Here is a 70,966-nt window from a genome sequence, read left to right on the forward strand (position 1 = left end):
CCCCATCTCTGATGGCTGGTTCATAGCCTAGACTTTCCTTTGAGCCCCAAATAGGCTATGATTCTGGAATTCCATCCTCAAACACCCATTGCATCAGACTCATGGCTGGTGACTCTAGAATTCCAGCCTCAAGCATCCATTGTGCCCTGGGAGGTGGTGTGTGGAGATGTTAGAAGTGCCACCCAAGAAGACAGCGTCCACGATCCTTGCTGGGACATCTCCCCCTCCCCACTACATCCACTGGAGCAAAGGACTCTAACTCAGATATTCACCTGAAACTGGAAGACTTCCTTCACTCCCTGGGGTGTTAGGAGTGCCATGGCCCTGGCTTCCCCCAGTTGCTAGGAGACCTCACTGGAACTGACTCAGTTCCCAGAATCCCGGCAAGGAAGCCTGGCTTTGTTATGTCATGGGTCCCAGACTCCTAACTCTTTCATACTGATCCTTCAGCGGTCCTGTGTCATAGGTCATCCTCCTGCATCCGTGCAGAGACCTTAACCCCCTTTCCCTTCGTCATTCTCAGTGTTCCATCTGTTCTCCATCATGGACACACACGTGCACACGCACACACGCACGCATGCACATTCCACTTCCCTCATCCTACACATCCTGCTAATTGCAGCCTGTGTCTCCCTGTCCTCCTATAGGTCAGGTTTGCTCTCCATACTGACCTTCACGTCCCTACCTCATCCCTTCAGGATCAAACCCAACCTTCCCCCACCACCACTCAGCAGCTTCCAGAATCCTATGTTTTCAATATTATGACTTTGCTTTGAGGAAACAGAAAGCAGTGCTAGGCAGGGGTGCCCAAGTGCTGTGCCCAAGCACCACAGCCTGGGAGCGATGGGTCAGGCTTCCTCCTAGCCTTCCCTGTCCTAGAAATACCTGGGTCACTTGAGGGACAGCTATGCTGGCCCCTCCCCTATTGCCCATGTCCGGAGCCCCAGTAGAAGGGGCTGGGAAAACTGATTGGGGTTGGTGTTCTCTCCTGAGCTGGCTAGTTTGTTTGTTTTTAATCAACTTGACACAAGCTAGGATCATCTGGGAAAAAGGAAGCTTAGTTGAGAATATATTTCCACCAGATTGGCCAGTAGGTAAGTCTGTAAGGGCAATTTTTTTTTTTGATTAATGATTGATGTGTGAGGCCCCAGCCCACTGTAGGCGGTGCCATACCTAGGCAGTTGGTCCTGGGCTGTATAAATACGAAAACTAAGAAGGCCAGAAGGGGCATGCCAGTGAGCAATATTTCTCCATGGTCTCTGGTCTAGTTCCTGCGTCCAGATTCCTGCCTTGGCTTCTCTCAATGATGAACTGTGACCTATAAGCCAGATAAATGCTTCGCCCCAAGTTGGTTTGTCAGTGTTTTATCACAGCAATAGAAAACAAACCAAGCCACAGGGCCGCAGCACTGGGGGAGGGGATCTTTCCCCACTGCCCCTCAAATGCACCCTGACCCTTTTCCCTGCTGATTCCTAGCCAGGGGAACTTACTGATCACCATGCCCTATGTCTTGCTGTGTTGGTGGCTGAGCTTCTCACTGGAGAGCTCTAATCTTTCTTTCATGTTGACTCTGCACCCTAGACCCCAAACAGATGAATACCTGTATTAATTACAAGGATTTGGCTGTGCCATGTTTTACAGTTCTTTAATCAAACCCCAAGCGAGGTGTTAAGTGGACTTTAGAAGGTCTTTGACATCTGCAGCCAGCTCAGTGTGAATAGGGCAAGGTCAGGAGAGGGTTTTAGGAACAAACTGCCAGGTCAGAGCATGAACATCAAGACCATGCGTCTCCACAGGCCACCTGACTAAACTGTTGTAGATGGGAACACCTAGTATGTCTGTGCTGGTCTTTGGGGATAGAGTTCCCAGCAGCTGCATTCAACCCTCTGTGCCTCAGGCTTGCATTTCTGAGCCTCCAGTTGGGTCAAAGGAGGTCATCGGGAGGTGGGCCAACCAAAGAGGAGGGGCTCTTGTTCACAGAATGCAAAGCGATTTGCCAGAACCAGGAAGTGGAGATGCAGAGGCTTCAGGATGTCTCCCCTGTCCCCCATGTGAACTGCACGGCCCGCTTCCTGTAAGGGGCCTGAGAAAGAGACAGTCTGCCGTTATCTGAAGAGAGTTTTCCAGGACTAGGGGAGACTGGGAGGCCTGCTTTTTGACACAGGAGTCACCCTATCGAGGACAGAGGGTAGTGCCGCTGTGGGTCTATCCCGGCTTCTCACCGTCAATTCAGCCTGCCAGAGCCTGAGGCCTATGGAGCAGGTGGGAGCCTTGCTGGCCTCAGGGAAGGAAGAGAGCATCATTCCAGGTGACTGTGTCCAATTGGAGCCTTGTGTCCTTTCTTCATCCAACTGCTCACTCAAAAAATGGCCACTGAGCAGGTTAAAAACTGTTTGGCTGCATTAGAAATGAGCTGTGAATCCCAAGGTGTAGCCATGTTCATTTGGGAAGCATAACTTCAAGCAAGTGCTAGGAATTGGGTGGAGAAGATGGTGGGGAGCACAGTCTGAGTGTACAGGCTCATTCATGCTGTGCACTGCTGTGCACCTTGCCTCCTTGTCCCCATGTTAAAGTTCTTTGTACTTCAGAATGTGAGCATACTGGCACATTGGGTCTTTAAAGATGCAGCAAAGGTAAATGAGATCTTTATGACAGATCCTCATCCAGCATGGGCACCTTGATATTGAACTCCCAACCTTGGGAACTGGAAGTGTGTTTCTATCAGAAGAGGGCAATAGACATCAAAAGACCAATGTGAGGTTATAGCCATCTGAAAGCTAAGGAGAGATGCCCCAGCGAGAACCAACCCTGTGAACACTTGACTTTGCATACCCAACCTCCAGAACTGTCTGCTCTTTGAGTCTTTTGGCATGTAGAACTCCATCCATTACAGCAGCCTGAGCCGGGGCATACACTGGGTGGATGTGGGCTTTTTGTGGGAGGGTTGGGATGAGGTATGTGTGGGACATGGGGCAGGAGCCAGGATTTGGAGCAGTTACTGTGCTGCTCCTGCAGAGGAGACAGCATCCACCCACATCTTATTAAATAGGGAGAAGAAGAGAGGGTAGGAAGGGAATCAGAAGGAAGATTCTGGAAGTAGAAAGGTCTAGCAGTGCAAAGGCCAAGTATGGTGTGTGACTTCTGTTGAGCCTTCCATTGAATACTGAATCTCCCCTGACCTGATCAGACCACCCAGGAAAACTGACTTCATCTAGAGTAGATATGGATTTCCTGAGTGTGTGTCCCTTCCTTATCCCCCCACCCCCACTCGAGATTTATTTAGGCTCATGATTTCACAGATGTCAGCTGATGATCACTTGGCTCTGTTGATTCTGGGCCAGTGCTGAAGGAAAACATCATGGTGGCAAACACAGGATGTAACGACACTGCTTACCTTATAGTAGTAGCCAGTGAAGGGCAGTGGGGATGAAGGGCTCACAAGGACAAGACACACCCTTCACAGATGTGGTGCCCATTGGCCTACTTTCTCTTCCTAGCCCTGCTTCCTAAGCTGTCAATTCTCTTTATTTGTATACACTATTTGTCCTATGCTGCAGACAGGCTCACTTGGCCTCAGGGATTTTGTTTCTCTCTCTGTGTGGTGGCTTTGTGGCTGTCCCTATGACTGTCCAGGTTCTGGTCAGAACCAAGTCTCACAACCAGGACTCATAATGAGCTCTGTTCTGTGAAGATCCTGTCACCCAACCATGCAGCTGGTCCCTCCCCTCTCTACTTAGGAGGTCCATAGTGTCACATTAACCAGTCTCTAGTCTCAGCAGTGTTTATAGGGGGAGCTACCCTGTTCGCTGTTGGCTGCTGAGAAGCATTCCAGGCCTCCGCTGACTAGCTGTTAGCAGCAGACTTCCCATCAACTAGGGTGACCAAAGCCTCTCCCGTCCTTGTATTATGTCCCCTAGAGTCAGTTCCTGCCTGCCTGTTGATAGCTGCTGTGCTAAAGCCACAGTGTCCATGATGGGTTCATCTTCACTGTCAACTGGACTGGATTTAGAATCACCTAGGAGACACACTTGTGCCCATGTCTGTGAATGCATTTCCAGAAAGGATGAGCAGAGGAGGGATGACCCACCCTGAGCATGGGTGTCACCATCCCATGGGGCAAGGTCCTAGACTGAGTAAAAAGTCCAACAGGAGAAAGGGAGCTAAGCTCTGTCATTCATACCTCTGTTCCTGACTGGATGTAACATGACTGCTTCCTGCCACTGAGGCTTCTCCAAATGATGGACTGTATACCCTTGAGCTGTGAGCCAAAACAGATCCTTCCTTAAGTTGCTTTTGTGTGGTATTTTGCCACCGCAGAGAGAAAAGACACAAATTCTGCATTGTATAGCTTTTGTTTGTGAGGAGGGTGGGTGAGCCCGGCCAACCCAGGTCAGCCCGGCTACCAACCTTGTGCTGTCTCTTCTTTTGAGGTTGTAGATATGCCAATCTTGCTATGCAGGCATGCGGACCAGTCTACTTCTATCTTTTTGGTTTTTCTTTCTTCTCTGTGTGAATGAACAGGAAGCAAAAGGTGCACATTTATACATAAATATCCTGTTCCAAATAACTGGGATTGTCCTTTGCCTTCTGTCCCCCCAAAGTGGCATTGTTCCTGTCACAATGCTCCTCAGGCTATAGGACTTTAGTAGCTCCTGCTGTCAGTTTTGCTCAGTTGACAGGTTATCCTCTGGGGAGCAAAAATTATTATGAAACTCAGACCAACATTTTGCTTTAATTGGCTTTTTTTTTAACTCTGAAACTTGATGCCAGCGTCTTTGAAAATTCTTGGCATCTTCAGCCATAGTTCCTAGGGCAGTTGGGCTATGGCGAGTGTTAGAGAGTCATGAGTCCTCTATGGATGCTGCAGTGTTACAAGTCAGTGACCTTTTCAGAGATGAAATAACTTGAATCTGTTCTCTGTATGCTAAAGTATAGTTGGCTACCCAACTCATTGACTTATAGCCCCCCGTGGTAGGGCAATCTGATGTCCTGATTGTTTGAGGGTGGTCCTGTTGTCCCCAACCTAACTGATAGTGCCCCCATTTTCTCTTCAAAGTGCCTTGGTTTTGATAATAAAAATGTGGCGACCCAAGTAAAGGCTCCATGCCCACTCTCCTTATTTCATTAAATATAGACATTTAACAAATGATACCTTCCCTTTACTGACTTAAGACATAACTAACCCAAAGCCCAGTGAACACTCCCCGACCTTTGTGCAGATCCTTAGGGGAATGGCATCTCTTACACACCGGTGACCTTGCACACTTTGCAGAGGTGCAGTAGATACACACAAACAAACAGGTGCGCACTGAGAGCCCATTATGTTGACAGTGTTCTGGAAGAATCAGCATTTTAGCCTATGAGCTCTGACAACGTTTGTTGTAATGACTTGAGCCAGCCCAGCTGGTACATTATGACATGAATGATCCCATCCCTGTGGCTCACATCCATGCCCATTTGATCTCTGGGATGACCAGATGTACCTGTCCCCTAGAAGGAAGCCCTCCTTGATTTTATTGCAGAGTTCAGGCTGGAGCGAATGCATGGCAGCTCAGCTTCTGTCTCCTGAAGGCAACATCACCAGGAATTCTCACAGGTGGCTTTCTCCCATTATGTTTCCCCTGAGCAGAAAACTGGGGTGCAGGTCACAATTCATCCCCTTCCTCCTGGCAACCACGGACCTAAACTGGGACATTTTTGTAAAGCAGATTGTTCTGTCTTCAGAAAGAATGGATTTGATTATTCCAGGCGCCTACCATTCCTCTTGGTTGTGGTCAACAAAAGCCAATATGGCTGACTCGGTCTGACGTGAGTGCTGGGAACCCTGAGAGGGAAACTGGATGTCAGCTGGTGGAGGAAAGTACAGGTGAGAGCTCCCCCAATACCTGAGAAAAGCAACTCAAGGAAGGAGGGATTTATTTGGACTTGTTAGTTTGACTATCTGTCATAGCAGGAAGTCAGAAGGGAAAGGAGCTTGAAGCAGCTGATGACTTCGTGTCCACAGTCAGGAAGCATAGAGCCTTCAATACTCCGCTTGCCTTCTCCTTTTCATTCAGTCCAGAGCCCCAGCCTGTGGAACAGTGCCACCTACGTTTAGGATGGAATTTCCCACCTTAATAAACTCTATCTAGAAACTCCCTCACAAACACGCCCAGGGGTTGTTTCCACGGTGATTCTACATCCCATCAAGTAAATACTCAAGGTTACACATCACACCATCCCATATCTTGTCCTCCTGTTTCTCTGCCAGCTCTCTTTGGGCTAGTGGCCCACATCTCCCCTTTCTCTTTTCACTTAAGTGCTTCTGCTTGTTGTCACCAGGGCTGCGACCACTGCAAGGGCCGAAGCCAAATGGAGACCCTTGGTGTTCGAAGGCTCCCCATGAACACACAACTCTATTGTTTCTGTCCCCACAGCCTTCCCAATGGCCGAGGGCCAGAAGCCATTTGTGTAAATGCACAGAGCTAATTATTCTCCCTGCAGATGGTGAGCCTCTGTAATCTTCTTGGGTTTGTCATAATCCAGCCCTTCTGGAAGTCGCTGAGGTGGTGAGTCTCAATATGAGAGAGCCAGTGACTGAGTGGGGAGAGTTCCACAAGTCACAGAAGACCCCTCTGAGGCACATCCAGAGGCTCCATCAAAAGACCCACAGCAGCTATTGGGAAAGGGGCCTTATCCACCTCAGTCTGACCTCCATTGGCTGTTCCCTGGGCTCAGAGAGCTGAGCCATGCCCAAGTGTTCCTCCGGTGAGTGGGTAGCTAGCTGCCGGGGGTGGGGGATAGAAAGACTGACTCTGGGAAGTCCTAGGAAATGGGGAAACGTTCCTGCTGCCGATGCTGGCGGTGATGCAAGGCTCGGCTGCTCCCTGCAGCCTACTGAGCTGGGAGCAGATCATGTTGAAACATGGTACTGTCACAGCGGCCGAGTTTCAGGTTCCTGCCGGTTGATTTATGGGTGTCCGTGGCTGCAGCCTGTCCGGTCCTTCCAGCTGGACCTTTGTGGGGAACGATGCAGTTGCTGGAGCCAGCAAGAGGGAAATTCCTTCGCAGGACCCTTGGGGTCCCACAATGGAAGGAGAAGGGCCAGATGGTTCGGCAGAGGTGAGGCTATCCAGGGAGGAGGGTCTGGCTCCCAGGAAAGGGTTCAGTTTGCTTCTCAGAAGCCCCAGACTTCACGCAGAAAGTGTCAAAACCAGGGTTGAGGTAGCGGTAGGGTCATGCACTGAAGCTTGGGCTCAGCAGTAGAGAGTTTGCCTGGCATATGGAATGCTCTAGGCTCCATCCCAGGCATGGCAAAAAAAAAAAAAAAAGAGGAAAAGAACAAATAGGGCCTAGAGAACCCTGGGTATGACCATATAGAATCTTCTAGACTAACCTCAGGGTTATCATCCGTGTTCATTTCTACAAGAAGTAACCAAGATGCAGAGGGATTGAATAACTGGAAAAACCCCAGAGTCAAACTGAGGATATTCTTCATAGACAGAGACTCCTTGGAAGGGTGGGGACAGTGCCACTCCCCTGACCCAGGTTCAGTGATGGGGAAGTCAAGGTTGGAGCAGTAGTAGCTTGAAGGTCACAAGGCCTGCGACTAAGGGTTTCTGCTGAGTCTAGGTTCCTTAGACCAGCTCCAGCATGGTCATCACTGCTCCTGTACCTCTGCTTTAAGTTTCTCACGGAACCGTACCCTGCATCCCTCTCCCTGAGTACTAAAAGCTCCCTCCATGGAGGGGAAGTCCCCACCCTCCCCAGCTGCTACCTAGTGACAAGGAGAGAAGGGAGAGGTGAGAGGCAGAAGCCACTGCCTCATCATGACACAACCATGGGCAAACCCCTGGGGGAGGTGGCAGATCAGCCCTCCGGAAGGTGTATCCTCAGCAATGCACGCATGCAGACAATGGAGACTCCACCCCCACTGCCCTCAGGAGTACGATTGAATCTTATTTACCCTCTTAGTGATGGAGACTTCGGAAAAATCCTCTTACAAATCAGAGTGACCTCAGACAAGCCTTTGTCTTAACTCACAAGACAAGAGCTGTTCGCCATTCTTAGCATGTATGTGTGTGATAGTAAGAGAGGGAGAGACACAGAGAGAGAGAGAGACAGAGACAGACAGAGAGAGGGGCAGAAAGACACACAGAGAAAGGTGTGCACATGTGTGTGTGTGCATCCAGGTGATCATACAGGCCTGGGCGTGCATGTTCGTGCATGTGTTGGTGTGCTCCTGTGTGAGTATGTTCAAGAACAAGAGCTGTTATGGTGGGGGACCCCTGGCCTGTCCATCACAGGTGGGACCCTGCTTTGGTTGGCCGTGTCATGCCCTGTTCTCTGAGCTTTGGTCTTCAGGGTGGACCGAAGGACACCACCATACCTTCAATCTCCACGGCCCAGTCCTTAGAACCTTTCCCTGAAAAACCCACTTTCCAATCCTTTAATCATCGTGACTGTTTTCCTCTGAACTTCTTCCAAGAGATCTGTGTCACTCCATAAGTATGGCACATAAATTAGTCAGTAAATCAGCCTGTCAGCGGGAGTTCTTAAGCAAGCACCCTGCGGCTTGCGGGAGATGCTTTGGCTGTTACAGCTCAACCATTCTGCAACCAAAAGGACTTTCACCTTGCCTCAGACCTGGGGTTCATTTGGCCAGCCATGGCCTAGGGCCTTGGGGACTTGTGGGGAGGACATGGATCCTTTTTTTTTAATGGCACCATTCCCGAAAGATCAGGGCCTTCACCCAACATCTCTGAGAGCGTGGCATGTAGACATCAGTTGGACACCAGCTGTGTTCAGAACTTGGCTCGGCACTGCGAGGGCAGGGACAATGAGTGGGAAGTCCCTGGCCACCAGAGCGAAAGGCAGGTGTGTCAAGAGGTAACCAGAAGGCTGCAGAAGCAATAAGGGTAATGAGCCCTGGTCAGGAGCCAGCCAAGGCCAAGGTGGCAGACAGGACATCAGTGTTGCTCTCTGGGACCCTATGCTGGGCCTAATTTCCTGATACAGTCTGATGAATACAAATCTGGAGGAAAGCAAACTTGTATTTTACTCAATAGCTGCAGGGGCCTTGAGTAAGCCATTTCATCTTTTAGAGGCCTAGAAGCTCTATGGCATTAGGGGGATAAGGGTCCCACTTGGAAGCAGAGGGAGGGTCACTTATCTGGGTATCTGACACAAAGTAGGTGACTATAGACATCTCCTCCCACTACCCCACCCTGACTCTCCACCCTGATATTGTGACCCAGTTTCTGGGTGCACTGCACCTACTACGGTCCTTACTACCACACTGTGAGCTTGGGGTGCTATGCTCCACGAGCGATAGGCGTGGTCTAAATTGGCCCTGTCTCCTGCAGGCTCCTGAATGAACTCTTGCTCTCTAGATTGTGTCTGTGATTTGAAGGTCCTGGTGCCTTTACTAGGCAGGGTCTCACTGATGGAAGTAGGTCACTAGGGATGAGCCTTTGAAAGTTATAGTGTGGCCCACTTCCGGCGCCTTCTCTTCTTCCAGGGCCACTGCTGTGAGCGCTGTCTCCCAGCCGTCACGCCTACCACCATAGACAGGCCTACTCCCGCGGTCATGCTTTCTCCACCATGGCCACGATGAACAAAAGTCTCTCCGAAATGTGAGACAAAGACATTCTTCCTCCTTTACGGCCCTTCTGGCAGGTGTTTGTGTTGTAATAATGCATAAGCAACACTGTGAGTCACCTGCGTGGCCTCCACAGGACTGTCCTCGCTTTTAGATCAAAGACCCTTCCTTTTACCTTAAAATCAGCTTCATTTAGCATGGTCCCCTGCTTCAGGACTAAACGGTTCAGGCTCAGCAGTGTGATTGGACTTTTTTTTTTCTTTGTGACTGGACACAATGTTTGTTTGGGTTTAATACCTGTTTGCCATCCTGGGAAGTACTCCGTCCTGGTTGTGACCTGCAGCTAACCTTGGTGAGGAAATTCTAGACTAGTTAGGAGGAAACAGTTGGGTGCAAAGCCAGGCTTCTCAAACTTGTTCATGGTGCGATCAACTGGGGGTTGGAGTCAAAGCACGTCACTGGGCCCCACACACCCTTCCCCACACAAACCCTAGAGCAGGGGTTCTCAACCTATGGGAAACAATTCTTTTGTATCAAATGACCTTTTCATATGGGTCACCTAAGACTATGGGAAAACACAGATATTAACATTACAATTCATAACAGTGGCAAAATTACAGTTATGAAGTAGCAATGGAAATAATTTTATGGTTGGGGGGGTCACCACAACATGGGAACTGTACTAAAGGGTCACAGCATTAAGAAAGTTGAGAAACACTACCCTCAAACCTCTTGCCCAGGAAGTCTGGGCTATATGTTAATTTGTATCTCTAAGAAGCCCCTCCCCCCGGGGCGGAAGGCACTGGAACTCTAGGTTAAGGGCTGAGAAGCCCAGGTGTCCTTGCTCTGGATGCATTGTCACTTACTCAGCTAGGTGAGCTGAGCCTTCCTCACATGCAAACTTCCATCCTTTAGACTAGACAGATCTCTCCGGGTAATAACTACACGCATTCCTAAAGCACTCTGTAAACTATAAAATGTCAAATAATCATTAACAGCTTGATGTCTCCTTCAGCTTCACCTTACTTACAAAACGAGGATGCTGAGTTATTTTTATAAAGATTAAGTGAAGTGATCTCCATAAAAGCACATTGTGAAACACAAAGAGCTACCAAATCTGGTTCTTTAAACTTCCCTAATCCTCCATTTCCTCAGCTGTATTGTGACAGGATGCCGGGGAGCCAGCCCGTGTGTCAACCTCAGTCACAGGACACCTAGTTACCATGGGCATTGCAAGAGTGCAGCTTCTACGGATGCTCTGGGCCATGGTGACTCTTTCAGTCAAAGCTGCATCAGATCCCAGTTAGCAGTTAGGGTGCTCCCTCCTTGGCTGCATGATTAGGAGCTCCGTGCTAGAAGTGGGTGCAAGGACATGGGACTTCTTTACTCATCTAACAAAAAATCCAGAGACGTGATTCAATAGTCGATAAAGACTCTGAAATCTTGACTTTCTCCTCATGATTACATTGTGGTTGCAGTTACACCAAGCATATCACACACACACACACACACACACACACACACAGGACAACATCCAAAAGCAAGACGAGTGCCCTACTCGCATCCTTAATTGGATGAGAAACCTTTCTCAGAATCCTCTCATTGGCTAGGGTTCTGTCACATACCCTGAACTCGGGGAATGGAGCAAACACAGTTAGCTTGGGCTATTATATATCCAGTTCCCAAGGGGAGAGATACCTACGAACTACGAGATCTCCAAAAGACTTGAGTGGAAACAAGAAGCAGTGCAGAAATGACCGAAGGGAAGGGGTCACCTGTTTATCCACCTTCCAGTCCTCCTCAGTATCTCTCTGCTGGTGACCATTCTGTACATCTCAAGCTCTTCTTGGCTCAGGAAGTGACTTGCCAGGCTCTCATCATCTGCTTTCCATGAGGATGCTGAGCTCCCTGGCAGCCAGGTCCAGCAAATCACAGTCAAGCAGTAGTCTTGTTGGAGGGGCAAGCCAGGTCCCTGTGGGTTAAGCTGTGACCTACTGACCTTACTGACTGACTATGGTGTTCCTCTGGTGAGGTCCGGGCCCTGGGAAAGTGCATGAGCATTACTGTGTCACTACAGGAGGTATACCTGCTTCCTCTTAGGTGCATCACCTCCTGGGTAGCTATAGTTGGCTCCCCATTTAGGTGACACTGCCTGCTGAGCCTCAAAGTTCGCCTGTCTCTACCTCCACAGGACTGGGATTATAATTACACATTATCATACTAAGTCTTTTAAATTTTTGTCTATTTGAGTGTAGCAAGGAAGCCACTTGTTGATTACTGGCCGCTTAGCCCTGAAATAATCACACAGAAACTTTATTAATTAATCACTGTTTGGCCCATTAGTTCTAGTTTCTTATTGACTAACTCTTACATATTAATTTAAGCCATTTTTATAAATTTGTATATCGCCACGTGTCTGTGGCTTATTGGGTAAAGTTCCCAGCGTCTGTCTCCGGTGGCTCCGTGGCTTCTCTCTAACTCTGACTCTCCCAGCATTCTGTTTAGTTCTGCCCTGCTATAGGTTCAAAGAAGTTTCTTTATTCATTAATGGTAATCACAGCACACAGAGGGAAATCCCACATCATCCCAGGGACTGAACTCACGTCACACTTTCAAGGCCAGCACTTTACACACTAAGTCGTCTTTGCAGCCCACGAAGAACTGAGTTTTTCTGGCATTTTGAGAAGGCCAGGCATGTGGCTGGTCTGCTTTCATTCTTCTTCCCTCAGTCTTGTGCATCCACGGGGAATGATCAGGTTTCCTGAAGAAGAGAACTCACCAGCAAGCCTTTTGTCCCTGTCTGGGCTCAGGAAGAGCCAGGCACCAATGCAAGAAGGCAGGGACAGGGAGTAGAGATGGCACCTCCCATGGCATTGGACCTTTAGGTCTGAGGCTGTGGGTTCCTGGTACCAATACCTTTTGGCTTCCGGAAAGACGCATGTGGATGCTGAGAGGTTGAGAATATTGGAGCAGCTAAAGGAAGGGCTGTGCAGAAGTGGTGAGGGTAGATGTCAGGAAGCAGATGCTGGAGGTTGGGACACTGTGTCCTAGCCCCTGGGTATGTGCTGCCTGGTATTGCTTAGTGAAGGTGTCTTATTCAGCTGAGTTGCCAACTGTAATCTCACAGCAAGCAGTAGGGTCCAAGACCTCTGAGATCAAGCCTAGCTCTTCACTCTCTGCTCATTTAAGGCAAACTTGTGGAGGCCACTCTGTAGGAACAAAGAACCCAGGCACATGCCCAGATCTGACTTAGGGTTCTTTGGATGCTAGTTTTAAAATCCCAGAACCATACATCAGACCAGTGCTGGCCTGGGATCCACATTAGAAGATTCCAGAGCTGTGTGTGTCAAGTGGGTGTTGGAACTGCTTGTAAAACTTTAGGCTGGGGGTGGTGGTGAACTCAGAAGGCAGAGACAGGTGGCTTTCTATAAGTTTGAAACTAGTCTGGTCTACACAGTAAGTTCCAGACTAGCCAGGGATACACAGTAAGATCCCTGTCTCAGTAAAATAAAATGACCTGTGAACCTCCACTGAAAAACAATAACAGTGATCAAAAGCAGAAAATACAGGAGTTTGAGAGGATGTGGAGAAACTGGAAGGCTTAATCACTGAGGCTAGGACGGTAAAATGGTACGGCCACTGGCCACTGCTAGATATCACCCCCAACAAACGAAATGGGGATCCTGGACAGATGCCAGCACACCATATTCACAGCAAACTGTCCATCAAGGGATCAACGGAGAGCAAAATATGATCCGTCCATACCATAGAACATCAGACATAAAGGAGGTCTTGACACGTGTTACAATGTGGATAAATACTAGAGACTTGAAAGGAGCTGGTCGCAAAGGGCAGATGCTCTGCCCAGGTATAGGGAGTCCAGAGAGTGATCAAACTCACAGAGAAGGAGAGGCAAGTACAGACTGTGTGTCAGCTGGCTTTTTGCTGCTGTGGCCCAAATACCTAACAAGACAGCTTAATGAGGGGGAAGGATTTGTTTTGATTTAAGGTGTTAAGGGTTCAGTTCTGGGTCACTTAGCCTTGTCAACTTGGGCAGAACGTCAAAGAGGCAGGAGCCGGGGGAGAGAGAGATGATTCATGGGGACTGAGTTCCAGTCTGGGGTAGTGAGAAAGTCCTAGAGAGGAAAGTGTTTGTCTCACAGCCACATGGCTGAACTTAACACCACTGGGATACACACTTTAAATATTTCTCTGGTTTATTTAGTGTCGTCTGTGGGCACACATGTGCCACAGCACACCTGTGGAGGTCGGAGGACAGCTTTCTTGAAGTCACTTGTCCCCTTTCATCATTGCATGGATTTCAGGATTGAACTCAGGTTGACAGGCTTTTGTGGCAAGCACCTTTGCCTGCCAAGCTGGCTGGCTGGTCCATGGACTGTGAACTTTAAAACACTGCAGATGGGGAAGATTTTAGGCGTCCTTTACCACCACTCAAAAGACACACACACACACACACACACCACATATAAATGGCATGTTAAAAGAACACCTTTAAAGGCAAATACACAGGCACATGCTCATGGAATACAGCAAGAGTCACAAGCTCTTAGCTGTCACAGGTAGGTTCTGAGCAGCCAACTGAGGAGGAGGTTAGAGGGCCATGGCTTCTTAAGCGCCCTTGCACAAATCCCTGTAAAGGGAGGGCAATGGTAGGCTAGACAGAGGGAGGAGACAGCCATCATGGAGTGTCCATTGACCCTGAACTAATTTTTGCAGGGCTTTCTGAAAGGAGAACAACTCCATTCTGCTGTTCTTTGCAGCTCCTGGGCATTGCCTGTGGATGGGAACAGTCTGTGAGTGTTTATTGCCTTGCAAGAGGAGATCTAGGGTCAGGCTCCTCAGTTGGCATAATCTCCCAGGCTAAGGCTGTTCCTTGAGAAGACTGGGGTGGTTTGAATAAGAATGGCCCTCCTAGACTCGGATATTTGAATGCTTAGTAGTTAGGGAGTGGCACCTTTTGAGAAGGACAAGGAGGTGTGACCTTGTTAGAGGTCGTAGATCATTGGGGGTGGACTTTGAGGTTTCCAAAGTCCTTGCAGGCTTGTTGTCTCTTATTTCTCTGCTTGTGGATCTGGATGTAGAACTCTCAGCTCCCCCCCCCCTCCTCCTCCAGCACGGTGCCTGCCTGCCAACCATGCTTTCTGCAGTACTGATAATGGACTAAGCCTCTGAAACAGTGAGCAAGTCCCCAGTTCAATGTTTTCTTTTATAAGTGTTGCCTTGGTCATGTGTCTCTTCCCAGCAACAGAAGTGTGACTAAGACAAAGATGGAAGACCTACACCCAATGACATCTGGCAGGCTTCTGTGTGCCACTACCTTCATTTCACCGTTTGAGTAAGCAGAACTCTTCCTTGTCCATATAGAAGCCACTTGTCTACATCCCTAGGGCCAGAAATGGACAAGCCAGTTTAGAGCCACCCTGCCTGTCTGTGAGTCCAGGTGCTTTTCCACTTTAGACGTGACAAGAGGAACCAGTCTTTCCTACCGTGGCACTTCTTAATGCCTTCCCTGTCCCATTACTATTTCCCATGGGGACAGAGAAGTCCCTGGGATTCCAGGGCCTGTGTCAACTCTCTTCTGGGTTCATCCCCACATGGGGCCTGCTCAGACATGCAGAGATCCACCCATGGATGTTGTGGTGGCCACTGGATGGTCATTCTTAGCCATAACCGTTTTCTGTGTGAGAAATCAGGTTCCATGGCCAGGTCTGTACCTTCCGAGGGCACGGCTGCTTCAGCATGGAGAACAGCTCAGAAAAGGAGCTGCCGCTATGTGCTCCGGGGACTGTAGCTGTAGGAAGGCAGTAGCCCTCCAATGACTTTGCAGACCTCGAAGACGGTTTCCGTAGGCCTGCCTGATCCAGCTCCTCACTGGACCTCACCATCCTGGGGAGACTAGGATGGAAGACTACTGTTAGGGGTCTCTGTCTGGACCGGTTCCTCCAGGGCTGGACATCTTCTTCACGGAACGGAAGAAGCGCATACAAATGCCCAAGTAACAAAGAGTTGTATTCAAAACCGAAGTGGAAGTACAGGTTAGACATACTGCAAGAGAGCAGTGGGCCTGGAGACAGCATGCAGTCCGAGAAGCCGGGGCACTGCCCAGGGCTTCCTTTCTTGGGCCCAGGAAGAGGAGTTAAGTTGCTAGGGGCAGAGTGTGGGTATTTTTCTGTTTTAATTGACGGGCTTGGGTTATGTAAGCTTTTATTGACTGTGCCTATCCTTTCCCATAATGCATCTGATTGTAATCATATGCACGCCTAATCATGCATAGGCATAAGAGCAAATAGGGAATTCCTCCTAAAAGGTTCACTCAGAGGATACAATTTGTCCTGCTGCACATGCACCCAAAACCAGCCTATGGGGGGTCGTCTCACTGTCCCTACTTTCGGGATGTGTTTGGCCATGAGAGAGGAGTCACTAAAAGTTGCTAGGGATCTAGAAGCCAGAGCGTCTTGACGGCTGTGCAGAGAGGGGTGTGTGCAGATTGACGTAGGTGGCATCCTACACTGCTAAGTGTGCTGCTAACAAAGGGTTTTAGTAAAATAGCTCGGTGCCAAGTGAGGTCCTAGGTTGCTGAGCTCTGTAGGGCTCTGTAGGACTCCTGGGTAAAACTAGAGCGATGAGCCGGGCTGTGGTGGCACAGGCCTAGGCAGAGGCAGGCGAATCTCTACAAGTTCAAGGCCAGCCTGGATTACAGAGTGAGTTCCAGGACACCCAGGGCTATAGAGAGATGAAAAAAAAAAATCTGTAGTGATGGTTGACTGGTTACATGCGCCTTGGATGAGGCTCGGGCCCATCAAGATAAAAGGTGTGACAGGAAACAGAGCACACTTCTCCCAAAGCAGAATTGGGATGTGTGCTCTCAGCACCTGAAAAGGCCTTCTCATATCCCAAACCACTCCCTGGCTACCTGCCCCTGTTGACAGATGTTGGAAGGTTCTGTTCCCTTCTACCTCCCAGTCTCGCTCCACCCACTTGAGGCCACGATGCCAGCATGAGGCAGGCTGCACCCAGTTTTATTGCTCTGGCCTTATGAATCAGTTTCTCATACATTCTGGTGGCTTTCATCCTCTGAATTTCCACGGATCTATCAATGCCTTTCCTTGGATGTAGCTTAGATGGCTTACTACACACCATTACCTGCCCAAGTGAGGTGAGCTGGCAAAGCCCCGGGCAAGGAAAGCACATGTTTCTAGCTCTCATATCAGGTTGCTGGCTGGACCAGGTCCTTCTCTCGGAGGCTTCTTTCATCACGCAGGCAGACATGGCCTCATTCCAACTCCTCCCAGGATTTCTGGTACCTGGTGAAAGAGAAGGAAAAGAAGACAGTGTCATCTTTCTCCTCCCCTCTTCCTGCTTCCTCCTCCCCTTCTCTCTTCCTCCTCCATCCTTCCCTCTTCCTTCTTCCTCCTTCCCATTTCTCCTCCTCCTTTCCTCTTCTTCCTCCCTCCTTCCCTCTTCCTCTCTTCCTCCTCTCTTCTTTCTCCTTCATCTTCTCCTCTCCCCCTCCTCCTCTCCTCTTCCTTCTCCTTCTCTTCTTTTCTTTTCTCCCTTCTTCCCTTCCTCCTCTTCCTCTCACCTGTATCCTCCTCTTCTCTCTCAGTTTCATCATCCTCTTAACAACAAATGCTCTCCTTCCTTTCTGTGACACTGGTCCCAAATCTTCAAGTCACTCATGGCCTGGCCTGGCCATCCAGGAGAGCAGGGGCATTAAAGATGGGTCAGCAGGAGAGAACCCTACGGGCCAGCACCAGTGTGTACCAGGCGTTTCAAAGAAGTAGAACCCAAAATTTGTCCTGGCTGGTGTAATTCAAAGCCTTCGTGCATGTAAGAAGAGGCAGAACCCTTCCCTGGCCTCCAGAGAGATGTTTTTCAATTTGAAAATAGGTAGTCTTGCCATGGTCAGCCTTGCCTCCTGAAAGCAACCTGTTTGTTTCTCCTTTTTCATTGGAAACAGCTATTGCAGGGATCCTGAACACCAAAATGCAGGTGAGCAACTCAATGACAAATCTCCCTCCCGAAGAGGTACCATTTTATATTTTAATGGCACATCTCACTACAAAGAGACACCATTTCATATTTTAAACTCAGTTATCTAAGTAGGGAAGATGGCTTAGTCCGTACAGTGCTTGCCTTGCAAACCAGGACCTGAGTCTGATCCCCCAAATTCATGTGAAAACACCGGGGGTGGTGGCATGCACATGTAACCTCAGTGCCAGGGAGGCAGAGCCAGGAGGATCCCTGAGGGTCATTGGCCAACCAGTAGGCTAATCCGAGTCCCAGGTCCCAGTGAGAGATCTTGTCTCAAAATTAAAGTGACAGTATTTCTGAGGAACAACACTTGAGGTTGTTCTCTGGCCTTGACATGCACACACGCACGTGTGCACATGTATCCCCTTCCTGTGTGCCTGCCTGGATACACATACACAAATAATAAACTATTATTTACCAAAACACCACTAAAAGGCCCCAGGAAGACAGCTCTGTAAGGAAAGCACCCAGCATCTCATTTGCTTATCTTCCCCGAGAAACATTTCCTAAGAAGTTTCTGGAACCTTTTCTTCTCCTAATCTTATCTGGTGCGGATGCTATTCTCTCTCATTTTCCTCCACTTCCAACTTTCAGCCAGTTTTGATCTGCCTGAGCTGTGGGCATCCAGTGTGGATAGACACAGGCTTTTTTGCTCTTTCAATCCTTCAAGTCCACTCCTTGACTTTTTTTTTTTTAATGCGTAGCCCAGGCTGGCCTCGAACTCATGATCCTCCTGCCGTTGCCCCATTCAGCAAATCCTACCAGCGTGCGCCACCACAACCAACTCCACTCTTTAGCTTTTAAGCACAAATAAACCCCAATCAGCTAATCACCAGTCCCTCTGTGGGAGCTGGGGATGCTTGGGACCTAGCAGGGGAACTTGAGCAGAGAGACCGGATGCACCAATTAGGACTAGTTTTAGGCATGTCCTGTAAAATCGACCCTCAGAGTGTCAGGAGAAGGCTGAGACTGCTATGTTATCTCCAAGGCCACTGCCATTGGAATTCCTCTGACCTTTATCTTTAGGACTAGATTCCCTTGTGGTTACAACATCATTTCAGGATGATGCCTGAAATGCCATTGTATGTATTTTCCAGGTATCTGGAAGGAGCGGGGTGGGGGGGGGGAGCAGCAGCCATTGAAGAGATTTCCTAGAAACCCTTCCCAAAGACTTCAAGTTCCTCAGCTCACACCAACTGGGAAGGAATTGTGAAGTGTTTTATTAACTGAAAATACTCAAGGGAGCATCATGTGCAGGATTTTGGTGAATTTATAAAAAGGAGAGAATGGGGGGGCTGAGGAGATGGCTCAGTGGTTAAGAGCACTGGCTGCTCTTCCAGAGGTCCTGAGTTCAATTCCCAGCAACCACATGGTGGCTCACAACCATCTACAATAAGATCTGGTGCCCTCCTGGCGTGTGGGCATACATGGAGGCAGAATGTTGTATACATAATAATTAAATAAATCTTTAAAAAAAAGGAGAGAATGGATAATTTTTATCTCTGTCATCTTGGGAGTTTTTGTTAAAATCTGCTCTTAAAAGGATTATGCCCTCTGTTTTACATACTTGCTGATTTTTATGCAGGTGTGAAAAATAACCCAGATGAGTCCCTCATGTTTTCACCCCGGTTCCCACCAGACGCCTCAGCACACTGCTTGGGATATCACAGTCAGGACACTGACCGTGATCCAGTGAAGCCAGAGACACCGATGTCACAGGACCACCCCAGGCACCCGTAGGTGCCCTGCAGCAGCCAGCCACGCCATACCCACTTCCCCCCTATGAGGCTGCCTTAGTTTCGAGCCTCCTTCTTGTCTGTGATTTTGCCATTTCCAGATTTCACGTAAGAGGAGTCAGGGTGTGCTGTGTCCTTGATGACTTATATTCCAAAGCATGGACAACCTGTCACGACTTCCAGTGTCATCCTCTGAGAGACATCTGGCTGTTTCCTGGTGACGTGGTGGTACCAGCCTATAATCCTGGCACCCAGGAGGATCACTGTGAGTCTGGGCTGCATAGAAAATTCCAGGTCAGCCTGGGCTGCAGAGTGAGATCTTGTCTTAACAACAACAGCAGCAACAGCAACAACAACAACAAAATGTATTGATGTACTTACATATGTGTATATGTTTGTATGTATGATTGTGTATGTGGGTGCACATCCCATGGTATACATGTGGAAGTCAGGATAGTTTTGTAGTTTTCCACCTTTACATGCATTTTGTAGCCCTAACTCCCGCTGCCCGATTTCCACTGCAAACACCTTTACCTGTTGAGCCAGCTCCTGGCTCTCCTCCCAGTTTGCCTTCAAAGCTGTTATGAACATCTGTGCATAGGCTGTCAGGGGAGGTGACGTTTTACTTCTCAGGGATAAGCATTCAAGAAGCAGTCAGCCCAGGCATTAGCCTATGTTACCCTATGGCAAATGAAAATAAATAAGACAATTAAATAACCTGTAAGTAATTGTCATAGTAAAAGGCACAGTAAACATTGTGGTGCCTCTCCTTATATCCGTCAGTGTGAATATTTCTTTTAAATTTCACTTTATGTATACGAGCACCTTGTCTGCATGAATAAATCTGCACTAGCATCATTTGTTTGCCTGGTACCCATAGAGACCAGAACAGGGCACCAGATCCCAAGGAACTAGAATTACAGATGGTTATGAGTCATCATGTAGGTGCTGAGACTCAAACTTGGGTCCTCTGGAAGAGCAACCACCGCCCTTAACCACTGAGCCATCTCTCCAGCCTCCAGCCTGAGTGTCTTTGTTTTGTTGCTTCCTGCAACGTTTATTCCTGCAGACAGCCTGCGATGTTGAACAACCTTGACTCCCCAGTGGCTCAGTCCACACAGGTTAATATCTCAGCGATACAGAGTCGCTGTCCTTTCAGACAACCCTCAGGGGCAACTGTCCTGTGGGAGGGCACTTGGGTCTAAGTGGCTTTAGCCTTGTGGCTCTGTTGTCCTGAGGAACAACCCTCTAAGCTGTCCTCTGACCCACACATGGACATATAAACATACGTGACGTACGCAATTCACCAATGAGAACTGCTCACATGGCCCCACTCAACCACAGGCCACATGGCTCTCAAGTCTCCCTTTCACAAGAGAGGGTGGAAGGAAGGACAAGTGTGACCTGGTGTGAAAATGGCCACATTCATGCATCTGCTCCTACTCGTGGAAATGCGCCTTAGTTTATTTTATAATATGGTATCATAATACTAACTGTCCTTATACAGTTGCCTTCCTCTCACAAGTTCCTCCCAATTAGAATTATAGAATAATTCATCATCATTATCATCATCATCATCATAATTCTTGATATATTTGGAAGCTTCTGAGGCCTCACTGTCAGAACAGCACTGTGGTTAAGACAAGAGGCCCAAGTAAATCCCTTTGTATCACAAGCTCGGCTTCTGGGGCAGCACAAGGGCCTGCTAGCTCACCCTCAGATCTTCTAGCTAGCTCCCAAACTTCCTTTCCTGTTATGGTGTTGCTAGGAAGTAGATTCATTCTGTGATTGTGTGCATGCACGCTCACAGATGCATGTGTCTATACGTGCATAGGTGTGCGTTTGGGTGAAGGTCAGAGGTCAATAGTTGCTCTCCACCTTATATTTTGAGACAGTGTCTCTCACTCAATGGGGAACTTGTCAATTCAGCCAGGATGGCTGGCTAGAGAAGCCCAGGGATCTGCCCGTCTCTGCCTCCCCAGTGCTGGGCTTACAAGAGCTTGCCACCACATCTGGCATTTTTGCTGAGTTCTAGGGATTTACCTCAAGTCTGCATGCTTGCGCAGCAGGCAGTTTATCAACTGATCCACCTCCCCCAGCTCCTTATTTCTTGTTGCATTAAGTAGAATATCATAGAAAAAGGTGTAATAAGAATCCTGACCACAGGGAACACTATGAAACATACAAATCAGGCAGCATCAGCCTGCATCAGGCCCTAGAAGAAGGTGAATGCCACCCCTGTCCCTTGTACCAGACAGAAACACCTTTCATTTCATTCAACATGTTGAACCCATTCCTCTTTCATGTTTGTGATGTGGGGACCGTAGTCTAAGTAGAGCTTAGCCAAGATTTCCCTGAGGTCATGAAATAGGATCATGATAAGATGATGCAATGACAGGGTTTATTAATAATAATAATTGTTAAACATTCACAAGAGGAAAAGAGAAAAGAGTTAGGGCATGTCAATGGAGTCAGGAGAGATGTGCATCCCAGAATCCCTGTTAAATGACGTCTGGACGTCCTCTGTCTTTGTCTCCTTCTCTCTGGCCCTTTCTATCCCCTCCCTTGGACACAAGGACTGTTCCATGATGGCAGTGCTGTGTACACAAGGGCTGGGGGTACAGGGGCCCCAGCAGGAGCAGTACAGCTCCTATCAGGGAGTGGAGCATGATTTCCGGCAGACCTAGAGCTTAGCCTCATCAGATGAGCAGCTACAGGTGTAAGGATGTCCTTCTGTTGGGAAGCTCCCTGCTGGCACGGCACTCAGTTCCAGGCCCAGTGACTTCACTCAACACTTAAAAAAAATGTTTTATGTATATGGGTCAGTGACTTCACTCAACACTTAAAAAAATATTTTATGTATATGGGTTTTTTTTTCCTACATGTATATCTGTATACCATGTGCATGCAGTTGCATGCAGTGTCTAAGGAAACCAAGAAAGACCATCAAACCCACTGGATCTAGCATCACAGGTGTTTGTGAGCCAACTTGTGAATGGTAGGAACTGAACCCATAGCCCCTGGAACAGCAGAATAGCCAGTGCTCTTAACTCTCGAGCCATCTCTCCAGCCCCCCAATCCCCACTCTGAGTAGAAATTTTAATCTAATTTTATGAGAAAGAAAAAACAAGGAAGTAGGGAGCCGAGAAGATGGCTCAGGTGTCCAAGTTTTTGCTATGTAAGCATCCAAACCCGATTTTAGATTCCTAGCAACCATTGAAAACAAACAAGAAAGAAAGAGAAAAAGAAAGAAAGAAAGAAAGAAAGAAAGAAAGAAAGAAAGAAAGAAAGAAAGAAAGAAAGAAAGAAAGACAAAACAAAGGTTGAGTGTGGCAAGGATGCAACTGTAACCCCAGCTCCAGGGAGATGGGGACAGGAGGATAGAGGATCCCTGGGGCTCCCTGGACAGCTAGTCTATCTGAATCGGACACCTCTAAGTTTGGTGGAAGACCTATCTCAGAAGGTAGAGAGCAATCCAGGAAGATAGCTTCTGGCCACTGCACACACACCCTGCACGCTTGTGCGCACGCGCACGCACACGCACAGACATAGCTATAGACACACCCTGCACGCTTGTGCGTGCGCACGCGCGCGCACATACACACACACACACACACACACACACACACACACACACACACCAGCCAAGGTAATGAGTTTTTGCAATTCTTTAATGTTTTTCTTGCACCAGAACTGAATCTCTTGTTCCTGTCTCCAGCTGCCTAGGGAAACTGCTTCCTAATGTTCTGCCAGTAAAACTGGCTCAGGGCCTGGATGGGACTCACAAGTGCCTGCGAACACACGGCACGGAATTAACTGTGCCCTTGCTGGCATGGGTGGGCGAGCTCAGCTAATACCATGCATTCACACACAGCAGTGACGTGAACCAGACCTGCAGCTAACAACACATCCAGCCTGGCAACGTGTAAACAACTTGGGTATTTCCTATTGCTGTTTCATGTCCTGGCTTGAGGCAGGCTTCTTCCACCTGGGGCTGCCCCTGGGACCTCCAAGGTCCTGTGGCGAGTGCCACTGCCTGCTCTGGTGGCAATGGGGACCCAGCTGGGGTCTGCCTGCAGGAGGAAGAGGCCATCTCAAGGTCCAGCTCCTTATCAGAAGGATGCAGTCTTGAGAATCCCCCCACCCCCACCCGGAGTCCCTGCTTCCTTTTGGATCTCAGAGCATCTTTGATCTGGAGCTGAGGGCAGTTTTCCTCTCTCTCTTCCTACTTCCTCCCTCCTTTTCCCCTCCTCCATCAATTTAGGGAAATTAACTCCTATGTAGGAGATAAGTTGTCACAGGTAGTAGCTGCATTAACCCTTTCTTGGCAGGAAAGATCAACTGAGCTGTAACTGACAAGGATGTAGAGTCCATCTCCAGCAGGCCAAGTGGCTGTAAACAGAGGCATTTTAAAAATAATATATATGGCTGTACATAATTTATATAATGCTATGTAGATATATAAAGAGATGAGGAAGAGGGAGGAGAGGAGGAGGGAAGAAGAGAGACAGAGACAGAGACAGAGACAGAGAGAGACTCATGTAACTCAGGTTATCCCTGACCTTGTGATCCTTCTTCCTCAGGCTTCTAAGTACTGGGATTATAGTCATGTGCCACCACACCCCCATTTATGCATGTGCTTTGTGTGTGGATGTGTGTGCATGCATGTGTGTAGGCCAGAGGTTGGTACTGAGTGTCCTGCTTCTTCTCTACCTTATTTCCTGTGACAAAGTCACTGAACTTGGAGCTCACCACTTCAGCAAGAGTAGGTAGCGGTCGGGCCCCAAGGATCCTCCAGTCTCTGCCTCCCTAGACCTAGGATTCCAAACTGGCTTTTTGCATAGGTGCTGGAGCTCTGAACTCAGGTCCTCCTGCTTGTAAGGCAAACACTTTACCAGCTCAGCCATCATCCCATCCATACCCCATGTCCAGCTTTGGTTAGGGTCTCTTTTCTCCCATCTGAAAAACAGCTTGTCAAAAAGAACTTACAGGAGCCCATAGGGCATCACTAAACCTATTGATCGGTTGGTTGACTTGCTGTGTAGTCAGCAGGTAGATGCTGAAGACAATCTGATTCCTTCCTTCCTATGAGAGGCTGTGATAGGAGTGCCCTGCCACTGTGGGGCTGTGAGGCTGAGCCTGGAAGGCTGGTGGGTGTAAGGTTCCGCTAGAAGAGAAAAGCCTAGGAGACAACCAGGGCTGCCCCCCCCCCACTCCCTAGGTCTGGCCTCTCTGCTCTCTGAGCTTCCCATCATTTCCCTCTAAGGACCCCACAAAAACAAGTTGCTTATAGGGCCAGCTGGAAAATGGGTGACGATGCTTTGCGTCTTACAGACAGCATCCCCTGCAGGACACATATCCTGTCCTCAGAGCACTGAAGTTTAAGGCTGGTCTGGCATTCTGTGGTGTGCCAAGGGACTATGTGGACAGGCTGACTCCTGTCCAGCATCAGCCTGGCTCAAGGCTAAACTCATCCTACCTAAGAGCCTTTTCCACTGCTGGATTGCCGGCCGCTTGCAGCTGGATCATCAGCTGTGGCTTTGGGAATGGGCTTGTTTATAACGTGGAGACAAAGGGAGGAAGCCCAGAGCCCTGGAAACAACAGGCTTTCCTGTGGCCGGGCCTTTTATCCAGGGGGGCACTGTGAAGCTGGATCCCTGAGCCGTAGCCACCAACCCTGAGATAGGACGGAGGGGAGTGGGGAAGAAGGAGGGATAAGCATTATGATTGTGCAGGAACAGCCCCGCCAGGATTCCCCAGAGCCTGCAGGACGTGCATCTGTTTGTCCATTTTATAGAGGACATGTCCATACCCAGAGAAGTGACTTCTTGCCCCTTCCTGCTGAAGGGCAGTGCTGAGGGCATGTTGAATGCCAGGTTTAAATCTGTTTCTCCTGCTTCTCCACAAGTAGACACTTTCTTGATGTCAGGGGTGCAGGCTGCCGGCTCCACATAGTCAAGACGGAAGTCCTAGAGCTCTCAGGATCCTGGCATGGACTCACAGCAGAGAAAACACAGACCCAAGGAGTTGAAGCAACTTGCACGAAACAGCACTTTCTGTGTCTTGCTCAAGGCGAACGATCAAGACGGAATTGGTAGATAAATGAGGGGGGAAGGTGAGACAAGTTGGCTGAACCATCACCCACAGCTCCAGGTCTGTCTGCGCCTTGGCTGCGAGTAGATAGGTTGGAGTCAGACCGATGCCGCAGCAGGTTAGAACTGACTCCAACGGACTCCAGCTGGTGCTACCTGGAATTCAGGCTGGCAGCCTTCTGGGTAGAGATGAAGCAACCAGCATGAGGGTCACCCCAGCCACGTAGCTTTTATCCATCAGGGCTGTGGCCTGACCAGGGATCTTCAGTGTCTGCTGAACTCCGCTGGGGCTGCATCTGATTCCAAGCACCTACTGCCCCTGTTCTTGGGGTAACTACTGTTTATTTATTTTTTAATATATTTATTTATTTATATTTTATGTACATTGGTGTTTTGCCATGAGTGTTGGGTCTCCTGGAACTAGAATTACAGACAGTTTTGTGAGCTGCCATGTGGTTGCTGGGAATTGAACCCAGGTCCTCTGGAAGAGCAGTCAATGCTCTTAACCACTGAGCCGTCTCCCCAGCCCCCACTAATGCTTATTTCACTATAATTCCAAACCCATAGGAAATTGTCCATTCACATAGTATGGAGAGGCCCCAAGTCCTTCCCCATTCCCAGTGCATCCATCACTCCTACTCTCTGCTTCCTTGGCCTCAACGGCATGGAGCCCAAGGAAAGGACAGCAAAGGGTGGGGAATACTGAAGTTCCTGGTGTTGCTAAGATCAGAGGTTTTCATTTCTCAAACCATGGGCACCTGCAGAGCAGGGCAACAAGGAACCTCACTTCCTTTGAGAAGTTCTTCCCTGGCCTTCTTTCTTTGGTACCCAGAGGTTGGCGGGCACTCGAGTGGTGTTTGTGGTCAGGCATGATGGCTCATGCCTGCAATCCCAGCACCTGAAAGGCAAGAGGATCTGGAGTTTGAAGCCAACTTGGGCTCCACGGTGCGACCAGGTCCCAAAGCCAAAACAAACAAAAACAGTCAACAGAAGTAGAATACGTAAATGTGCCAGGCATTGGTGTACAGCTATGGGGTTGTGGTGATCGGCCCTTCAGAGCACCCACAAAAATAGAAAGTAATGGGTGACTAGGAGTAGCAAGATGCCACAGTGGGGAGAAGAAGACCTGAGATCAGCCTGGAGCACCATGCTTAGAATTTGGCTTGAGAATGTGCTAAAGTGTAATCCCCCTTGTGAGGGCTAAGAGGGTCAAATTGCCATCCAACTGTGGTATATAGAGGAGGGGCTTTGGGAGGTAACCAGGAGGAGGAACAGTTGCCAGATGTAATGCTCATGATTGAATCTTGATGACTTTGAACCAAGAGTGAAAGAGACTAGAGGGGGGTGGGGACACAGCTCCCTGCTTCTTACTGTGTGTTGGAAACTTGGTCCCCAGCAGGATGACATTTAATAGGTAGGGCCTTGTCTAATTAGGTCACCGGAAGCATTGCCGTTGGAAGGGATCAATGTAGTTCTCACGGAATCATGGTGAACTCCCTCAAGAATGCACTGTTCATTGCTGGAGAGGCTAGTCCTCTGTGAAAGCCTCTAGCTTCCATGTGACCGTTCCCTTTCTCATGTGTTCCCGCCATGATGCCAATCCATCTACCGTGGAAGGATGCAGCTGAGCACTGAAGGTGCTAAGACTGAACCAATGCACACAATTGATCTTGGACTTTTCTGCTCCAAATAGTTGTGTTAGATAGACATTTTTTTTTCTGTAAGTGCCCAGTTTTAGATGTTCTAACAACAGAACCCAAACTAGCGAAGGTCATTAAATATCCATTTATCCCCATGTCTTTCCAGCTAGATGATTGGTTTCCATGGATTGTTCCTCTAGCCCTTTTACCTTCTTGCTTCTGGTTAGACAATAAGAAGCACCAGTAGGGGCTGAGAAAGAGAGGTGGGAAGGTGTTCTTGTTCCCTCATTTAAAGCCCAACCACAGCTTTGACCTTGGCTGCATTTGTCTACTCCAAGTTCGCTGGATTATTCGGCCCTGGGGCCCTGGTCCAATGGTGCCATTTCCTCTCCCACCAGACAGGTTGGTAGAGAGAACTTCCCACGGGTACCATTTTGTAGGTACATCCTTGGACTCAGATCACTGAGTGTCCTGTCAGTGTGTCTTCCCTAAGTGATCTTCAGCTAGTTCACCCTTGATGTTGACTCTCACTGTCAGAGCGACCCTTGAAGCTTTGGGTCCCCAGCACTGGGGTGACTTGCAGTAATCACTCCATTCCCAGCCCAATTATGGCCAGTAGAAAGTACTCTGACTGATGGGCCAATCAATCTCACGGACCTCAAATACTATCAGAGCCATTTGGGCTCCTCGCATGCACCCCAGAGACTGGGCATCAGGTCAAGCACAGACGGAAAACATGTGCCCTTGTGCCCAGTAACTGTTTAACCTCTCGTCCATTCACTCATTCAGCAAGCCCTTCCCAAGCACCTACAATGTGCCGCACGCTGTACTATGTAGTGGGGACTCCCAGAGGGAGGCCTGGGCCTCACCCTGGACTATCTCTTGGCCTAGAAGGAGACATAAACCAGATGTGCCCAGAGCTGTCCAGGATCAGCTGGCATGGGAATGAGAGAGGCAGAAATGAGTCACTGCGGGTGTCAAGGGGACAAGGCAGGACCACAAGTCCTTTGCCTTGTATTTATTTGGAGGTATCTGTCTAAACCCACTAACTGGATTGAATAGTTCCTGGCTACTGGTTAGTTAGTCAGGACTAGAAGAGAGTCGGTAGCTCTCTGTGCCCTGAAGAGTGTGAGGTTCCTCCTGTCTTACCTCATTCCCTGGAAAGTTCTATGTCACCCACTCTCACACTGGGATATGGGCTGAGCCTTGAAGGTTGGACGATTGCCCAGCAAATATCGGGTTCAGAGACTATCTCTCTAGCCTCTTCTGTATCCATATAGGACAGAAAACTGCTTCCAGGCTTTTCTGGGGGGAAAAGGAGCCTGAAGCAGAATGTCCTAGAATGAGCTGTCTCTCTCCTGTTGAAGTGTCATAGAGTGTTACCCTCTTCAAACTAACCCTAAGTGGGGTCAGTGGGCATTGACTTCCCAGTGTCTGCTGCCCATGGTGGCTACAGGTTGCTTCGGGTCACTCAGTAGACAGGCAATGGGACTCTGAGAATTGGACTCTCCCAGGCCTCACCCTGGCCTCCTCCTGGGCTCTGCCCCACCTCTGTCTCTTTCCTTCCTCACCGGAACTTGGCCTCTGGTGGCCTCAAGGGCGACCTCGACCATGGTGAGAAGCGTGATGGCAAAATGACAAAAACATTCTTGAGGAAATGAGGCTCTCTGCTCGGAGGCCACAGCGGTGTCAGAGAGTCACTCGCTCTGCTGCCATGGAACCGTTCCAAGCACTCCGGGCTGGTCCCCCTTCCTGTTTGGACTTCAAATTATTGTTCCCAGGGTGCAGAACCTTTGGGGGTCCATGGTCCTTGGTTTTCACCCACCAGGGAGGGCTGCCTCCAAGCAGGCTGCACTGCAGAAGCAGGTTAGGGAAGAAACCATGTTAGCATCTGAGAGCTAGCTCTGGCCAAGCCTCTGCCACTTAGGACCAGGGCACTGGGGGAAACAGGGCACATTGCCAAGCTCCTGGTTCCTTCTCTGTGAGGGGGTTTCCCAGTCTCCTTGCCTCATAGGAACGATAGACGAGGCTGAAATAACACGCCCAAGTGTGCGCAGACCCGCACCTGGGTCTTGCTTCCCAGTCCCATTTTGCAAGACCTTGCCTTGCCCCAAAGTTGTCATGGTGCCCAACAGTGGTGGCTGCTTTTAGACAACCCACCTCCCCCAGATCCTGCAATACCATCACACTCGGGTATCAAGTATTTGCTTTGCGCAAGCAAGTTCCTTTCAGTGAGGTGGCTGCTGCCTCAGCTTTATCCTACTGCATAGATGCGTACCTTCCCAAGCTCTGATGGAGGGCTGGCCTTCCTTTTAGAGCCTCAGCTGCACCTAGGCTTAAAATGTCATGATGGGGTAGCATGGGATTGCCACCCAATTATGCCCAGTGGGGGAACCCTGGTGAGTTCCATCACTGTCTGAAAAGTACAAATACTGAAAGCTTGTGTTGTCCCAGTGCCTGGGTCTTTGCCCAAACCCAAAGGCCTAGTGTTTGCAGTTAGAGTCTAGGAGTTCACAGCTTCAACAGCCTTGGGGGACCTCCTGTGACACGGAGGCTGGGGCTCCTCAGCAGCTGCATTGCCCCTTCCTTCAGAACCTTCAAGAGCTCAGTGTTCTGCAGCACTTAGATTCCCTGCAGCAATGGCTGTAACAACCTCTTAGTTACCAATGGCTTCTCCTACTGCAGGCCTGGTGGTCAAGGCTCTTTTGTCCTGATTGTTTTTTAATAGTTATGCTATATCCCCCCCCCGTGTGTGTGTGTGTGTGTGTGTGTGTGTGTGTGTATGTGTGTGTGTGTGTGTGTGTACGTGTGTGTTACATACTTCTATGTGTGTTGGTACGGTGTTTGTGTGAGCCCGTGCACGTGTGTGGAGACTAACAGAGAATCTCAAGAGTCTTTCCTCAGTCCCCATCCATCTTTTTGTTTTGTTTTTTTTTGAGACAGTGTCTCTCACTTGCCTGGAATTCACCAAGTAGGCTAGGTGGACAACAAGCCCCAGGGATCCACCTGACTCTACCTCCCCAGTACTAGTGTTGCAAGTTCACACCAGTATACATTATACCTGGCGTTCTTTCTTTCATTCCTTCTTTCCTTCTCTCCCCCTCCCACCTGCCTTCCTGCCTGCCTACCTTCCTTTGTTCTGGGGATTGAACCCATGCCCTCATGCTTGCAAGGCAAGTACGTAACTAAGCCATCCCCTAGCATCCTGACTGCTACCAATGGTCAGTTTTGTCCCTTACTGCAGGGCCACCTCCCCAACCCCAAATCCACCTATTCTGTCTTCTCTAACTTCCCCCTGTTGCCTACTATTAATGTTTTCATCTTGATGCCGTTGGCTTCATCTTATAACTACTAACTTGTAGGCCCTTGGCTTGCTTTCTCATCTCTGAGGGCCATGGACAGTCAGTGGTGGTGGTGGTGGTGGTGGTGTGTGTGTGCATGTATACATGCAAAAGCACATGTGTGCACATGCCCACTATGTTCACGCACACCTCAGACCTTCCACAGTTCCCTCAGCCCGGCAGCTGCAGATCTTTCTTCTTTAGCTGTTTATACATGCATGCCCACAGTCAGGTGCAAGAGCAGTTTCCACCGTCCCCACTTTTCTGCTGGCTGCACACCCCTCCCCCCAGTCCTCCCCACCGAGCAGACACCCCCTCTCCCAGTCCTGCAGCAACTGATGCACACACATTAGTCAGGCATTCTAGTACGCAAGGTCCAGGTCTCAGACCCCTACCGGTTCCACTTCCTGCCTTTGACGACCCCAGGCCAGACTGCGCATCTTACTTGTCGTTTCAGCCCCTGAAGTGGAGGCCATGCCTGTGGCTGGCTTCCCCTGCAGATAAACTGTCTAGAGAATGTTAGCAAGTGGAGCGGGGTGGAGGGCAGGAAGATGTTCCGACGCTGGGTTTTGTTTTGCTTTTCTGCAGTTTCCAGGGATTCTCCTTCCTGTGCCAGTACCAGGCTTTTTCCTGCCCGAGGTGTCTTTTTCCTTAGTTGTCATGGATGTTGTCTATCTTTATCAACAATTGGGAACCTTTTCCTAGCAGCTGCGGGATTAAAAAATGTTTAAACACTTTCCTGGCTAAATCATGCACCATCAGGTTCCCTGGCCAGCCCTGAGGTTTGTCTCCACTGTCCCTCTGCTCTGTGCTTCCCCGATCCTAATCTGGGCTCTGGATCTTGGCAGGAATCTGTAGGAGGACATCAGAGGCCCAGGGTGCTGAAATCTCAGCAACGCATGCAGAAGAGAAAGGAGGTCTTGTTTTTTTACACTTTCCCTCATCATTGTGATAGGAGGTAAGAATGCCCTAGAAATAGTATCTTCTGGATGTCTCGAGACTCCCAGATTCAGGAAGACTTCGTGTACAGGTCTTTAGAGCAGCACCATTTTATGGTTGAGGCTGGAGAAGCCGTAGAAGCACGGCGGAGCCAACCAGCTGCTAGCCAGCTCCTGGCAGAGCCAAGCTGAGTCAGGAAGCAGGAGGTCCCTCAAGTGTCAAAAGGTGAGGACTCGGGTACAGGAGTTTTCCCTTCCTCTCAGCTGTGCCTCATTTCTGTTTGGCCAACATCGGACACACAGGAGTCACTCCGTGCTTGGTGATGCACTGCTCCTGTTTGTGAGTACCCCATTCACAGTCATCATGTGCCCTTTTCCCTACAGTTCTTAGCATCTGTGTGTAAACCATCAGCTGTTCAAGGTCTCCAGCATGTCGCCTCCCTCCTACCCATCTCCTTTAGGTCTGACTGTGATGTCATTGTCCCTTTCCCTGCCTGCTGACTTCTCTCACCATGTTTACCCTCTTCCTGAATTCACTTATCTTACTTGTTCACTGGCCTCCAGCCGCTCCCCTGACTGAGCCCACTTCCAGGTCTCTGGCCAGCTAAACGGCTTCCTCCCCCAGGCCTCCAGGGCCCACCCAACCCAATTCCTCCATTGGTCTGTCACCTTTTTGAGTATTTCCTGTGGTTTCTATTTTTTCTCCCTTAATCTGTTTTTTCTCTGATCCACCTCTCCACCCCCAAGCTGGACGCCTCTGCTTTCGGTCCACTTCCCCTGAAATCCCCGCACCCTTCTGCCCTCTCCATCCTTCCTGACTCCACCCCTCCAGGCAGACTCAGTGTCCTCAGGCCCTGGGATTCCCTGGGATACTCCACCATCAGTGGGATGGTCAGACCACACAGACCCTGTGCTCAGGAGCATCTGTTCCAGACTTCCAGCAAGATGCTGATTCCCGGGTGGCCCTGACTCCATGGGCAGGGGGAGAGGCGCTTTCATGTGCTTAGGAAACCAAGGAAGCATTCCTTGCAATCAGTGGATCCCATCATTGCCTGATGGGGGCTGCCCCTTTTCTGGATGTACTCTACACCAGTTCTACCCTTGTGACTCCCTAACTGGGAAGACAGAGGTGCTAGGAAACACACCATTGTATCGTCCACCTTTCCTGGACCTTCATGTGAGCGTAAATGTCAAGGGAGCTATCTTCTCTGTGCTGTGAATGATTCTGCAATTATGGGCTCCTTGTTCATGCTGCCTGGGCCAGCCTTAGTTCGGCTGATGAAGAAAGGCAAGATGTCTCAAGGCTCCCTCTGGAGGGAGGATAAAGGCCAAGAAAGGAGGGAACTAGGAGGGGAAATTAAGATGCACTCTGCTCTTTATTGGCCAGTGCCTCGTCTTTTGCATCGCCTCTGAAGAGCTGCCTGTAGGAGAGGGGACTTAACCTGTGGTGCATGAGTTACTTGGGTGATCTAACAGGGACCTTAGCACACCTTGCAGTCCAGGCTCTTTCCTAGCTCAGCTCTAACTTCTGTGTCCAGTGAAGTGTGGGTGCCCTCTGCTGCTGTTGCCGCCGCTGCTGCTGGTGGTGCTACTCTGGCTAGCTTACGTAATGCAGTGCTTAAATCCCATGACCTACACCCCAATCCATACCCACCAAAGGCTCTTGTTACTGAAGAGTCCATATTCAAGGACCAGCTGAGTCCTTTATGTTCACAATCACTTGTAGCTTTCTCCCAGTCATTCATTCATTCACCAAGGATATCACAACACCTGCTGTCTTGGCTGTCCACTAGGTTATGGGAACATAGGTTAGGGAAAGCTATACCCATTCATCATAGTGTATCTACTGAACACATGAGAGTGCACAGGCCTCGTAGGTGGGTGCCGCGGCATTTTAGTCTTTGCGTTCCTACAACCCAATATATAGGCTAGAACAGCAGATGTTCAGTAAACTTTGGTGAATACGAGTGAGCAAACAGTCAGGTGACACCAGAGGGGCTTGAAGAGGAAGGGCTCAAAAGACATGTCACACTTCTTCAAAGAAGGGGCTCTTCCTTGTTTTGACTCCCATGCCTGTGACTACAAGTTCCTCTTGTTGGTGACTCCCACAGAACCAAGGGTTCACCTTCCCGGACTCTGTTCACAAGGTTAGAGATCGGTGCCACATCTTCCTGTAATGTCTTCCATGGTGTCCCCTTCTCAGATCCCAGCCGGTCAGCCTTGTTGCTCCAGCTCCTTCTCCTGGGAGTGAGATTCCTTTTAAAGTATGGGGGCACACATGTGTGTAATGTGTGTGTGTCCATAAAAGTATGCTTGCATGGGTCCGAGGGTATGAATGGAACCCTGGGTCCATGTGTATGAATGGTGTGAGGGGGTGTGTGCTGATTGATGTGAGGGTGACCTGCACAATGTTGTCACACTCCAGTGCATGGCATTCACTGGGAGAAGAGTCAGGAACCGCCAGCTCTGCTTTGGCACTTAGGATCGTGCGGCCATGAAGTCTATTTGGTGATCAGAAATCCCAATTCAGAGAACAATTATCATCTAAAAGAATGCCAGAACCCTGGGTCTGTCTGGTCCTTGCGTTGTGATGCTGCACTTCTGCCTGGAGCCTGGGGGAGCCAAGGAGGTCTTTACCTGAGATTTCTGGCTTTCCCTGGGTGTCCTGCTCAACTGTTGTCCCATTGGGCGCCTGTGCACAAGCAGAGTTGCAGAGGCAGGAGCTCTATCTGCTGGTGGTGTTAGAGGACATGGTGATACCTACCGGGAAACACCGATGCTTGAGACATGATGATACTGTGGGACATGGTGACATTGTGGGACACAGTGGTGCTGGGGACATGATGATATCAATCAAGGACATGGTTATGCTGAAGTTTACAGAGACATGCTGGAAAATATGCTGACTGGAGGATATGATAATATTTGGGAAAGAACGAATCTCTGGGACACAATGACATTGTGGGGCATGACAGACATGACGATTCCAGTAGACATGTGATTCCAGGGGCATGCTGATGTGGTAGACATGATAGTACGAGAGACACGATGATGCCCGTATCCATGGTGGTGCTGAGGGCAGTATGGTGTCTCCTTCCTCTCTGGGGTCCTCAGCAAAGGCTGTCATTGTTAATGAGCATCAGGAGAGACGGACAGCCCCCATGGGAAGGCACCGGGAAGTAACCGTTCTTAGACCTGCAGTAACATTGGCTAGAGGCCTAATGGGAGCAGCTTGCAGGGATTAGCTGGCAGGGAGGAGGTCTCGGGAGCTAATTATACATCTGTCCAGAGATGAGAGGATTACCAGGCTCCTTTGTGCCCTATGCTTTTGAAAAGGAGAGGAGGGTTCTCTTCTGTCCAGTAAATGGGGCTACATAAAGAACAGTGCCAGGGAGGATGGAATTGTGGTCCTGGTAGCTTCCCATATGCACATTGGGGATGTCCATTGTGGCTCTGAGCCCTCCTGAGTCACGAAAATCCTCCTCTAACCCTATCAGCTCAGATCTAACCCCAGCAGGAAGCTCTACGAGGCTCAGGGTCATCAGTAGACCTTTATTTCTCAGACACCAGGCTGGGGGCCTCAGAGAGGACGAGTTCTTCTTCCCGGTGGGGAAAGCTGGTAAAGGCATGGCGTGGAGGGTAGGAGCTGTGGGGGGTGCTAGGCTAACAATGGGGGTTGGAGAGGTCTCAACAGAGAGGACAGCCACAGTGGGGTGCAGAAAGCCAGGGCCACCTCACAGGAGAACCTTAGAGTCCTTCTGTGAGAAGAGGCCAGGCTCACAGAGGTGACAGAGGACACATGGAAGAAGCCTTTGAGTAGTGGAATAGAAGTGAAGTTTTCGGGGTACATTTACACAATGAAGTACTACACAGCAGAAAAAAGAAAGACACCTTGAATTTTGCAGGAAAATGGATGGAACTAGAAAACATTATTTTGAGTGCGGTAATCCAGACACAGAAAGACAATTATCACATGTACTCACTCATAGGTGGTTTTTAAACATAAAGCAAAGAAAACCAGCCTACAACCCACAATCCCAGAGAACTTAGACAACAATGAGGACCCTAAGAGAGACATACATAGATCTAATCTACATGGAAATTAGAAAAAGACAAGATCTCCTGAGTAAATTGGGAACATGGGGACCTTGGTAGAGGGTGGAAGGGGAGGGGAGAGGCAGGGAGGGGAGCAGAGAAAAATGTAGAGCTCAATAAAAATTAATAAAAAAGAAAGAAAGAAGTGAAGATTTTTTTTTCTACAGATATGGAGAACCAGGAAGGTTTGGGAACACAAGAAGAAGCTGGGTTTCAGAGCACCCTAGCTGCCATGGGCAGAGGGAAAAGGGGTGACAGAAGAGGCAGAAAAAAAAAGTTTGTAGTTTTCCTGTGGGAGGCACCAGGGCTGCACAGGGTAGTGGGAGTGGGAATGCGTAGTGGGGGCAGGTCTGTGCCTTAATTTCTCTGTTGGTGCCAGCAAGCTGATAACAACCCATAGGAAAGACTTAGGTGGACCACAGAAACAGTTTTAAAAAGTTGTATTTTTAAAACATTTCATCTATTTGTGTGTGGGAGGGGTGCGTGTGTGTGCGCGTACGTGTACGTGTGTGTGTGTGTGTCTGTGTGTGTAGGTACATACACCCATGGAGGTCCTTGAATAACTTATGGGAGCTGGTTCTGTCCTTCCACCATGTGAGTCCCAGAGATAGAACTCAGGTCACCAGTGTGGGCAGCAAGTGTCTTTACACACTGAGCCGTCTTGCTAGCCCTATAACTTATTTTTAATATCAGTGCAAACAGCAATCTAATGAAAAAGACACAGGATGTGAAGTAGTGAAGTAGGTTATATAGACAAGGGTTTCAAGTCTCCTTGTCTGAGTCCCTGTCCCTAGAAGAGTTGGTACCAGGGCTTGTACCCCAGTCCTCCACCTAACAGCTGGAGGAATGGAGTCAAGAGAGATAGGGATCCCCAGGACTCATGGAGAGACCACAGAAGAGGGAAGCCTGCTGCCCAGAGCTCTTGCCTCCGTGTCTAGCATTCTACCTGGGAGTGTCGCTATTTGTTTTGTCTACCTATATTTTTAGAAGACATGAGGCCATTCAGGGCTTTCCCCCCATACTTAGTAGTTGGCTGGCTCGCAGAGGAACTTAGAAGGCATGTGGATGTGTGGCAAGGGGAGCGTGTGTGGGTACCAATTTTAGCATGCTTATAAGTCTGGAGAGATGGCTCAGAGGTTAAGAGCGCTGCCTGCTCTTCCAAAGGTCCTGAGTTCAATTCCCAACAACCACATGGTGGCTCACAACCATCTGTAATGAAATCTGGTGCCCTCTTGAGGAAGAGACCTGGTCAGTTGTCCTCATCAACTTATACCGTGAAACGCAATCTGGACACATTCAACAGAACCGCCACATGCGGGCTGCCCATGCACGCTTCAGCACTGCCAGGGCATAGATTTCATTCATTTACTATAACCACTACCCAGACTAAGCTGAATCTACAGATGGGACTAAGTCATTGTCCTTCTGGGTAACATGAGTAGCAAGTGGGGGACATAGCGGTTGGCATAGATCAATCCAATGCTAACACTTTGCTTTTTAGCATAGATGGATCAAGCTGTCTCTACACAGCTGGATGGACCTAATTTGGGGTGTCAGGGATTAAGCAACTCCATAAGGAAGGGTAAAGAGTAGATTGTCCTGATTTATGACTTGCCCTCTGAACTTCCGTTCCTTTTCTGCTGTAGCTGTCTGGGCCTCCACATCATGAACAGCTCCCCAGGAGACATGAGAGATGCGCCTGTCCCCAGCCACCGGCAGTGTCTCCTGCCCTCTGTGGCTCACACTCCCTCTGTCACCGAGGTGATGCCAGCTAAGAAGATAACCTTCCTCAAGCGGGGGGATTCCCGATTTGCTGGGGTTCGCCTGGCTGTTCACCAGCGCACGTTCAAGACCTTCAGCGCCCTCATGGATGAGCTGTCTCAGCGCATGCCTCTGTCCTTCGGTGTGCGCTCTGTCACCACACCCCGGGGCTTACACGGCCTCAGCGCTCTGGAGCAGCTGCAAGATGGTGGCTGCTACCTCTGCTCTGATAAGAAGCCCCTGAAAACTCCCAGAGAGCCAGGCCAGCTGCAAAGGAAAAGCCCCTCTGCAGGCCAGTCACGGGGTTTTGAAGGTGGGCATGAAGCTCCAGAAATGGCCTCTTCCTGGAAGGGTCCCATGGCCCCGAGGAGGCTGACACTGGTGAAGAATGGGAATCCTAGGTGCCAGGAGACAGTGGTTGTCAGTCACAGGAACACCAGGAACCTGAAGGCCTTCCTCGGCAAAGCCTCCGAGCTGCTGCACTTCCCTGTGAAGCAGGTGTACACAGCCAGTGGGAAGAAGGTAAGGCATCCTTCTAACTAAAGGTGTAGAATGTGAAGACACTGAGTCAAATCCATTAGCCAAGGAACAATCATCAGGCCTAGGCAGATAGCTCAGTTGGTAAAGCGCTTGCGAGGCCAACATGAGGACCTGAGTCAGAAACACACACACGCACATGCACACGCACACGCACACGGACACACGGACATGGACTCGGACAGGACACCTTACTCAAAGCTCCCATTTAGTAAGTACTTAGTATGTAGCAGGCTCTGAGCATTGCACATACTTCTCATTTGTTATACAATCCTCTCAACAGTGTATTTCCATGTGAGTTTAGGGCAGGAAACAGATCGCTCAGGGTCCCTTGGGCATTGAGAAATGTAATGCAGGGTATTAGGAGGCAGGTCTGGAAAGCTGGAGTATGGGACCGGGGTTGGGTTTACAGAGATGGCTCACGACATACTGCAGGTCCTCGTGCCTTTGCTGGAAGCACCGTGAATGTTGAGTTTAAGAACTCATTGGTGGCGCGGACAGCCAAGCTTGGGAAGCAGCGCTCAGCAAGAGCAGCTGCATCTCAATGCCCAGGGATGAGTCCGCCATGGCCATCTCGGCTGCCATTATCTCCCGATTCTCACATGCGCACAGCAACCTCAGTCAGAAGCGGGATGAAGTGGTATCTACCGAACAGCTTCCTTCTCAGTCTTGATCAAAGGCACCCAGTGGAGGGAGAACCCAGCCTGCACGCAGTCCTCACTACAAAACCTAGGAAGTGTAGCTGGTACCTTTCTAGGTCTTGCAGAAGATGGATCTCTGACAAAGGCAGGCATTTCGGGAAACTGAGCTAGGCTGATCTAGTTCCATCTCCCCACCACCTGGTCCTGTCTCTGCTTAGCCCTGGGACCTCCCTCCCATAGTCAGAATTGTATTTACTAACCAGGTGTGGTGGCGCATGCCTAGAATTCCAGCACTGGGGAAATAGAGGCGAGAGCGTAGCACACTGGAGACTAGCCTGGCCTATACAGAGAGTCTAGGGCAGTCTCAAGAATCAAAACAAAAGCATATTTACTTTCTGCCCCAACCCACATCATCTCTGCACTCTCTGCCTTCTAGTTTGGTTACAAGCCCACTTTGCTATCGTCTCTCAAAATCTATCAAAGTCAGTAGCTCCCAGAATTCTTGCACAAGGTAGTATCAATCAAGAGCAAAAGCCAGGAAATTGGTTATCGTACATCTCTCAGAGAGCTATGAAGAAAGCCAGGCAACCTCACACAAGGCTGTCGTTAGTGTTCACATTGTCCCTTCTACTCTTCGTCTAGTGTTCCTTCCACCTTCTGTTGGCCTTCTGCTGATGGTGGTCATGCATCCAATGGAGTGACTGAACCATGATGCTAGCAGGATGAGTCCTCTGAGGCCCTTCTTATAGAGGGCTGCTGGGGTCTTTTGTTACCTTTCCTGCTGGACATGGCCATCACACAAGGCTCCCAACAAGGGTTTCCCCATTGTGAACAGAAGCCAGACTTCCCCTTGGTAATCAGAACCTGTTAATCATCCTGCATAGGAACCCTCCTGCTGCCGGTTGGTTCATTAGCTTGGGGTGTCCCGTGACTATCTTAACTTCTAGTTTCATGGAGCCTTCTCTTCTGGGTCCTGAGTCTACTAAACCAGCAAAGCTCAAAGCTGATAGGAAGAGACGTAACATACACATCTGAGCCATGTGTGGTGACACATGCCTGTGATCCCAGCACTCAGGAGATGGAAGCAAGGGAATTGCATGCTGGGAACCAGCCTGGGAGACCCAGAATTCTAGGGTAGTCTCAAGAAACAAAACAAAAGCAAAAGTACCATATTTACTTTCTGCCCCAAGCCACATCATCTCCACACGGTCTTCTAGTGAGCATGAGAGTCACTCTCATCCCTGGGTGTCTGTGGTCCATAGAAAAGCAAAGCAGTCCACATTCCTTGCCTTGGAAATGCATATTACATCCTATGGGAACACAGCTCAACCTCATAAAGGGAAGCCTCCCAGCTGGTTCCCACTTAGAATCTTCCATAGAATAGTCACCCCACTATTCCACATTATAGGGGTGATGGGGCATATAGAGGTAAATTCCTATTGCTTGTTTTGAGATAGGGTCTCACTATGTAGCCCCGACTGGCCTGAAACTCGCTATGTATTCCAGGCCGGCCTCGAACTCACAGATATCCACCTGTCTCTGCCTCTCAAGCGCTACAGTCAAAGGTGTACAAGCCAGATACACAGTAAATCCTACTGGTGTTAGCCCACTGCCTCATATCTTCTGCCGTGATGCCTGCCCTCTTCCTGATTTGTACTGGCATTAAGTGGGCATTCTGTAAGCCCTCGATGGAGATGCTAAAAAAGAATGGATGAGGACTATCTTTAACCAAAACAAAACTCTATTCCTTTCCAGTGAATACAAACTGCCCCCAATAGGTGTCCTCATTACATAACAGCAGTGATATCAGAGGGGTTTGGTTTGATTAGCTTCCCACTAGGCATCTGACATCCACCGAGCAGGAAAATCTGTCCATGAAATAATCAACTTTTGGTGACCGCTTACTAATGACAAGAATGTCCTCATCCACCAGCCAGTTGTGGGGCAGCCTTTAGGAGCTGCTTCTCTAGATTTCCTTGCCGCCAACCCTCTAATCTTGGTCCTTCTGACTCCTTGACTCTCAGATGGAATTCATAGCTGGGTCTAAGAGAAGGACAGAATTTGAGAATAGTCAGGCTATCTCGGAAAGCAGGGCTTACCCCGCATTGATTCACTCAAGCAAAGGCATCTGACTTGAATTATACAGAAAGTTATCAAATGCTCGAGAGGACTCCACTTGGGAATGTGATAGGCTGAGAATCAGATCTCCGTATGAAAGCACTGAATGTTTTGCTACAAGCACTTTATAAAATGTATTCTGGGTGGTTGATGTATGCTCCGGGAAGCAGCTTAGGGCTTTTGACCTCCTTTCTATCCAGAGTAAACTGTGGTCACAGGATCTCAGCTGGTGGAGACAGAGACAGAGATTCTGCAGGCAGTGGGCTCTCAGACTCTGGCTAGTGGGATGTGGGAACCCTGAATGGTATATGCAAGGGTTAGGAAGGGCAGAAGAAATGGGCTTTTCCTTCCTGGGCCTTCCTGAGCAGAGCGTCTCTGCAGGACAGGCTCCCAACTCCATGCTCACCTCCTCCAGGTGGACTCTCTGCAGACACTCCTGGATGGTCCCTCCCTGCTGGTGTGTGCTGGGAATGAGGCATTCAGACATCTGGAGATGGAAAATGATGGAAGGCACAGGACCAGAAACTTATCTGGTGTGACTGCAAGGAGTGGACGTGGTGAGTCAATTTCGGGCCTTCCTGAATCTTTCAAACAGGACAGTGACCCCACAGGCTTGGTTGTTAGCACCTCCAGATCCATGGAAAAGGTGCTTTGGCCAGGTTCATAGGTCTTCCAGCCACTTTGGGTCTCTCTTGCTTCTTCCTTCTTATATCAGCCTTAGAGCAGAGCGTGGTTGGAGACATCTGAGGCCAGTGTAGATTTTGACACGGGAATTTGAACTCAAGGTTTCTAGGGTCTAAAGGAACCATTAAGATTCCCAGTGGACATCATTATGGAGGTGCTGAGCCCTATGAGTTGAGATAGCATTAAGTCCTTCAGAGTCACACCTGTCTTAGGCAGCAGTGGTATCTGTAACAGGTTACAATGATTAAAACACACCACAACCATGCATTGAGACATATAGATGCATTAAAAAAAAAGCTCACAGAGGGCCAGGGTTTAGACATCATGTTAAAACATACATTATTTCATATGCATATGTTCATAAATGCAGAATAAAATTACAGCAAAACTGTTGGACTGATAATAGAGTGTGGTGAATAAAAAAAGGGTTGGCCTTCATGGGACTCCATTAAGAACATGACCAACACCAATATCTGAGACAAAGACAATGTCTGGGCACAAGCTAAAAGAGCCACCAGGCTTGCTTGATGTTTTCTCCTGTCCAGATATGTTCGTGAGGCCTGTCCTGCTGGACAAAGGTGCATCCCATCAAGCGTAGCTCGGGGGATAAAATAAGACATGCTCACTCAGGATGCCATTCTTCCCTAGGGCTACTTTCTATCACCCGGGCTCCAGCTCTTTTTGTCTGCCTGTGGGGCAGGCTAGACTATCATGAACTGATGTCATGTGTTTAGACCTCTCCTGGAAATCTTTTTTCACCCCAAGAGCCTGGCCATTGTAAAGGGAGATGGGTCACCACGATACCAGTTTATAGTTTATGGGCAGCTCATGGGCAGCAGCCTGATGCCAGGTCAATGAATCCCCACAGTGTGTTTCCATCTCCAACACATAATCTCTCCAGACCCTGATGGTGCGGTGCCCATTCAGCAAGCATTAATTTGCAGCGGATGTTCTGTGAAGGATGCTTTCTGTGCAACAATTCAATTGGCTGCATATAATGAAGCAGAACTAATGAGCTGCAGATCCAGAAACGACAGGTAGCTGGTGGATTTGGGTTGGGTTCACACTCAGTTCTTTCTTAGTGCTCTGTGGCACCCACAGGTCCTTCTGGAACGGTTCTGCCCTTGTCTTTCTGCGGCTGCTTTCTCCAGTAACTCAATGCCTTGTTCTCTTTCCTCTTGCTCCGCTGTACAGCAGGTTGCTGGGGACCAAACGCCAAGCAGAGCGTGATGCACTCAAGGGCCAGGTCTGGCAGCAGGCTGCAGCAGTTTCCCTTGATGTCAGAGAGATCGGACCCCAGGGGCCATCCAACCTGGGCAGGGCCTGCTTTGGACAAGCACCCTCGGGACACACCTGGCCCACCAGGCTCCTTGGTGGCTGCTGATGACGTAGAAAAGAAGGTCTGTATGAATGAAGATGGCAGCCTGTCTGTGGAGATGAAGGTCCGCTTCCAAATTATGGGCGAGGATACCCTGCGGTGGTCGCAGAGGGTGGGGCATGCCAGTGTCTTCGCCCCAGCCAGTGGGGAGGGCCAGGTCCTGAGGGAGGCTGATCCCTTCTGCTGCAGACAGGAGGGGCACCCTTGGGGGTTCTTGACTCATGGGACACAGGGTCTAGATCCCTGTGATGGAGGATGCCAGGGAGCCTTTGATACGGACCAGCAATCACAGCCCAACTATGACATTTGGAGGAACCCTCTGACCACCTCTGGGGGTGCAGGTCCAACTCGGAGGAGGAGATGGGGCCTGAATAAGCTCTCTGGATGCAGGAGCCACTGGAACCAGGGGGCCAATGATAAGAAAGGACATAACAACAGTAGCCCAGTCTCAAGTCCCAGGCACCCTAGAAGTGCCCAGCCAGGCTCCTGCTGTCCCTGGACTTCCGAAGGTGAGACAGACAGTGACACCTTGCATCCAGTCTCCTCCACTTCTTCCCTAAGTGGGGCTGAGCTAGGAGCTGGTAAGGACCGCTGTCTAGAGGACACAGCACCCTGTGGCCTGGGATCTGAGACCCAAGGTATAGAAAGGGCCCTTTCTGATACATCAGTCAGTGCTGAGTCTCATGAGATGTCTAGGGAGTGTTGTGACCTGCACCACAGAAGCTCAGACCAGGCGAGGGTCACGGTTTCCCAGGGGCAAGCCACCCAAGGTGACAGGACCTGTGTTTCCACCAAGAGTCTCTCATGTTTGAGCCACATGCACCTTCAGACAGAGAAGTGTACACAGGGCACCAGGTACCAGGAGGTCCGAAGTGAGCCTGAGCTGAGACTGCCCCTGGTTCCAGGCCATTCTGCCTCCCAGGACACACAGAGACACGCTCTCCCAGCTCCTGCCGGTGCCCCAGCCCAACGGAGGCAGAAAAAGCAGAAGAGGCCAGCTGGTATTGTGTGCTTACCTGGTGCCTCTGTCCCTTACCAAGGGGCTCAGAAAGGCCATGCCAGACAATGTCACTGTTGCAGGGACACTCCATCCTCACTGGACACCGTCTTGCAAAAGCAAATGCCTGAGGAAGGAGAACAGGCCTACCCAGGAGGCCTAGCACCACAGTTTTCTCCACACTCACCCAGTGCTGGGAATCAGGCCTCCGGGGATCTTAGATCGCCATTTTCCAGTTCTCTTGACTTTCAAGACCCACAGGCCACCAGCATAGCCACCATCCTACCCACGGGTGACTCAGACTGTGCATCCAGCTTTTACCATTCTAACACATGCTCTGCAGAGCCAGCAGGGGACACCGAGTGCCCAGCTCATTCTCCAGCTCCCACACCTGTCCACAGTGGAGAGGTTGGTCGCCTATGGGACAAGGCAGGGGCCGACCCTGAGTCTTTCTCAGCCTCTGTTTTGCTGGACACATGGCCTGAGGCAGAAGATCCAAGAACCCACCAAGATTTCTGCAGCTTACAGGTGGCAGCATCCCCTGTCTTCACAGGCCCCGGTGGTCAAACACAGGCCCCCACCTCTGAGGCCTACTGGGGATCCAGAAGCTTCTGCCCAACTCCCTCCCAGGAGCAAACATGTTCCAGAAAGGACCCTACAAGCAGCAATAGCCCCAGCAGTGACCACGGTCAAGATGACGGTCAGGCAGAGCCCAGAAAGACTCTGCTGGGCAAGTTCCCTGGCATCAAGGGAAGCCTTGAGGAACAGGAAGGGGATGGTGGTGTGACACCCAGTGCTCTACCCTCCTCCTCTCCCGATGCTGTGGTTCGTGAGTGGCTAGGCAACATCCCAGAAAAGCCAGCACTCATGGCATGTGATATGGAAGGCGAGGCCACAAAGCTGGCCAGTGATGGTCCAGAAAGTGCTGAGGAGGACCTTGGTGATGGCTGTTCTCTGAAAGTCCTGAAGGAACTGGCTCAAGCCAGCCAGCAATCCCCAGAAGGGGCCACTGATGAGCAGCCAGAGACAACAGGAGACCTCCCTGGGACTGGGTCTGTGTGCTGCAAACCAGGAGGTGATCTCTGCCATGATGTAGCATCAGGTGGAGGAGTCGAGGCCCCTGCAGAAGCTGGAATAGGAGAAGGGACCGCTGTGGACCATGGTGTGAGCCTATGTGCACTCCCCAGCAGGGTCTCAGCCTCCACACAGATCATGAAGGCCCTGCTGGGCTCCAAGCCAGGCCGGCCCAGCAGTCTCCCAGAGGTCTCCAGCACTGTAGCTCAGAGGCTCAGCTACTCTGCTGGGACCCTCATTGCCTGCCTGGCCAGGCTCCATTTCTTTGATGAGGATCTGGGTCTTCCAGATGGCAATGTGAGGCTTGAAGAGTCTCCCAAGTACAAGGAGATTCTGAGCATCTCCAAGGCCTTGTGGCCTGGGAGTGTGCTTGGGCAAGGCCAGCTGGACATGGACACTGGCCTCAGAAAGCTCACTTCCCACCAGGTTCTGCTGGGGACTGAGGACTTCACCCCCACCTCCTCCTCTGGTGTAGATGTCAGCAGTGGCTCTGGAGGCTCGGGGGAGGGCAGCGTGCCCTGTGCCACGGCTGCCGAGAGAGCAGATTTGCCCTTGAAAATCCCCTCACCAAGGCCTGACTCCAGGAACCAGGGGTACCCAGAGGTACCGAATCATTCCACAGCCTCACCTGACCCCCAGGTGGGGGCTTGCGCCACCAGTGGGGAGGAATCAAATAAAAGTGGCAGGGAGCAGACGTGGGACAAGGCTCCAGAACAATCAGTGGAAAGCACAATGCTGGAAGAGGAGGCACAATCCCAAGAGACAGAAGGGAGGGTAAGAGAAGGGAGGCTGCAGGAAGATGGCGTCCATGGGAAAGAGCTTCCAGAAGAAAGGGCTGGAGTCTGCAGTCGGGAAAGGCTCCGAGCTGGCTCTCGGGATGGGGAGTGTTCACCGGAAGACACCAGAGCGTCCAAACATGAAGAAGGAAGAGATACTACCTCTGGGCCCCCAGATGGGAGAGAGGAACCCACAGAGTCCCCTCGTAGCTTCAGTGAGAGCAACTCAAATGTTAGTGAGAGTCAAAGGGTCCGTGTATTGGAGACGGGGTTGGGAGAGATGTCCGGAGTGGCTGCAACGGACTGCAAGCAAGCCTGTATCAAGACCAGCTCAGGGACCAGAAAGACGAGCACGCCCACAGCCCACAGGGAATCTCTGGACCCTGACCCCATCTGGGTGTCCAAGCTGCTGAAAAAGATCGAGAAAGACTTCATGGCTCACCTGGCTAGCGCCACAGCAGAACTCCGAGCCCGATGGAACCTTCCCGACGACAGCCTGCTGGACCAGCTGGTGACTGAGCTGGAGCAGGATGTGGGCCGACGACTTGAAGCAAGCACTGTTAGGGAAGTGAGGAAGATCCAGAGCCGGGCAGGGAGGATGGTTCCGGAACCACCCAGAGAAGCCCTCCGAGGCCAGACATCGCTGCAAACAGAGCTGCGCAGGCGCCGTCTTCAGGGTCTGCGTAACTTCTCAGCCTTGCCTGGCCAGGGCGCCCTCTCCCTCAGCCTGGAGGATGGGCCCATTCTCAGTACAGCCTTAGGGACCAGCCCAGGTGTGGGGGTCACGAGGGATGAGTTCTGTCCCTGTGAAGTCTGCCTGAAGAAGAAGATGACCCCTCGATTCCCAAAGGATGCCACAGCAGCCTCCAGCGCACCGGTCAGAAAGGCTTTTGACCTACAGCAGATTCTACAGAACAAGAAAGGAGGTAGGAACGGAGAGGCCGTGGAGCTGGCCCCTCAGAAGACAGGGATGGCTGTGCCTCAGGAGGACCCTAGATCTGTCCAGGGAACTGGTAGGAAGCAGAAGCTGCTGTGGACCGCGGGGCCTGGGGTAGATGAGGGAGGGGAGAGGGAAGGGAGACCGAGGCTGGGAGAAGAGAAGGATTCTGAGTTCTTCAATGTAGAAGGAGCTGGTTGCCATGGGACAGAAGAAGATGCAGCCACTATGAGAGAAAGCGAACTCCAGGTCAGTGTTGCACAAGAAAGCCGACAGTTAGAGGAGGGTGGGACCAAGAAGGGAGAAGCCCCATACCAGAGCTTTAGGGATAGAGAAGCTTCGGAGGCTTCAGGAAGACAGGGTGATGGTGGCCACTCTGTGGATACTCAAGACACTTGCAGAGAAAGACAGCCAGAGGCAGAAGGAGGAAGTCAAGATGAAAGGGAGAATGGTACTTGGGTTAGTTCCAGAGAGGGCCAGAGGACGGTGGTTTCTGAAAACAACAGCCTAGACCAAGAGGGGAGGCTCCACAAGTGTCACAGAAGGCCAGACCCCCAATGCCACCATGTGGCACACTGCTCCCGGGCATCATCTTTGGGCAGCTGCTCACAGGTATCTCAGAAGAGCTCAGAAGAAGACCTTTCAAGGGGAGAACTCAAGTGCACCAAAGACAAGCACAGTCAGGTCTCGCATGCGGAGAGAAAAGTCACCACGATGTGCCCGGAAAGTTTTTCTGAACAAGAAGTCCCCTCCAGCCCAAGACCTCCAAAGCAGGGGGAAGGAGAAGTCTGTCATGGCGAAGATGAAGGGACAGCTGGAAGTTTGGTTTGTAATCAACTTGGGGGTAGGTCAGATGGCTTTGTCAAGGACGATTTAGATTTCTAGACATCTAACGATAGGATAGTGATGAGTCTGAGAGATGCCTGCATACATATATTACCCACATACCCGAGAGAGTCTCAGGCCACTGGGGATGTACAAGAAACATGGGCAAAGACAAAGAACTGCGATCCACCCTGGAGCTGCAGGCCTAGCTTCCCAGCTACTCGGGAGGCTAAGGAGCGGGGATAGAAAGTTCAAACCCAGCCTGGGCTATAGAGCAAGTTCAAAAGTCAACTTGGACAACTTAGAGAGACATTGCTTCGGGGCCTGGGGCTATAACCCAGTGGCAGCATGCTTGCCTAGCCTATTTGTGGCTTTAGGTTCGACCTTGACTGTGACGACAATGGAAAGGACTTGCCAAGGTTAAACCACACCACACTGTCCCTGGGAGCCAAACTTCAAGGTCCCCACGCCCAGTGTAAAGTGTTAGCTGTGAGCCTGACGTGTTATCAGACGTCAGTCAGTTCCTCTGTCCACACAGCCCAAGAGCATAGAACAGTCTGGAGAGATGCCTGGGAGCTTCTGCTTGCGTTGGCTTTTGTGAGGGAGTTGCTTTCTCTCTCACTATTGATCCCCAGTTACTCCCCCCTTGACTCCTCTGGGAACACTTACCTCTTTTGACTTGGAGGTACTTTTCTGCCGGTCTGGAATATATGTGGTGACTCGGCAGATGTGAAATACTTGGGAAAAACAGATATGTTCAGGGTCATGAAATAGAGTTTGTTCTCAGCCCCAGTGTCTTAGGTTCTATCTGTCACAATGCCTACTGTTTGTAAGGGGGGAAGCAAAGAGCCAGAAGGAAAAGTGACCTCCTGTCAACCAGAGATCAGAGACAGCGCTGGAAAGGGACCAATCGCATAGCTCGCCATCCTTTTCTGAATGTTCTGTGGAGCTTGTTCTCTGTATAATGTTTGCACACTGCTATCTCAAACACTTAAATATGTAAGGACTTTCTATAAATGAATAAGATAAATGCTTTAAAAGTTTCAAATTCATATTTTAATTCCTGAACAATTTTTATGGATGGTATTAGAAGAAAGAAAAATGTTACCATTCCCTTATCATTGATCTCTTTCTCCCCCCCCCCCCCCGCCATGTTATATTAATGCCAGAGCACATGCCTAGCAAGCGCATGCAGAGTTACAGGCTGAGAATGAAAAGTCTTTTTTTTCTTTCTTTTTTTTTTTTGTGGCAGGACCTCTTGTCAAACCTGGAACTTGCTAGCTGACCAAAGTCCCCCAGAATCTGCCTGTCTCTGCCTCCCTAGCCCTGGACTTGAAGGGCTTGAAGCACATGCAGCCACAGTTGGCTTTTTAGAGGATTCTGGAGATCCAAACCCAGGCTTGCACAGTGAGCATTACCTGCTGAGCCATCTCCCAAACCCATTCATTGAAAGATAATCTTTCAGATGATCTTGCTATGTAGCCTGGGCTGGCTTTGTAGCCCAGACCAGCGTCAAACTTCAGATTCTATTGCCTCCGCCTCTCCAGTACTGGGGCTACATTGAATTGCAGATTCACCCAATGAAAAAGAAAATTTTCCATTTTCTTTCTTTTTTTCTTTCTGTTCTTAAAACTTTTTTCAAATTGAGTATAGCAGTGCAGGTTGGGAAATCCAGCACTCAGGAGGCCGAGGTAGGAAAAGCATCATGAATCCAGGGCCTGCCTGGGCTTCACAGTGAGTCCGAGGCCATTCAGGGATACATAGCAAAACCCTGGCTCAAAAAAGCAAACCAAAATAAAAGCTCCCAGCAGTGCTCACCGATATTCAGGACTGACCTTCAAAAGCAGAGCTTGGATGCTGGCTATATGGGCAAGCTCAGAATCTCCTTTCATGTGGTACCATTCTAGATATAGTGGAGTACTTACAAAATTAAAGCCCTGTCTGGGGGTTAGCAAAACCTCTTCCCTATAAATTATATGACTAAGCTCACTCATTTTTCTCCTGGGTTCCTAGCTCTTTTGAAAAACAATTGGTTTGCATATGTCTTTTGCTGTTGGTTTTAAAAACATTCTGTCACTATTTAAATCTTTTAGTACGTCCATTTATTTATTATTTTATATGGGCACTTGAGTGCCACGGCATGTGTGTGGAGGTCAGAGGGTTACTTTATGGAGTTGCTTCTCTCCTTCCTCCATGTGGGCTTTGGAGCTCAAACTCAGGCCCTCAAGCTTGGTGACAGGTGTCTTTACTTGCCGAGTCACCTCACTGGCCCTGTTCATTATTTCTGATATTTAAAACCTAGGTGCCCTCTGTCCACATCCTTCCGTAGCGGGCCTTTGCTGTCATTCTGTCCCAGTAGGGCACTCCTTAGTGGGAAACAAAAATTCTGGATCTCGTCCACTTCCCTGGTCTTAATCACAAGCCACATCCAGATTTGTCATTCATAATATCACTGGTGGTAGCCATCTGATGCCAAGGAGAGGTGGGTCTGCATGTCTGTCGTCACGATTCCACGGGGGAAGAAGGTCTGTATAAAATCTGACATATTCTAATATTTCTGTGAGATGTTCTTTAAGGTTTTTACAATAATTATAAAAGCACACACACACACACACACACACACACACACACACACACACACACACACATGCATTCACCCTTTTATATATTTGGGGTCCAGTGCTCCTGGAAGCTGAACTGATTCCCAACAGTCAATCAGCAGCTTGCTGATATTGACACTGGGTGGGAGACCTGGATGACCACACTCTAGGAAGCCACTTGTCAATCAGAGGGGAGAACTGGCTAGTCCTTAGCAGTCCCCCTCTCCCAGCAGATTACATGGTGGCCTAGGTGCGATCAGAGGTCCAGATGTGGCAGTGTGCACAGTGGCTCATCTCTCATCAGTCCCAGCTGTCAGGAAGCATCCAGAATGTACCTCATCTCCAACACCATCTCCAGCCATCACCAAGAGGTGTCCCAATGCCAGCAGCAACCAGCCTTACCCTCTGCTGACCTGAACCTCATCAGGAGCAGACAGGGACTGTCAAGATGGCTCAGTGGGTAAAGGTGCTTGCTGCCAAGTCTGAGGTCCTGAGCTTGGTCCCCAGGACCCACATGGCAGAAGGAGAGAACTCCCTCCAGCAAATTGTCCTCTGACTTCTACACCAATTCTGGTTGCATGTGTGCCTCTTCTTTCTGGGGCAGCCTCTATTGGATTTCATAGTCTAAGTTGATGAGAATGACTGACCAGGTCTCTTCCTCGGGAGGGCACCAGATCTCATTACAGATGGTTGTGAGCCTGCATGTGTTGCTGGGAATTGAACTCAGGACCTTTGGAAGAGCAGGCACAGTTCTTAACCGCTGTACTGAGTCATCTCTCCAGCCCAGCAAAATAAATTTAAAAAAAAAAACAACAACAAAAAAAAAAAACCAGTAGAACGGGCTTGAGACCTAGGATTGGAGGACCTGGGGTCAAATCCAGTGCAGAAATCTCAGTTTGCACACTATGAAATGGACTGACTAGTATTTCTCCCTCTGCCCACCCTCCCCCACCCCACACCCCACATTGCTGTAGAAGCAAATGAGCAGATGCAAGCAAGGAGCGTCCTTACACGTACACTGGGCATTTGTAATGGCCATTTGTTCAGTGTGTACAATGCACTTGGTACCGTCCCGCACCATTCTCAGAATCAGCCCTATATAATCTCCAGCTGGATCTATCAGGTATGCGGACAGGCCTTTTCACATCCAGTTCACAAACAGAGCAACAGGGGCGTAGGGGAGATACAGAAACTTGCCCACGTTGACCCAGCTAGATAGCTGCAAAGCCAGGACTTCAAGGACGGTACCACACGCTCAAAGTCCACGTCCCCTTCCATTGTATCTCACTACTATCTTTCTTCTCAATCTCAGGTGTGTGAATAAGTAACTTAATTAAAGGCACTGAACACTTTGTTGAGTGAATTTACTGCAAACACCGAAAGCTTAGGAAAGTGACTTCAGTAGGATTCTTTCTGCTGGGATGATTGTATGATGCCCCCAGTAATGTTCTACTCGTGGGCAGATATCAGGAGCTGGCCATCTCTAGCTCCTTAAAGGCCAGTGTCACGCTGAAAACATATCTCTTTGTGGGATTCTCTTGGTTAAAAATTCACCTACTTTAGGTCCGCAAATATTTCTGCCTTTTATCTTTTAAAGCATTCGCTGCTAATGGACAACTTGAACTGTTTTTTCCCACTTGGAGATAAGGAGTTTTGTGGCTGTAGCTAAGTGGGGACCTGGATATATCCTTCACACCTCTCTCACTATGGCAACTAAGCTGTGCAGGCCTCTGTGGCAGAGCATCTCTTGGGAAGGTGGCATTCCTGTAGCTTCAGCTGACCCTTGGATAAAAATTCAAACCCTTTATCACCCAAATGCTTACAAGGGCTCTCAGTATCCATGATAACACAAAACCTTTTCAGGCTCGGATGGTTAGAGAGTGGAGCAACCCTTCTGCCCTATCGTTATGGTTCATGTATTAGGGATCAGAGGTTCAGGCCCACAAGGATAACTTGACAATGTCTAAGGAGCCTAAGCCCATGTCTAGGGTTCACACCCAGGAATGGGTCATGTTGGTCTGGTCAGGACTTCTGCTCCACCCCCCTTTAATAATAGAGAAGTTGGGCACTCCATTGGCTTGACCAGTCCTACATCCAACTTACTTACAGTGGAGAAGTGGTCACACAGCTAAGTGATACTGGGTCCAGACCCCAGACCTTCTCCATATCTCAATATCATTTGTACAGAAGCAAAAGAAACCTTCATAGAACACGGTGAACAAAAGATCTACTGGTCCCTGGACATCCATATCACATACCCCTCTTTCGCAGGCCCCCACTTCCCTTTCCACCAAATCCCAGCACCCAAGTCTTCCAGATACAAACTTTATTGACCGCTCACATGGTCAGAGGAGTGGTGACCTGTCCTCAGGCTATGTGAAGGCCTTGCCACAAGTACCAGCTTGCGGCAGGGAGGCCTGAAGAGGGACTCCAAACGACTTCACACCAGCTGCTTTGTCCTTTGCTTTCATGGTCATGAAGAGTCTGGGAAGCAGAAAGAAAATGAACAGTTATGGTCCCACGCATGACACTCTGCCCCAGGTGTCTGAAATCAGCATCACCACAAATTTCCACAGCACCTGAGGAAAACCAGCTTGAATCCCTCCTCACGTGGCCTGCATGGAGTCAGTCTTCAGATACTCCATCAGGTCTGGGCCTCCCAGAGAGGCTCACTCACCACGCCTGACTCCGCCTACGGACCCACTCCTATGAATGCATACTTGTACACATATGCAGGCATTCACAAGTTTGATTCCCCACTTAGATACATGTATCCGCACACACATTCACATGCATGCACATCCTCTCACATGCATGTGTGTGTATGCTCTCACGTACCCTCACAGTGATGCATCGCATGCACAAGCAGGCATGCACACCCAGAGGTCAGCTTCCTTGCCCTCCCTCATTACATGGTCTGCCCAGGAGACAATGTGGGTCAGCCAGAGTCGGTTTCTCTTCCCGCTCATCTCTTGAGAGGCAATTAGGTGGGTAAAGGTCATTTTCCCACCATGACCCGATCCCTACGTCCCCGTCCAGAGCCCAGCTGAGAGTTAAAGCCACCTGGGTCTCTGTAAAGACCAATATCTAAGAACCCAGAAATCTAGATTGCACCAAGCAAGTCACCCCAAGCAGAGTGAGCCAACTTTCTTTCTCGACTTGGGCTGGTTCCACCTCCCCTCCCCTTCTTCTCCCTCCTTCTTTCCTGCTGATCTGCTATAACAAGAAGATGTAGGCTCAATTCCAAACTGAAGCTGCCCTTGAGGGGAGCAGCTGTGTGGGCCACAGGCTGAACTTAGGGAGTGTGGTCTCCCTGCCCGGCCCATAGACTAACCCTGGCCTGTGCTTGAGTGTCAATGCTTAATGAGTGGGCTAACACCCCAAATGTAGTCTAGCTTGGTCATCAGGATTCATCACATTGAAGATTCTAGGCCCTGGGCCCAGAAGCCCTGGACTCGCTGGTCTGGAGTATAGGCTTGCACTTTACAGCATTCCTAGACCCGTGTTGGGTCCAACCACCACCAGCTCATGTACCCAGGGACCCAAAACCCTGTGTCAGGTGAAGCACCAGTCTCTCTCTGAGCTCAGCACCTAAGTTCCATTTCCTTTGCTCTGTGGAGTGCACGGTTAGCACTAGGATGCCCCAAGATGGCTTTCAAGGCGGGGGTCACAGCCCTGTCGTGGTGAGAAAGCTGGAGCTGGGAACGGGGTGCCTCCCTCTTGACCCAAGGCTTCAGAGAAGTGGGCCTGGGCCTCCCTCTCCTGGCTTTTAGTTCTTCCCACGTTGTTTCCCAGAAAGAGCAGGATTACTTCCTGAACCCTCGGCTGGCTCCGGAGCACCCTGCCTCCAGGCACAGGATGAACTGGGTGACTTCTCAAAGTCCCAGGGAGCTGTCAGTCCTGCAGTTCCAGGAAAGAACAGGCACTGGCTGGGTGCAGGCACGGAAGGGTGGTGTGACTCATTTTCTGGGACAAGTCCGAGCCTCACATCCTACTTTGTTCGGACACAGCGCATGGGGGCTCGTGCTTGCCAGGAGATGCAGGCCCGGCAGAGCATGTGGCTGCAAACAGCGCCAGGGGCTAGGAAGAAGAGAAGTCTATAGAGCAGCCCTCAATGCATGTCTGAGGTCCTTTCCTGTACTCCAGAATCAAGGCCAAAAGAGGTTGCGGTGACTCACACCTGTAATCCCAGAATTAGGGAGGCCGACACAGGAAGATTGCTAAAAGTTGGAAGCCAGCCTGGCGAGTTCCAGGTTAGCCTGAGCTAATGTATGAGACCTGCTCTCAAACAAACAAACAAAAAATGACAATCAGAGCTGAAGAGATGGTGGTCAGGAAAGTTTGCTGGTCTTCCAGAGGACCCGAGTTCTGTTCCCATCACCTACGTCAGGCTGTCTCCAAGGATAACTGCACACATGTGATGGATGTACACACACACATATAAAATAAAATAAAACTTGTTTCAAAAGTAACAATAATAACAGTAAAAGTAATGATAGAAGTTCTGAATGAAAGCGTAGGGTATTAGAAGGTTTCTACAGGGCAAACAGGTCTCTGTTCCCTCGTGGGCCCCTGCTGTGTCCAGAGCCTTTGACCCTAGGATAAAGCTGCAGAGTGTTGGAATGTTCTGGACCAAGTGGCTGGTCTGTGCTAGACCTTGCAACCACAGGGGATTATGCAGAGTGGAAGCGATGGCCTGTTGGTCCCCTCTTTATATTTGCATGAGCTGGAGTACCCATCTTGCATTCACTGGTCAGGAATGGGTGGTTTTGGTCCCAGTGTGGTGTGGGCACTGGGTGATAGTTAAGGAAGCTAAGGTACAGTGGGAGCGGCTCCAACAGTGATCCCAGCCACCGCAGCCAAAGGGTAGAGATTACTGGAGGTTCTGAGCAGGTGTTATCAGTGAGGGCGTGGTCACTCTGGGAGACAAAGCTGGAGCTGGGGCCAGTAGTCAGAGCTGAGGTTGAGGTGATGGTCCCACGAGGAGAAAGATAAGCCATGAGGCGAGGCATGTATTATGAACATGTGCCTACATTTGTGTGTGCATATGTATACATGCATGGGACACAGGGGGCTCTATGTGTAGTGGGTGCTCAGCAGAGAAGGAGCTGAGATTCGCTGAAGTGCTGTGTGCCTGGGGAGAGGTTCTTATGGCCCCGGATGGTGACTTGACAGTCATTCTGGAAGGAAAAGGATAGTTCAGGAGATGTGGGACCAGGACTTTGGGACCCCTCCCCCCCCACCTCCTACACCTTCAGAGATCACATAGAATTCAGCTGGAGCAAACAGGCCCTAGAGTCACACCCCTGGCCTCTCCCCAGGCCCCGGGCAGGATGTGACTCCATGCAGCAGCTAGTCACCGAAGCTCTGGCCCAAAGACCCACTGGGTCCTTAAAATCCAGACTGGTCTAGGAGGAGGACTTGGCAATCCGAGGTAAGGCTGCAGCCAGGATGCACATGGCGTCTGGAGGAGAAACACCAGGGTAGGAAATTGATCCTGGGACTCTAAGACTCCTGGAGCCAGGTCGGAACTTCCAGGGGTAGGGGTGGGGGCTGGGTGTGCTCTTCTCTCTTCCACAATTCTGCCAGAGGCACGTGATCTGCCAGCCAGGATGGCCTTCTCCTTGCATCTGTCTTCTTGTTCCCACTGTGTCCCCAATCGGTAGATGATCTGAAGTCTCTCCACCCCGGGAGGACTCAAAGACCTTGTGCTGAGCAGCCACAGACAAAAGGCCCAGGATGAGGAAGAACTCTGGGCCTTTGGAAGTATCCCCACTGTCTTCCAGCCCTCCTTGTCACAGGAGAGATTGAGACTGTCATGCCTGCAGGGTCATGTGTCCTGCTTTCTACTCTAACTGATGCCTGATCTTTCTAGCAACTTCCTTCATGACGTAAGGCCCAGAAAAGTCATGCTTCATGCTTCAGCTCAAGGTCACACAGCAATCCCATGCATAGCTGGGCACAGGAACCAGATTCCCTGCTCTGCAGGCTCCATGGGGCAAAAACATGAATCTCAGATCTGGCCTCCTCCCTGCTCAGGTGTGGGGCGGAGCCTGGTAGAGAGGGCAGCATCTCAGCCTAATTAGACACTGTAAAGGAGTAGGGACACAAGGGGGAGGGCGTGCTCAGAGATTAGTGTCCCCTCCATAGATCATAGACACGCCAAGGACATAATAAATAATCTGTCCAAAGGTTTTAAAGGTAAAAATCAGCAAATCATTAATAACGTCCCCAGAACCATACATCACGCTGAAGTCTTCCTATTATGCTCTCCTGAAGCCAATGCATATCTTCTCTGTGGTCCTACCCCCACACACACACTTCCCCCTCATCAGTGTGTTCCACTGGCAACATGGAAGCCCCTCCCCCACAGCCTGCTAAGCAGTAGGATGGGGTGGAAAGCCCTTTCAGGTATGCCATCCCAAGCAATTTACTCAGGTGTGTTCTGCCACAAAGAGGTGGTGAGAGGGGAGGCTCCCACATCCCTTTCTTGGAACCCCAAATCCCGCTTTCCCTCTAAGGGGTGGATTGAGCTCAGAGACACAGCCCCCTCCCCCAGCTTTAAGCTAGAATAACATTGTGTCTATCTCTCCAAGACACGAGCCTTAATTAATTAACACAACAGGGTCACTGTAAATAGAAGTGCTGATGGCTGCATTTCCTACTCTTCCAGCACCTCGGCTGCAGCTGTGGGGCGTGTGGCGGGGAGTCCCTGGACCACAGACCTGGGTGCCTTGGCTGAGTTTTAGAGTTTGAGGGATGAGCTGAACCCAGAGCTGGAGGAAGGAGGGAGGAAAACTTGGATAAGCATCTGGGATCCCGGCCGGCAGACCAGGGTGCAGGTGACAGTCTGTAACATTGGGTGACACTGATATAGCCACAACTTGATGGAGGTGTCAGGGCATTGCATTGGAGCGCAGGTTGCTGTCACTCATCTGTCCTCTACTTCCTTGATGACAGAACATGACAGAAGTCAGTCACCTTCAGACCTTTGGGGTGGCGTGCCCCTTGGCGGATCTTTGAAGGCCGTGGGGACTGAGGCATCTTCCAACACTGCCAGTGAAAATGGTTTCTTGGATGAAGAATCGGCAGCAAAGATGGAAGGTTTCATACCTCACTCCTTGTTGTCTTTTTATAAAGAGCACAGGGAATACTGGAAGCTCAAGGATGTGGGTTCGGGGGTCAGTTCTTTCTAGATAAACTGGCCACTCCTTCACTTCTCCAAGTCACCCACAACTCTGGAAAGCTCCGCCCAGCTCTGAGTTATTGGGGAGTACGCTGTGCTTGAGATATGCAAACTCAGGGAGGTTCTGGTCCAGAGCCTGGCTCCACCAGCTATAGCCTGGCTTGATCTTGGCAGAGACATATCTTCTTTATAGCACAGAGTCTTCTATGCTCTATGAAGCCCCAGCTGGTATCCTTTGGCCCTCAGAACAGACTGGAGGAGAAACAAAATAAAGCTTGTGTTGTGGTTTGAATGTGGAATGCGCCCACCTGCTCGTGTGTTTTGACACCTGGTCTCCAGTTGGTGGCGCTGTTTAGGAAGATGGTGGAAGCTTCAGTGGGTGAGGGTTGGCTGATAAAGGTGAATCACTGAGGGTGGGCCTCTGGACATGGTTCTGGTTCGAGTTCTATTCTTTGCTTCCTGGTGGGGTACCAAGAAGGGACCTATTGCCCCACACTCTCTTCAACAGGGACCAAGCTATTCCTGACTCCGTATCTCTCCACCTCGCCCCACAATTAGCTGAAATACCCTGAAACTGAGAGCTGAAATAGATGTTTCCCCCCCCCCTTCCATCGTTTCTCCAGGTGTTAGGTTACAGCCTTGAGACACGGAGTGAATGCACTTGGTGGCAGAGCGACTGAAAAATCCCCGCTACCCAAGGCTCTTAGCGAACGGCGCCAAGGACAGCTGAATGGAAAGGCAAACTAACCAGGGCTCTAAGAGCGGCTCCCTCCTCTGGAAGGTTCCCCTAAATCCCAGAATCCCTTGAGGCCCCTAGGAATTCCTGGATGAAGTGACCCCAGCTGCCTGCTTTCTTCAGGGAGCCTCGCTCTAACACACAATCCCCACGGGTACAGTAGCAGGTCTGGAGGTCTGAGAGAGTAAAATCTGTCATTTCTTTCCTGTGCCCACTTTGCCCCATGGCTATATATATATGGTATGTATACCAACAGTATGATTTGGGGGTGAGTCAACGACTTTGCTAGCCTCGGTTTACCTGCCCGCCGATACTGGCTTCATTCCTATCTGTTGTGCGTTCATGAGAATCCAACGGTATGGCAGAAGATGTAGACATGCTGCAGAATATAATGAAGTAGTTATTATTTCTGTGGGTTAAACAGAATTTGGCTTAGGGGCACAGGATTTCTGCGGAGCACATTGCAGCAGGCCTGGGGTTAAACTGGAGAGGCCTCATGTACAGGCAGTATGTGATTGGCCTCCCCAAGAAACAGGGGTCCTCTGACTGGAGGAGCTGAGACCTAAGGGGTGCTTGGAGGAGGAAACGGAAAAACAGAGTTCAGTTCCGACTGGAGGAGTTGAGACCTAAGGGGTGCTTGGAGGAGGAAACAGGAATACATAGTTCAGTTGTATGGACAACAACAAGAGGCCAGAGGCATGCCTGAGGATAGGCAATGCCACTGTGCCTGACCCCTAGCCCCCAAAGTCCGCTTCTCTCACCCTGGCCCATCCTGCTTACAGAGGCATCAATTCCGATGATAGAATACACTTTGCCAACTCAGGGCCCTGAGAGACCCCGCTTCTCTCTATTCCCTGTCATCATGACAGGCTCTCGGCCCCCTCCTGTCTTGATGGATGGCCCTGAGCTGGCTTTCATGCATCTCCGTCTTCCCCAGAAGCTGTGACACAAGTAATTGGTGTCACCTGCATGGTCACATGCCAAGTGCTGACAAAACAGCCCGTAATAGGGGCTCTGTGCTCTGTCCTTGATTGCACAGGGAAGGGACTGCTGGGATATGATCCAGACCAGCCATCAGCTGTTGGGGTTCACTGAGGAAGTGGCGGCTAATGTGGTGCACCCACGTAGAGACTCCTGATCCCAACCTCAGGGTGCTTATTCTGTGTGCAGCTTCTTCGAGAACGAAACGAGCTGGAGATGAAGGGTTGGAGGCCCTCAAGAGCCACTATTCGCCAACCCCTGCCAGCAAAGGCCCAGTGAACACCTACCTTAGCCCGAACAACTTTCGCCTACGACACAGAATGAGGAACTGGGAGATACCCAGTGGTAGTCAAGTGACCTCCTAGTGACCGAGAACACTGCCTTAAACCAGACGTTGATATCATAGGAGACCTTCAGAATGGAGGAAGGCAAATGGCCTTTCTGACATCTTGTCTCCTCTCCCACAAGAGGGTGGCATTTCACTATGGTGCACAGCTTGGCACAGAGGCACAGGGAACTCAGGTCACATGCTGGGATCTCCCAGGTATCCCCAGAGGAAAACCCGAGCACCTTGCTGTCTGGTACCTCACCAAGAGCAGACAGAATCAGGGTAGGCTGAGAGTTGTAGGTACATAAATCCCCTGCCCCCAGCACACAAAAACCTTCCCTTCCCAAATCCCAGATACCCAAGGCTGTGTCCTTGAACCAGTGGTGACTTTGCTCCTCTGAAGCACTGTGGCAGATGGGGCTTTTCTCTCAGTACAACTCCTGGGCATCGGACCTGACCGTGCACACACGTCTTTGGCCTGGCACATCCCCTGGCTCCACTGTGCCTTCCTTCCCTGCTTCCTGTACCCTCCTCTTTCTTCTTTGCTTTTACACCCTTAGTATAATGCTTGTCACCTCTCGCAAACTGCTCTAAGCCTTGGTCCCCAGAAGGTAGACTCAGCAACGAAGGGTCAGGCAAGTCTCAAATAGTGCTCTGCACTGTGACCAGGAAGGGGCAACAGGTTTTCAAGGCTGCTCACACACCCGGGGCTATGTCTGCAGAGGCTCTACCCCTGTGGTGTGATTCTATATCCACCACACTTGCGTTCCGTAAGCTGCCACCGGTGGTACTTCTCTCTCCAATGGTCTGTCTTGGCTGCAAGGTGACTGAACATCCAGGAGACCCCTGCATTGATATCTGTGGATCATTTAACCATAGGAAAGCTTGGTCTCACGTTGGGTGCAAGGTGTGTGGTTTTCCAGAAGGTTCAGCTAGCCTATCTGAATGCCTGGGGTCTTGTTTGACCCAGTCTAACAAGTCTAAGTTCCAGACTGGGGAGAAAAGCCCTCTTATGGGTTGTATTTGTCTTTGATGATAAAGTATGTGTCTTAATCCTTGCTGCTTATCTTTTAAACAGTTTTTTTAAAATCTTTTAAAGATTGTGTGTGTGTGTGTGTGTGTGTGTGTGTGTGTGTGTGTGATGTGGTGGTACCCGAGTGTGGAATTCAAGAAGATAATATTCAGGAGTTGGTCCATTCTTCCACCATAGCCTCTGGGGATTGAGCTCAAGCTGTCAGGCTTGCACAGCAAATGCTTTTACCCGCCGAGCCATCTGGCTGACCCTAGTCTGTGTCTTTTGATGGGGGAATTTAGTGCAAAGTTATTATTGAAAGCTGTGTATTAATTCCCATCCTTAGTTCATGCTGTGACTACCTGGGAACAGGGGATAGAGTTGGAGAAGCTGGCCCTGGGGCACCCTGCAAGCCCTTGCCATCTATCTACCTGTCCCCTGGGGAAGGCTGTAAGGGCCCTGCTTGGATTAGTAGCTCTGCCTGCTCTATTGTGGGAAGAGCAGGGCGTGGGAGGCTGACTGACAGGGGTAGCTCCCTGTGGAACAGAGCTCACAACACCCAGAGAGCAGTCTCTGTCGCTTCTGGGATTCCACAGTCCTTCTTGAGCCACAGCCTGGGAGAGTCCCTGCCGCCACTCATTGTCCCACCGCTGCCACTTTTTCCTCTGCTGCATTGTTGTCCCCTTATCAGCATCCCACACACTGCAGTGGCTGCACAGGAAAGCACGGCCACCACCGAGGCTGTCGCCTGGGCGGTGGGTGCCAGGTGTCCTGCCACACAATTGAGCCCACAGGCCCATCCCAAACCCCAGACAAACTGGTCCACCGGGGTAACCGAGAGCGACATTTGGCTGGTTCTTCTCTTCGGGGTCCTTACAGCAGAGGATGGTGAAGAACAGACTCCAATCCCAGTGACCGCAGGAGGCATGTGTGGCACCCCCAAGGGTCTGCACTCACTCCGATGCCCCATAGTAAAAGAATCTCTGGTCTATGACTGTGAAAAGGAGGCTGATGCTATTGAGAAAGGCAAGGAAGGCAAAGAAACAAAATGTCTCAGGGACTGTCCTTAATGAACAGGCTGGTGGCTTGGAGCAGCCATGAAATATGCTGTTCCTGGACCCTTTGTGAAGCGAATGGTTTAGACCCAATAAGACAGGTCCTACCAGAGCTTGGGGAACAAGGTCTAGCAGGAAGCGGGGACAACTCACTTTGGGTCTGCATTAGTCTAGAATATTCTGGAACCCTCAAGAAAGTGTGTGGTACAGATGCAGCAAATTAAAACTACTAGACGCCTAGATAAATGTGAATATTTGGATCAATGAAAAACAGCTTTAAAAATAGAAGTTTATCCCTCTGATATGGTGGCAAACACTAGTGATCGGAGCCTGGAAGTGCAGGCAAGAGGGTTCCAAGGTCAGGGGCATCCTCTGCTACTATTGAGCTTGGGGCTAGCCCTGGCTACCAGAGACCTGATCTCAAACAAATGAAACAAAACAGATATTGCTGTGTGATACTTATCCAAAACATCTAAAACCTTGCCCCTCGCTGTTCTGAAATGCAAATGTAATTGGGCAATCTGCTTTATTTTTTTTGGTTCACTTGGAGAGCAAAAGGAGACTGACCTCAAGAGGTCTGGGGATGCTCGCACACCGTGGCCTTAGAGCAGCCTCTGTCAAAGTTTGGGCCCCGGGCTCTTTGCTGCTTCTTCAGATAGGGTCCTTTATCAGGACTTGTGGGCACAGAAGCCTGCCCAAGGTTGTGTTCCCCTGAAAAAGTCCAGCAGCGAGGTTCTGAGTTCTTTTGCAAGCGGTGTGTCTCCTCCGCCCCCTGCTGGCAGCATTAGATATTACAGTCTTGTTCATGACTTGCCCTGGAAGCCTCCCCCTTTCTGGGTCTGAGGTCACCCTTCTTCATCTTCCTGAGGAAAAACCAGAATTGTGACTTTTTGTGAAGAAAAAAAAAATCATCTTCCTTGTGTTCTAATTTCTGATAAACCAACTTATTTTACCTCAGTCAAGTAAGAATTTAGAGAAAACGACATAAAATTCACTAATTTTATGCTCCCAGAGTCAATTTAGAAATTTCTAGAAACAGAAAAGCCCACAACACTCTGTGCTAACGACTTAAGCCTCTTAGAGGCTAGAAACTCTGGGAATGGAGACAAGATAGATGCAGAAGGGTCTGCACACACATCAGAACAGGAAGTCATTCCCAAAAGAATGACAAAACCACTTGTTTGTGCCTTCTCGTTGCTACAGAAGACTAAATGTTCCCCATAATCCTCTGTGTCTGACTTCCAGACACTTCCACATGACAGGTCATGTCAGATCACAGTTCTCTACACTGTCCAGGAGGCCCCCAGCTTCAATACCACCACACTGCGGGGGGGGGGGGAGCTGCGGGTGCTCCCTCCGTGTGCCACACCCAAGACACGGCAGCGCTACTTCAGTCTCGTGGTGTTCATGTTCTGCGTGGAAAACTGGCAGAGCTGTGAGCCTGAACCCATGGAGGCTCTGATCCCACAGACAGGGCAGACCTAAGTTTTGTGGGTTCTCAGCTACTTGGAGGTCTCACAGGGAAACAAAATGCAAGATCGCAAATCCACCATTTGGTCCGGAAGTCAGCATTCATTCGGGAAGAATAAATAAATCACAATTAGCATATGTTGATATAGACTTTATTGAGCAAGGTGGTTTTAAGCTCACAAGAAAACTGAGCTGATAGCGTACAGATTTCCCATGTTGCCATGCTCTCCGCTTAGAGTCCTGCACTTGCAGCACCCCCCCCCCCCCCGGGGGAAGACACGTGTTTTTTGTTTGTTTGTTTTGAGGCAGAGTCAGTCTCCTTGGGAAGTCCTGGTTGGTCTGAAGACCAGGCTGGCTTTGAACTCAGATCCACCCGCCTCTGCCTTCCAAATGCTGGAATAAGAGGTGTGTACATCAAGGCAAAAAAAAACCCAACACAGGTAATGTGAACCTTACCCGCAGAATCCTGGCTGACCCTTAGGTGATGCTACTGTGAGTGTTGTCTGTGTTTTGAGGGGAGGGCGGGTACTTTCCCAAGAAGCACAGCCTAGCGAGGGTGATTCCAAGATTCATCTTTCTCCTCAACTCTGAAGTGATGTTAACCTGACTCTGCCAGTGTTTAAGGTGGATCCAGTCTATACTACTCCCTCCCTACCCCGTATCTCACCCCAGAGACATCGACCAGGCAGTGACTGCCTGGTAAACAAGAATAATAGAGGGGAGACATCTTGGGGGAAGTCATTTGGTCTCCTGAGATGCAAACACAAGGTTCAAAGTCAGTGGAACAGAAAGAGAGGAACAGGAGGAAACGCAAACAATGGACACAGGCTGGTGTGAACCGTTCTCCACGGAGGACAACTCACCAGACTGAGGTCCGAGTTCCTGGGCAAGGCAGGGAAGCTCTTTGTGAGCCAACAGCCTTCTTGTTCACTGGCCTGGTTAGGACAGGGCTTGGAGCAGGCCTGAGGACCCTTTGGAGGATTGATTACTCTTAGTGATGGGAATTCTAGTTTCTGTCAGGGGCATGATTGAGTTTAGGTAAACAGTGCCCTCTACTGCTCTGTTGCTTGCATGACAACACCTAGGGCAGTGAACAGGTGAAAATGTTGTGTTCTCTAAGACACCAAGCATTTCCAACCAAAAACAGGTTTCTGCACCAGCAATATACAGCACCCTTCAGAAACTAGGAGGTCTGTACCCCAGGAGTGCGCCACCTGTGGATTCGAGCGTGATTAGGTCTGTGTGTGTGTGTGTGTGTGTGTGTGTGTGTGTGTGTGTGTGTATCTGTCTTGAACATGCAGACATTTCTCCTGTAAGTCCCTAAAGAATATGTTGTAAGTATGATCAGTAATGTATAGATGATTTAAAATATGTAGGAAGGTGTGCACGGTTCCGTGCAAATAATATGCCATTTTCTATAAGGGACTTGAATTTCTGGCGATTTGAACACCTGTGTGAGCTCCTGTCCACCATGGGTACCAAGGAATAACTATTTAGATTTTTGTGTGATGTGGAGGTTAGGGTTTTATTAGCATCAAGATACGAGAATATTTAAATTTACCAGACCGACAAGAGCCAAAGGACTTTTTCTACTTCGTTAGATCCAGCAGATTGGGTGGCATCCACATCTCCCCAGGGTGCTGGAAGGCTGTCTAATTTGGAGCATATTCTAAGCAGTACACACATCCCTCTGGAAACTCTATGCCACGCAAGAGGTCAAGACTGGAGGCTGGAGAGATGGCTCAGCAGTTAAGAACAGTCACAGCTCCTCCAGGGGACCTGGTTCAGTTCTCAGCACCCTAGGAACTCTCTGTAACATCCTCTTCTAAAGTCTGGGGCAGCAAGCACATGCGTAGTACCCTTACACACATACACTGAAACACTGGCACACATAAAAATGGAAACAAATCTTTAAAAAAGAGGTCAAGCCCATTGCCTCCTGTGCTTTGTGTAATAGAAAATATTTTACCGGAAAGCCTAAAAAGGTTTGGAGGGTAGAGTGTGCATTGTGATCTAAACAACCAGGCTCAGTCATTTGACACCATAGCTTCTGTCCTTCCCTTGATTCCCTGGCTTTCTGTGCGGTGCAGCTGTCAACCCTTCCCACTTGGTTTTCAGGGCAAATTCTTTACCCCACTCCCTTTGACCGAGGCCTTCTTTGACTCCCACACTTCTTAGACTCCCCCACATTCCCTTCTCCCTAGTAAAGGGACGAGTTGACATGGACTGGATGATCCTGTACCATCTTCCACTTCCCCTCCCAACCCAGCAACACCGCTTCCTTTTTCCCAAGCCTCTGACCGCTGCTTTCTGGGTGGACCAGTGACTTTCCTAGGAAAAAAAGAAAGGATCACATCAAGAGCATCCTTAATATGCCGAATTCCAGATAACTCTGTAGCCTGTGTCCACATTGTACAGGACGGAACTATCCCCTGTGGTGTAAGAAAGAATGATAGTTACGAGAGCCGTTGGTCTGCAAGGTGCATTGCATCCAAGCCTTCATTTAACTCATGTGGATGGTTTCACAAGCTGTTTTGTTGCCTTAACTAACCACTCAAGAAGGCCTAAGCTTGTATATATGATATTCCCTGGGCTTAGTAGTATCAGGAGGTTGCACCCACCCCGTGGGCTCTGGATTCATTTTCTAGGTGGACTTTAGCCTCAGGTTTCAGTTTTACACTGGGAATACCTAGATGCTCGCTCCATGCCTACCACACTGGGAGATCTGTCCCCTGGCGCTCTGTGACAGTACTAGGTGTGCTGAGTCTGTCCTGGAGGAGGTAGCTCTTCATGAGAATGACATTTATTCCTGGGTGCTGGTGGCTTTCTTCTCTAAGCCCCTTGCCAAGCTGAGGATGAGAAAGTCAAGTTAAAGAAGAAGATGAGGGGGAGGAGAAGAAACACACACTATTTAACCAGGTACCCAGAGGGCTTCTTGGAAACTCCCAGGGCATGGGAGCCACTGCGAGGGATAACAAACAGAAGGGGAGAAAAGGGAGAGAGCCCAGTGGCTTCCCTTTGATCGTGTTTCCTCCTCAGGGCTCAGGGCGCCTTGGTTCCACACTGCCGTTTTGTTCTACTGTCTGACCGTGCCTCGTGCCTCGGTGTAAAAACAGAAGCCTCTTCCTCTGCCCCAAGGCGAGCAGACCAGGAGGAAACTCCCCAGGGACTCCGTCCTGCATGTCCCCACCCTCCAGCGTCAGAAGGTCTATAGCTGGGGAATCCTGGCGCCCTGGTCTCTGCTGAGTTTGCGGAGCTTTGGGTGGGGAACCTAGAAAGTGAAAAGCCAGGCTTGACCTCATTAAACACACACACGCGTGCCCACACAGACACACACACAATCATACACACACAGACACACACACAGCTACGCACACACACACACCCTTCTCACTGTAAATACAGGATTCTAATTCTAAATGGAACAATACGAGCTGGATTCAATGAGGCTCCCCTGGCAAACGTAGTGTTTAGGGTTTTGTTGAGATTCTATTGTGTTGGCTGGAGTTTCTTAATACAGTAAGACAGCAAGCGGCTTCCTGTTATGGAAACAGCCAAACCCTGACATTCAGAGAGTCAATCTATACAGCAACTGGATAAACAAGCGAGATAGCCATCAGCCATAATTGACACAATAGCCAAGAGGGCATTGCTTGGGGAAGGAACTGGCACAGACCCAAACAATTCAGGAGCGTACAGTGCAAAGCATCTCCTGGAACAATCCCCATTCACTGTGCCTTGAACACAGGGGCCCTGAGGCCCCCAAGGAGCGTACACAGATCTCAACATGGTGGATGGGCCTTCCCAGTGGGAGCTGTGGCTGGCTCCCTGGGTGACCTTGTGGAGGACTGTGAGGGGTCCTGTACCGAGGTTGGAGAAAGTGCTCCAGACACCATCACTTGGTGGCGTGAGAGTGGCTAAGCCACCCCTGGAATCCATGTCTTTGATTCCCCATCTGCAAAAAGAGCATTCTCATGGTCAAGTTCAGCTCTTTATGCTTCCTCTGAGGACTGGGGAGACAGCCTTGACCTGTAGAAGGGACAACAGAAACTATCTGAGCGCTGGGCTTGGCTCTTGTGCACTTATCAGTTGGGTATAATTTTGTCTCCCAAGATTCTGGTCTCTGTTGCCCCCACCCTATACTCATCCAGCTACCAACCTGCCTGGGTACCAACTTGTCACAGTGACCTCATCCTTTAGTGAGGTAGCACAGCCTATTGCCCATGTGTCTTGGTCTGTCAAGTCCTAGACAGTCTTACCAAACCCAGATTCTTCACCTCAGAAGATAACCTCTGGGCCACAGGAATACCCAATAACTGGCTTTAAAAGGTGGGGTTCATTGTAAGCAGGGCATGCATTATATCTTAAGGGAAGTGTGTGGGGAAGACACCAGCCTTCAAGGAGATCTAGCTGACGGGATCCCCATTCCTTTCTCTGGGACCTGAATCTCGGCTTAGGAAAAGACAGCAGGACAGAAAAGGCCTTCAAGGAGAGAGCGCCTGGAGGGATACTCTAGACATAGGAAGGACTATTCTGGAACAGTCAGGCTCTCGAAATCACTTAGTGGGATCAAAGGGAAGTTGCAGGCCTAGAGATGGAGCTCAGTGGCAGGGAGCTTGCCTCTTATGCCAGAAGCCCTGGGTTCAATTCTCATCATGGCTAAAGGGTTGGGAAGAACTTGTGTTTAGTTGTAAATTCTGAAATAGAGGGACAAAGGTCACACAGTCCTGCAGGTGGTCCCTCAGAGAGCCAGCCACAGCATGCACTGGGTAGGCTCACCCATAGTACTTGGGCGTGTACATACACCCTCCAGACATGAGAACCGCTATGTCCAAGCTGATGCTCATAGCTCAAGGCACAGGTTGGCAGGGAGTTTTAAGAATTAGCACGGAGTCGGGGCAGAAGGATGAGCTCAGTGGTCCAGAGCATCAGATGATCTTGCAGAGGACCTGGATTCAGTTCCCAGGACCCACATGGACTCATAACTCCAGTTTAGGAGCTCCAAAGTCCTCTTCAGTACACATACATACGTGCAGGGCAAACACTCAGGCACATACAATGAATAAATCTAGTTTTATTTAAACCATACTTATTTAAACAAAAAAAAATTTAAAAAGGAATTAGCAAGGATCTTAGAAATGATTCCAGGCCCCAAACTAAGGCTTGGAAGGGATGGAGGGTGTGATTCACTGCCACAGAACAAACGAGAGACAGGATAAACAGAGAACTGAGTTCTGAGTGTTCAGCGGCTTCCTCCCTTACCACACTGCTTCCAGCAGTGAGAGATGCCCTGAGAGTCGCTGGCCTTTCAGCCCCAGAGAGGCGCAGGGAGTACCCATGTCAACAATTGCCAGCTCTATCCCACCTGCTCCCCCAGAAGACTCCTTCCCAGTGCTCCCAGCACAAGACCATGGCCTCTCAACCAAGTGGGGTGCGGGTAGCTGACTGGGTGTTACCTGTAATCCCTACCTGCCAGCAAGGCCCCACCTGAACCAGTGACCTGCTTGGCTCCTCCACCATCCTAGCCACCCAGGGAAGGCTGGGGACAAGCTGAGCTCAAGAAGAGTGACATTGAACAGAAGGTGTCCCAGGTTATGAACAGTATTCCAGGAACCCAAAACACAGAATAATTCCCACCTCCACAGCACGTTACGGGATACAGAACAGCCCTGACTCTATGTAACCTCAATCCGTCCTCATGCTCAGAGAATCCCTTTATCCATCCTACACTTCACACCCCGGTCCAACAATTGGCCTCACACCACATAGAAGAAACCTAACCCTCAGGAGTGTCCTGACTGCCGCCAGCCCAGCTCTCCTTCCCTGGGATGCTCCTTCGCCGGTCAAAGTTTTCGACAAGAGGGACAAGTATCTGCCTCGCTTGCCTGTTTTTGACCTAGCAGGCAACTTTTAAACCTAGTAAAATATCATTGCTTTGCTGTTATTGGGCTATCTGCTGTCAGGAACCTATCTTTCTGTTGATCTGAAGGGTTTTTGTTTTGTTTTGGTTGGGTTTTTTTGTCTGTTTATTAAGACAAGGTTTCTTGTGTAGCCCTGTCTGTCCTGGAATTCACTCCATAGACTACACTGACCTTAGACTCACAGGAATCCTCCTGCCTCTGCCTCTCCAGTGCTGGGATTAAAAGCCTGCATCACCACAGTCCTGCCTAGATTTGAAGTTTTTAAAGTTTCAAAAAATCCACATTCCTGGTTTCCCAACAAAGTAAAATCATGGGGTTAGGCTGGGAGTTTAGCTCAGTGGTAAAATATTTACCTGACGTGTGAGAGGCCCTGGGTTCAATCCCCACTGCCACGAAACAAAGTGACTACGTAGAGAATAGTGAAGATAAACCCTAGCCAGGGAGGCAAGAATAGTGCCGGCCTACAAGTCACTCTCCAACAACCGCTGACTTTCTGGATTCTGGCTCCAAAATTGTGACTACAGCTATTTTGTGTCTGGGAAGACACAGCCAAGTAGCTTCTAGCCTGAGACAAAGTATATAACACACAATTCTGTCTAAAACAGTGGTTCTCAACCTATGGGTCATGTCCTGCCTTCCCAGGGGCCATATACGACCATGGGAAAACACAGATATTTACATTACTTTACGACTCATAACAGTAGCAAAATTAGTTGGACGGTGGTGGTGAATGCCTTTAATCCCAGCACTCAGGAGGCAGAGGCAGGCAGATCTCTGTTAGTTCGAGGCCAGCCTGGTCTACAAGCAGGCTGCCAAAGCTATAGAGAAACTCTGTCTCAAAAAAAAAGTAGCAAAATTACATGCTTTTTCCCCCTCCCCATCTTTCTAAGGTTTCCAGTGCTTCCAGGTCCAATTCACAAAGACTCCCCTTGTGAACCTCCCGTCCTCTATTTTGTAAAAGAAGAACTTGGAAGATGGTGGGCTTGCAGAACTTGTCTGGGGTCACACAGTTGGGAAACCGCGACCGCAAGCCTTCCTCTGCCAGGCCCACCAAGAATGGCATCTTTGGGTCACAGCCAAGTGTTCGGTGTTGAGGCCGTAGCTGCTCCTCCTCTTCCCCTCTGCCTGACCTGGAACATGGCTGGCACATTTTTCTCCATGAGGACCACAGTATTAATCTGTGACCATTGCTGCCACCTCTCATCTTTGTTGCTGACAATAGCTGTCTCTTACGGAGATCCAGCCATGCATGGTCCACTCTGGTACCTTCGTTCCATAGTGCTCACACCCACTCCACGTAAACTACCGTTTTCATCTTCAGAGGAGAACGAATCTTTTGGGAGAGAGGATGGATCTTGAGCTCCAAATCTCCCACTCCCATTTTTGATAATTAAAGATGTCTACACGGCCCTAGCCATTTCAATCCCTGCCTCGGATGGGGTAGAGTTGGTGGGGGCTGGGTGCTTCCCTCGGGTCAGGCCACTCTGATAGAGCAAGAGGTAGCTGCAGACCTTCCCCAGGGAGCCCTGCTGACCTGATGCAAAGATAAGATAACCCGTGGCCTTTCGGTGACCTGCAAGGGACTCCTATTGTTTAACAGAAGGGAGGAAAGACAAGCTGAAGATGGGGGAGGGTACAGGGCTGTTCACAAGAGAACAGAATCCCAAAGGAAGACTCTTGAGGCTCTTGACACTGCTTTCAAAGGCCCATGTGGCATGTCCTCTATAAAGCAACCGAGGTTCCCAAGACCTGGGGTTGGGCCCCTGATTCTCTCTGTGTCATAAACAGATAACTTAACCTCTTTGTGTTGCCCTTTCCTTGAATTCTGACCTGGACACAGTGACACCCAGGCTCCATTTCTCCATTCTCAGAACACCAGCTGTCACCCTTCTTCTACCTGTGGGACACACTGTGATAGAGAAGACAGAACAGAGCCTGCTTCGTGGAATTCTCCAGCGAGGGCTGCAGAGACGGAACAATGTAGAGATGATAAACAAAGTGCAGCAATGACGTCAGAGAGCAGCAGATTGGGAGAACAAGAAAGACAGTTAGGAGCGGGGCGGATGCTAGTGGATGCGAAGACAAAGCTGAACTTTGCCCATATTACGTGTCTCCTCTCACCATAAAGTAAGTCTGAAAGCTTCTTCAGTGCTTCTCCTTCACCCAGGCACAGCCACCAAACCTCCACTTCTCCTTCTCTGTCAACCTTGCAACTCAGACTTGGCAGATTCGAGGCAGAAGGAATGCTCCCTGACCAGGGGTTAGGGCCAGTTGAGGAGGAAGGGTCTGGAAGCTCCTGGGAGCGGCTTTTCCGCAGCAGGATCTTGCTCCCAGGGTGTGACAGGGTTTGGGTAGGAAGCAGACATATAAGGTATTACTTACTTGGAGGCAGTTCCCTGCCTCCTGCTCTTTCTTGGTCTCCAGTTCTTCTAGACGCAGGGAGGTTAGCATCAGTGTGGTCTCTGCTGCACT

At 49.9% G+C, this 70,966-nt stretch overlaps 2 protein-coding genes and 1 long non-coding RNA gene across 3 annotated transcripts in view; 1 reads left to right on the plus strand and 2 right to left on the minus strand.

The window, feature by feature from the left end:
• The window catches only part of C12H8orf74 (chromosome 12 C8orf74 homolog), a 25,120-nt gene extending 24,737 nt beyond the window's left edge, over positions 1-383 (minus strand). The window contains exon 1 of the mRNA XM_048422163.3: positions 273-383. Within this exon, the coding sequence (XP_048278120.2) occupies positions 273-320 (48 nt within the window). The 5' untranslated portion in view covers positions 321-383. The remainder of the gene's footprint in view (positions 1-272) is intronic.
• A 36,759-nt stretch (positions 384-37,142) lies between these two features.
• Positions 37,143-48,253, plus strand: Rp1l1 (RP1 like 1). Its single transcript, XM_087912177.1, has 3 exons — positions 37,143-37,760; positions 40,950-41,091; positions 42,416-48,253. Exons 1-3 carry the CDS (start codon positions 37,143-37,145, stop codon positions 47,263-47,265), a joined length of 5,610 nt encoding a protein of 1,869 aa, XP_087768303.1. The 3' UTR covers positions 47,266-48,253.
• On the minus strand, positions 41,486-46,024 carry LOC148120239 (uncharacterized). Its single transcript, XR_015739467.1, has 2 exons — positions 45,886-46,024; positions 41,486-44,722 (listed from the first exon to the last, which is right to left on the minus strand). It is a non-coding gene; the product is annotated as an uncharacterized LOC148120239 (long non-coding RNA).
• Positions 48,254-70,966: the final 22,713 nt, after the last annotated feature.

The sequence above is a fragment of the Myodes glareolus genome, chromosome 12 (genome assembly GCF_982192425.1).
Source record: "Myodes glareolus chromosome 12, mMyoGla1.1, whole genome shotgun sequence".
Classification (NCBI taxonomy): domain Eukaryota; kingdom Metazoa; phylum Chordata; class Mammalia; order Rodentia; family Cricetidae; genus Myodes; species Myodes glareolus.

What these genes read in the sequence shown, in the direction of transcription:
- Rp1l1 (XM_087912177.1), top strand. Translation starts at nt 37,143, where the DNA reads ATGAACAGCTCCCCAGGAGACATGAGAGATGCGCCTGTCCCCAGCCAC. An exon ending in ACACAGCCAGTGGGAAGAAG is followed by an intron (nt 37,761 to 40,949) that starts GTAAGGCATCCT and finishes CACCTCCTCCAG; the next exon opens with GTGGACTCTCTGCAGACACT. An exon ending in GACTGCAAGGAGTGGACGTG is followed by an intron (nt 41,092 to 42,415) that starts GTGAGTCAATTT and finishes GCTGTACAGCAG; the next exon opens with GTTGCTGGGGACCAAACGCC.